Source organism: Ovis aries, chromosome 15 (genome assembly GCF_016772045.2).
Source record: "Ovis aries strain OAR_USU_Benz2616 breed Rambouillet chromosome 15, ARS-UI_Ramb_v3.0, whole genome shotgun sequence".
Taxonomy (NCBI): domain Eukaryota; kingdom Metazoa; phylum Chordata; class Mammalia; order Artiodactyla; family Bovidae; genus Ovis; species Ovis aries.
In genome coordinates, this window is record NC_056068.1 from 76,363,909 (window position 1) to 76,435,338 (window position 71,430).

A 71,430-nucleotide genomic window follows, 5' to 3' on the forward strand; every position below is an offset into this window, starting at 1 on the left:
AGCTATAAATATAATTAACATATTGCTAGGTTTGGGAATTCCCTGATAGCCCAGTAGTTAGGACTCTGCACTCTCACTCCTCGGGGCACAGTTTCAGCCCCTGGATGGGGGACTGAGATTCCACAAGCCGTTTGGCCAAAAACATATTGCTAGGTTTATAATATTTTCATTCCATTTTATAATAAAAGGCATTCACATTTTTTAAAGTCCCAAGACTAGAATAAAATAAAATGGCTTTTATATTCTCTATGAGTTCTTTTGGTGAACTTGTCTCTATTCATCTCTTGGTTGACTCAAGTTCATTTTCTAGTAGATTTTTCAAAAAAGGAGTATGGAAAATATATTATATATATTTACAATATATGCATATTAAAATTTAATGTTTCTGGCTGGATACCTTACTTTCACGTTGACTTTCAATAGCGTCACTGAGGCATGTCTTATTTTTGCTGTTGTCATTAATTTTTCTGAGAGAAGGTGTGATCTTTCACTATGCAGGTTTTTTAATACTGGTAGATTGATTGAATTATGTGTTTTTAAAAATAATTTAAAACCATGTTTTGAAAGTAGGTTAAAAAGCAGTGTGTAGAATTTGATCTTATTTAACAGAAAACCATTTTTACAAAAGATTTGAAAAGATTAAAAATAATTTAACTATGATCGTTTCTGGGTGACAGCGATATTGTGTTTTTATTTCCTTATTATTTCTTAACTGATTCCTTAATTTTCTGTAATGAACCTATATATATTTTTACAGTAATAAAAGGCATGAAGGGGCCTGCCCTCGTGATCCAGTGGCTAGGACTCTGCCCTCCCAATGCAGGAGGCCAGGGTTTGATCCCTGGTCAGATGACTAGACCCCACAGGCCACAGTGAAGATCCCATATGCTGCAACTAAGACCTTCAGCAGCTCAATAAATAAACATTTTTCTTAAAAAAAGGCATGAAGGGAAATCCTCTCCAGGGCTTTTGGGAAGGCTTTCCTATCCATCACCAGTGATGTCACGTGGGCAGCAAGTGTTCCTGACATAAAATGATGAGAAGGGCACTTCGCCTCTATGGCTTTCTTTCTAAAAACCCATGAAAGTGAAAGTCTCTCAGTCCTGTCCGACTCTCTGTGACCCCATGGACTGTATAGTCTCCAGAATTCTCCAGAGCAGAACACTGGAGTGGGTAGCCTATCCCTTCTCCAGGGCATCTTCCGACCCAGGAATCGAACCAGGATCTCCTGCATTGCAGGCGGATTCTTTACCACGTGAGCTACCAGGGAACCCAAAAACCTATAACCCCAATCAAATTATAAGAAAAACTTTAGACCAGCCCAACAGGAAGAATCATTCTACAAAACACCTAACTGGTATTCTTCAAAACTGTCAAAATCATGAAAAATAAGGAAAGACTGGGAAAGGGCCACCGACCAGAGGCGACCTGTGGAGATAGGGCAGAGAAAAGCAATGTAATGTCTGGATTGTATCCTGGAATAGAAAAAGGACATTAAAGGGAAAACTGGTGAAATTCCAGTGAAGTCTGGAGTTCAGGTCATAGCAATGTCCTGATACTTTGTTGGCTGCGATGTATGGTAGCACGCAGGGAAAGTGAAGCCGAGCAAGGGGGTGTAGGGGAGCTCTGCAGTTGAGACTTTCCTGTAAATTAAAAATTAGTCCAAAGTAAAATGGTTATTTTAGGACTTCCCTGGTGGCCCAGTGTTAAGGATCTGCCTGCCAATGCAGGGACCTAGTTTCAACCCCGGGGCTAGGAAGATTCCCAATGCTATGAGGCAACCAAGCCCTGCACATCCCAACTACTGAGTCCACTAGACTCAGAGCCCTCAGCCAGCCCTGAGCCATAGCCAGAGAAGCCCGCATGCAGCAACAGAGACCTCAGTTTACTTCAGTTCAGCTGCTCAGTCGTGTCCGACTCTGCGTCCCCATGGACTGCAGCACACCAGGCCTCCCTGTTGATCACCAACTCCCCGGAGCTCACTCAAACTCATGCCCGTCGAGCTGGAGATGCCATCCAGCCATCTCGTCCTCTGTCATCCCCTTCTCCTCCAATCTTTCCCTCTTTCTCGTCCTCTGTCATCCCCTTCAATCTTTCCCAGCATCAGGGTCTTTTCCAATGAGTCAGCTCTTCGCATTAGGTGGCCTAAGTATTGGAGTTTCAGCTTCATTATCAGTCCTTCCAATAAATATTCAGGACTGATTTCTTTTAGGATGGACTGGTTGGATCTCCTTGTTGTCCAAGGGACTCTCAAGAGTCGTCTCTAGCACCACAGTTCAAAAGCATCAATTATTTGTCACTGAGTTGACACAGCCAAAAATAAATAGGTAAATAAAAAAATTTTTTTAAAGAGAAAGAAAGACATCCAGGGACAGAGGTTCTTTCACTGGGTGTTTTTGGATCTGGTGGTTTGCCTGGATTTGCTATAGCCATACAACTATAGGGCAGAGTTAACTTGAGAACAAAGTTGGCATCAAAGGTGACAGATGGGAGACGGTGAGGCCTGGATCTTTGACGGTGCCAGTGAGCTGCTAAATCAATTAAGCACTCCTGGAGCTGCCTGACATCTAGACTGATTGTATGAAGTAATAACTGTTTTGTTTGAAATTTGTTTTTCCTCCTGTGGGCTGTGGTTGAAATTATTGTAGTTGGGAAAGGCAGCTGAGTAAACAAACTGATACAGTGAAGTGTTTCAGGCGCAGAGGTCAGAGTCTCCAGGAGGTGAAGGGAGGACTGGCAAGTTCTGCCTGCACACAGGATCAAAACAGTTTCGCAGGGTAAGTTACTATTTGACTTGGTCTTGAAAGGTGACAGGTGTTTGCTAAGTAATGAGGTGACAGGGCGGTATGCAGGGATCTGGGAGGGGCGGTGAATGTTCCTCGAGACTCACAGGGAGGCTGAGGGGTAGAAGGGCCACGTCAGAGATGGGCCTCTGCAAGGGGACCAACATGATCAGATGGCCTTGTAATGCGCTCATCGTGGCTGCTCTGCCAAAGTTTGGATGGGAGGCCAGATTTGCCAGTGGAGACACTTTGAACCCATGCATATATCCTGCCCCGCACATTTCTTTCTAAATTTAGCCTCCACTGACAATTCTTGCCTGGTCCATTTTACTGTGGTGGTTGTGAAGCGTTGGTCCCATCTCCAGAACTCCATCTGCACTCACTGGTTGACTCTCAGCATTCACTCTGCTGGGTTGATCAAAGAGGTCATTCAGGTTTTTCCGTAAGATATAGAAAAACTTGATCAAACTTTTTGGCAACCCAATACTTTTTTTCTCTCTCTCCCTCCCTTTTTCATTAATAGGAAGTCATTGATTCCTGATTTTTCTAATGGGTTATTATTTATAAATGTTCTTAATCATTTTGGTACCTAATATCCCATTCAACAAACTGTGGAAAATTCTTAAAGAGATGGGAATACCAGACCACCCTACCTGCCTCCTGAGAAACCTGTATGCAGGTCAAGAAGCAAGTTAGAACCTTTGGACTGGTTCAAAATTGCAAAAAGAGTTTGCCAAGGTAGTATATTGTCACCCTATTTATTTAACTTATATGCAGAGCACATCAAGTGAAATGCCAGGCTGGGTGAATCTTGAGCTAGAATCAAGATTGCTGGGAGAAATAGTAACAACCTCAGATATGCAGATGACACCACTCTAACGGCAGAAAGTGAAGAGGAACTAAAGAGCCTCTTGATGAGGGTGAAAGAGGAGAGTGAAAAAGCTGGCTTAAAACTCAACATTCAAAAAACCTAAGATCATGGCATCTGGTCCCATCACTTCATGGCAAATAGATGGGGAAAAAAATGGAAACAGTGACAGATTTTCTTGGACTCCAAAATCACTGCAGACAGTGAATGCAGCCATTAAATTAAGACTCTTGTTCCTTGGAAGAAAAGCTATGACAAACCTAGACAGCATATTAAAAAACAAAGATATCATTTTGCCAACAAATGTCCTTAAAGTCAAAGCTATGTATGGAGAGTTGGACCATAAAGAAGTCTAAGTGCCAAAGAATTGATGTTTTCAAATTGTGGGGCTGGAGAAGACTCCTGGAGTCCCTTGGACTGCAAGGAGATCCAGCTAGTCAATCCTAAAGGAAATCAGTCCTGAATATTCATTGGAAGGACTGATCCTGAAGTTGAAGCTCTAATACTTTAGCCACCTGATGTGAAGAGCTGACTCACTGGAAAAAACCGTGATGTTGGGAAAGATTAGGGGCAAAAGGAGAAGAGGGCAGCAGAGGATGAGATGGTTAGATAGCATCACTGATTCAGTGGCCATGAATTTGAGCAAACTCTGGGAGATAGTGAAGGACAGGGAAGCCTGGCATGCTGCAGTCCATGGGATTGCAGAGTTGGACACGACTGAGCGACTGAACACCACTGCCACCACTTAATATCCCAGATTTGGCTGGTGGCAGCCTCTTCAAGCTGCCTCCTTTCTCTTGTGAAATGCTTCCTAATATTACTAATTTTTTAAGTGCTTTCTTACGTTTTGGCATAACAAAATGTTCCAGGCTGCTCATCTCGTATTTGTGATGTACTAGCCCCTGGAATCAGCCATTTCTCTAATGAACCCTGATTCCTTTAAGTGCGAAATGGTATGGAAGAACGAATCTCAGTGCAAAATATGCTTATTGCTAATGAGGTGTGTTTGGTTTTAGACCCTTCTTCCTAGCAGACGCAGCTGAATATATACACATATGAATATACATGCCCATACATAATCTAGAAATCATGACTGCACACTGATATCTCCAATTCCAATCCATTTCCACGGGGTTGTTTTTTTTTTTAATCTGTTTCCTTCCGTTAAATACTTGTATGTTTCTTCTTCCAGAGTAAACACTCTGGCTCTTAAAGCATCAACACATTTATTGATTTGTCCAATCACATAATATATCAAAAATAGTTTCAGAACCATTTTGCCAATACAAGTACATAGACAAACCTGCAAAAAGCGTTCACAATTCCTTTGCAGTTTTCTCCCTACCCCCAGCCCACCAGCACTTAGCGTCTTAACCACTTCTTTCTAACAAGATTGTTTGCCATGGGGCTTCCCTGGTGGCTAAGTAGTAAGGAATCTGCCTGCCAATGCAGGAGAAAAGAGTTGGATTGCTGATCCGGGAAGTGCCCACAGGCTGTGGAGCAACTTAGCCCGGGAGCCATAACTACCGAAGCCTGAGCACCCTCGAAGCCTGAGCACCCTCAAGCCTGAGCTCCACAAGAGAAACCACCAGGAGACGACCACACGCTGTAGCTAGAGAGTAGGCCCCACTCTCTGCAGCTGGAGAAACGCCTGCAGAGCAGCAAAGACCCAGTGCAGTCAAATAAATAAATTTTAAAATTACTTTAAAAAATTACTTAAAAAAAAAAAAAGACTGTTTGCTGGAAGCAGGCAGGGCACTTGAGGAAAGGGAGGAGGTGTGAAATAGCCACGGAGGAGGAAGGGAGAGAGCTCTTCAGTTTCAGAAGCAGAGGATACATTTCCGAGGCTGGAGGAGACACACCAGCAGGGGCCCCGGTGCACTTGATGCGATCTTCCTGCAGCCATTTTGGCAGCCTGGGTGTAGGAGTAGAGGACAGATGGTCGGTGGGGGCGGGGAGGTGGGGCTGGAAGGATCCCAAGCTGGGGAAGTACCAGGTGGGTGTGCAGAAGGGTGGAGGGTGAGGAGTCTGGTGCGCTGGCAAGAGAGTGGTGGACGCAATGCACCCTGGGCTCTGGGCTGCATCGGGGAGGAAAAGAAGCAGAGAAAGAGAGGGAGGGAGAGACAGGAAGGGGGGTGGCTGGAGTTTGAGCTCAGCTGAGAAGCTGTTTACTGACTTCTGGTCACCGAATCCCATGGCTCAGGGGACTTGTGGGAGAGACGGCTTGTGCCAGACTTGGTGGGGACAGGATGGGAGGGGATCTACTTAGAGCAACCGAGGTGTCTTTGTTTCCCCAAGGACCAGAGGCCGTGAGAGAGGGTTTAGCTGGCCCAGGCCAAAGAGGGATGTTGTTTCAGGTACCTTGTTGCAATCTCTGATCAACAGCTGGGAGAAGTATTCAAACCTTTGTGATTTTGTGAAAAATGAAGGGACCTTAGGGATCATTGCACTTGGATCATCACTTCACTTTTCAGGTCAGAGAACGAAGGTCCAGAGCTGTTGTTAAGCAACTGCACTCCCTCAGCCCCGAGCCTGGGTGGGACTCAAACCCAGGTATCTGACATTTCAGTTAGTGGCTCTCTTTAACCTATGACAACGTTCTCGAGCTGCAGCAGAATGTCTTACTGGCGGGCTTGTTTGGGCTTACTGGTCTGTTCCCACCTGGGCTTGGGGCACAGGAATGGAGCCTGACACATCACTGCCCTCCCTGTGGTTCCTTAGTCACTGCTCACTGCATTCTTTCTGATCAGAGTCTGGGGGAAGAGACTATGCCATAGGGTGGGAGTGCCAACAGGAAGCTGGAATTTTCATGGAACATTATTTCTTTCTATATTCTGAGGGTCTTCTTTCTTTTGACCCTTCCTAACCAAGAATTACTCTGAACACGTGGTGCACACTTTGTCAGTAGGGCTTCGTCTATAAACATACTAAGTAAATACTGCCTTTCTGAATCTAATTTCACAAAAAGTTTGTTTCTCAGAGACCACATGACTCAGCTGCACAAAGTCAAGCTGAAACACACTTAAAGGGGAAAATAAATTCCAAGCTTCTTTTTAGCCGATCAGGTGGCATCAGAGTGAGGAAAAGGGGTAAAACTGTCAGACCTCGGGAGGCATTCAGAGATGAGCTCATCTTCTCCAGGAAGAGTCTGCTAGGAATGGACAGAGGTGTCACTGGTGGGATGTAGTTCAACAAAGCCGAGCCAGGCCACACAGATTTATCTTTGTTTACAAAGGACAGGGTAGGCTTTGCAGCTTCAAAGACATCCTGTGCAGAAGGGCCAAGTCTCTGTGCCCTGGGAACATCGCTGCTATTCTCGGCAATTAAGAAGAGCTAGTCTGAGAGCAGCGCGGAAAACCAGAAGGTAGCAGTTCTAGTTCCGCAAAGCAGAGCCTTTTGTGTGACGTTTTTGTCAACAGCTGGGAGTCAGTCTGGTGACAGGCGGGACTCCCCTGGCGCTCCAGGGGCTAAGGAGCTCTGTGCTCTGTGCCTCCACTGCAAGGGGCCTGGGTTCAATCCCTGGTTGGGGAACTAAGATTCCACATGCTGCACAGCCGAAAAATAAAAAAAACTTGGTGACAACATCGGTAAACCAGTGAGCAAGGGTAGTTTCAGAGTGGCTGGGTGCCAGATTTCCCAAATTCTTGCACTTTATTTGGGCCACACCACACAGCTTGCAGGATCACAGTTCCCCCATGAGGGATCGCACTTGGACCCCAGCAGTGAAAACTCCCAGTCCTAACCACTGAGCCACTAGGAATTCCCAAATCCTTGCACTTTAAAAATGACAAATGGAAAACAACACCTAGAATTCTTGCCTTCAAGGAAACTCTTATGTTTATACAGAGTTGCAGTGTTTAATGGTTCATCAAGAAACTCCTAAAGAGTAGAGTAATGGTTACCGTAATCACCTTACCTCGTGAGACTTCTACCAATGTAGTCACATCTCAGAAACAGAAGAGGGGCATGCTGCCGTCAGATGGTAACAGGAGCTCAGTTCTGACCATGTGGTCCAAAAAGTGACGCTTCTAAAGAAAACCTGTTCACCTGAAACCCATTTGAAATCCTAAGAAAACTACTTGTCACCAACTATGCATTCAGTTTATAAAGAGAAAGTATACTCAAAAAGCATGAAATAACTAAAAAGAAAACCAAGTATAAAGCACATTATTATTTTCCCCCATATCCTTCACCTTTGTTCACAACTGTCCAGTGCAGGCTTTTTTTCCTCCTTTTTTTTTTTTAAATTGGAGGATCACTCCTTTATGTTCAGTAAAGTCGATCTTGTTCTCTGACCCAACTGAAACACTGTGTTTTGACTTTTCTCTCATTTCATTCTCAAGGTTCACTCTTAGAGGTCAAGCCGCTTTGTGCTGTTTGCCCTGCACCCGGAGACTTACCGTATTCACACAGAATTAATTACCTGTTTGTCATTTCACAGCTTCTGCCCAGGGTCCTCTCTCCCAGCTTCCTATCAAAAGCAGAAGGAGAAGTGACAGGCACGGTGGCTTAGCTGCTGCAGGGCGTACATTCCCTGTGGGGCACTTTTCCTTAATCTAAGCAGGAAGATTGGCCCCTCTTTTCTAAAGAAAACAAGTAGCGACTCCTTTCTGGAGCTGACTGTGGGCTGGGCGGGGCCCAGCACTGAACCACTGCCTTGGCCTTTTGGCAATTATTGGATGTGGAGGCTGTGCCTGGATGACATGGGATTCTCTCCTTTATGCTCCTTTGGTATCTTAGCAGCCAAAACACAGCTCTCAGGAAGCTTTCACTCTCAAAAAACACTTCTAAAAATCTGATCATATATTCTGATTTTTATTCCAAAAATATTATATGGGGGTGCTTGTTAAAAATTCAGTCAGTTCAGTTCAGTCGCTCAGTTGTGTCCGACTCTTTGCGACTCCATGGACTGCAGCACGCAAGCATGCCCCACAGGGGATGCATATGCTGCAGAGGGACAGGCTTCCTTGCCCATCACCAACTCCCAGAGCTTGCCCAAACTCATGTGCATCGAGTTGGTGATGCCATCCAACCGTCTCATCCTCTGTCTCCCCTTCTCCTCCTCCTGCCTTCAATCTTTCCCAGCATAAGGGTCTTTTCCAATGAGTCAGTTCTGCGCATCAGGTGGCCAAAGTATTGGAGATTTAGCTTCAGCGTCAGTCCTTCCAATGAATAGTCAGGACTGATTTCCTTTAGGATGGACTGGTTTGATCTTGCAGTCCCAGGGACTCTCAGAGTTTTCTCCAACACCACAATTCAAAAGCATCAATTCTTCAGTGCTCAACTTTCTTTATAGCCCAACTCTCATATCCATACATCACTAATGGAAAAACCATAGCCTTGACTAGACAGACATTTGTTATCAAAGTAGTATCTCTGCTTTTTAATATGCTATCTAGGTTGGGTCATAGCTTTTCTTCCAAGAAGCAAGCGTCTTTTAATTTCATGGCTGCAGTCACCATCTGCAGTGATTTTGGAGCCCCCCAAAATAAAGTCTCTCACTGTTTTCACTCTCTCGCCATCTATTTGCCATGAAGTGATGGAACTGGATGCCATGACCTTAGTTTTCTGAATGTTGAGTTTTAAGCCAACTTTTTCACTCTCCTCTTTCACTTTGATCAAGAGGCTCTTTAGTTCTTCTTCACTTTCTGCCATAAGGATGGTGTCATCTGTGTATCTGAGGTTATTGATATTTCTCCTGGCAATCTGATTGCAGCTTGTGCTTCATCCAGCCTGGCATTTCTCATGATGTACTCCGCATAGAAATTAAATAAACAGGGTGACAATATACAGCCTTGACACATTTATTCCCCAATTTGGAACCAGTCTGTTGTTCCATGTCCAGTTCTAACTGTTGCTTATTGACTTGCATACAGATTTCCTAGGAGGCAGGTAAGGTGGTCTGGTATTCCCATCTCTTGAAGACTTTTCCACAGTTTGTTGTGACCCACACAAAGGCTTTTCTGTAGTCAATAAAGCAGAAGTAGATGTTTTTCTGGAACTCTCTTGCTTTTTCCATGATCCAGTAGATGTTGGCAATTTGATCTCTGGTTCCTCTGCCTTTTCTAAATCCAGCTTGAACATCTGGAAGTTCATGGTTCACGTACTGTTGAAGCCTGGCTTGGAGAATTTTGAGCATTACTTTGCTAGTGTGTGAGATGTGCAATTGTGCAGTAGTTTGAACATTCTTTGGCATTGCCTTTACGATTGGAATGAAAACTGACCTATTCCAGTCCTGTGGCCACTGCTGAGTTTTCCAAATTTTCGGGCATATTGAGTGCAGCCCTTTCACAGCATCATCTTTTAGGATTTGAAATAGCTCAGCTGTCATTCCATCCACCTCCACTAGCTTTGTTTGTAGTGATGCTTCCTAAGTCCCACTTGACTTTGCATTCCAGGATGTCTGACTCTAGGTGAGTGATCACACCATCGTGGTTATCTGGGTCCTGAAGATCTTTTTTGTACAGTTCTTCTGTGTATTCTTGCCACCTCTTCTTAATATCTTCTACATCTGTTAGGTCCATACCATTCGTGCCCTTAATTGAGCCCATCTTTGCATGAAATGTTCCCTTGGTATCTCTAATTTTCTTGAAGAGATCTCTAGTCTTTCCCATTCTCTTGTTTTCCTCTATTTCTTTGCACTGATCACTGAGGAAGGTTTTCTTATCTTTCCTTGCTGTTCTTTGGAACTCTGCATTCAAATGGGTATATCTTCCCTTTTCTCCTTTGCCTTTCGCTACTCTTCTTTTCTCAGCTGTTTGTAAGGTTTCCTCCGACGACCATTTTGCCTTTTTGCATTTCTTTTTCTTGGGGATGGTCTTGATCCCTGTCTCCTGTACAATGTCTGTCCATAGTTCTTCAGGCACTCTATCAGACCTAATCCCTTGAATCTGTCACTTCCACAGTATAATTGTAAGAGATTTGACTTAGGTCATACTTGGAATGGTCTAGTGGCTTTCCCTACTTTCTTCAATTTAAGTCTGAATTTGGCAATAAGGTGTTCATGATCTGGGCCACAGTTAGCTACCAGTCTTGTTTTTGCTGACTGTATAGAGATTCTCTATCTTTGGCTGCAAAGAATATAATCAATCTGATTTTGGTATTGACCATCTGGTGATGTCCATGTGTAGAGTCATCTAGAAAGTAATTTTTAAAATTAATTTTCTCCAAAATTATTTGGAACAAAAACAAGTATTTCTGAACAACTTTCAAACAAGGTTTGCCCTGAGCAAACCTTGTTATGGGACTTGTCCTTTAACAATATCCTTTGAGGAACAAAAAGCGGGGTTTTTGGTGGGGTGATTTCTAGATAGCATGTTGACTGGTTGGCTAAAGTTTCAGGGGGTAAGGTGTGGACCAGAAGAAGGCCATCTGCAAACTCCTATGTAAAAAGCAAGGGCAGATATTCCCCCTAAAAACACACACACAGTGTGTGTGAGGGGTTTCGGGGAGGTGGGCAGGATATGGGAACTCTCTGTACTAAAAATTTTCAATTTCTCTGTAAACCTAGAACGCTTCTCAAAATAAGGTCACCCGGCCTTCCCTGGTGGTCCAGTGGCCAAGAATCCGCCTGCCAATGCAGGCAACGTGGGCTCGATCCCTGGTCTGGGACGTCTCCACGGGCTGTGGGACAACTACGCCCAAGTGCCACAACTACTGAGCCCGCGCACCCCAGAGCCCACGCTCCACAGTGAGAGGCGCCCCCGTGTCGAGAAGCCCATGTGCCCCCACGGGAGAGCAGCCCCGGCTCTCTGCAACTGGAGATAGCCCACAGGCGGGAACAGAGGCCCAGCACCGCCAACATTACACAGACAGACACATGACCTAAGAGTCGGCTGATCAAAAAAAGAGGGACACTGGCATCGGGATTCTAACAGAATATGCTGCCATGTGGTTCTCATCTCTAGTCACCCAGGTGGTGGTGGCTGAAAGGATTTCAAAGTGATAACACAAGACACACTAGCAAACTTTCAACCCAACATAAAAGGAAACAGGTAAAGTCAAAACAGGAAGCCTGGCATGAACTGGAATGACCCTTCTTAACACGACTCCAGCACGTTGACATGACAGGCCGAAGTCGGCAGATGAGGCCTGGTGCCTGCCAAGGACAGAAAATCTAATGTATCTATTCACATGAGATTACGCAGTTAACCAATCAAAGGGAATAACTTGTGGGAGAGAAAGAATTTTAATCAATGGGTTAAAAAACTTACATAACCATGCTGAGCATAATAGATGCAACACTGACTTCCAGGTAATAACATGAGTTTTTTCCTCTGTGTGGGAACACCTCACCCTAAACAAACCTGATATACCGCAGCCTGACTGATCATTCGTCACTAGGAAGCTCTGGCACAGGACTTTTTACTTAATACAGCAAACTCCCAGAGTATGTTTAAAATAGTCTGCTCTTTTAAAGCTTCTTTGCACATAATTTTAGAGAGAATATATAAACTGAGGTATATCTGTGTTGTAGTTTCATGAGCACACACTTCCATTTCTGGTAAGGGAAGCTTTTGGATACATCACAATAAAATTTCATTTCATGAAAAAATAATTTAAGTCGGGAGGTATGCGTCCTGAGATCCTGCACGCAGTGCAAGCTCCTGGGGTGAGGGTGGTGCGTGATGGATGCACAGCACGGAATACAACATGTGGATAGAGCTCCCGAGCATACAAATCCCTTCGTTACAAAACGTGCCTAGCCCAAAACACAGCAAGGAAGTGCCTGTGTGGCATGGCCCGGGCACTCTACGGGTAGGTGTATATGTGCAAGGATGGGTATGCCACGGCGGTCCTGTGGCTTCCCTTTGTGCCAGGATATCTGTTTCTGGACCAGCTTGGCTTCACTGGCGGAGCTGGCTCTTGGCTGGGGTTGGCGCTTCTCTTTGGATCGCAAGATACTGTAAATCCTGGCTTCTCTTTCTGTGCAAACAAGACAGAAGAGTTGAATCACTTTGTGCTGTAATTCCTAAAGCTATAGCTAGGACTGGGGCTGCTGTCACAAGGAGTTAGAGAGAGGTAGTCGCATTTCTCCTCAAATACCAAAGCAGCCGACACTGTTACAGGGCAGGGAGGGGTGAATCGAGCATTCGCCCTAGTCCTGAGATGGCCAAAGAAAAGTCCACAGGCGAGATCTTAATTGTTCCGAGAAGCTCAGGGATTGCATTTTATAAGCTGTTTAGAAACATCACATAAAGAAAGAGACCTTGATTTACAAGGTTGGAGACGGCGCAGAGTTTTTAAACTCTTCTCTGACATACCGTGGAAGTCAAATGCCTACATCTCTGTTACAGAAACACTGAACTAGAAATTTAAAGAAAAATGAAGCAGAAGTAAAGGCCTGGATGGCATTCAGCTACTCTGCTGGGTTTAAATGAATCCCTGTTTACAGGTCACAGCCTAATTAGCATGTTTCAGTGGTGGGCACGGCTTTAGCCACCTGTGGACATCTTGCCGTGGAAGCCGCAGGAGGAAAGGGGACAGTCACCACTTAGCCCTGTGTCAGGACAGAATCCTCTTTGACTTGACTTGATCTTCACCTCTCTTTTCACGGCTCTGTTTCTGTGAGATGATGGTGGTTGGAGTGTCTACCTTGTTACCCCTCCTAGAGGATCATGGCCTTAAGGGAGGGCTCATGTTATACAGTCCTCAGAGGGCCCCACATGGTCGGGTCTTCATAAGATACTGACGGGTAAATGAGAGCATCATTCTCAGAATCCCCAAGCAGCAGACCTGAGAAGATGGCAGGGATGTGATCTCGAGAAAACCATCCAATCTCTACCTAGTGCACGTGTGCATACTAAGTCCCTTCAGTCGTGTCTGACTCTTTGCGACACTATGGACCTTATCTAGCCCGCCAGGCTCCTCTGTCCATGGGATTCTCCAGGCAAGAATATTGGAGTGGGTTGCCATGGCCTCCTCCAGGGGATCTTCCTGACCCAGGGATCGAACTTTCATCTCTTATGTCTCTTGCGTTGGCGGACGGATTCTTTACCACCAGCGCCATCTAACTACGGTAATCCAGTGGTCCTCAATTTTTGCTCCACCTGGACTCACGTGAGCAGCACTTTCCCAGAGACATAGCCAGGGGTATTTGAAACCACGTGTTTTCCTGGTTCCTCTGCCTTTTCTAAATCCAACCTGAACATCTGGAAGTTCATGGTTCACTTACTGTTGAAGCTTGGTTTGGAGAATTTTGAGCATTACTTTGCTGGTGTGTGAGATGAGTGCAATTGTGCAGTAGTTTGAATATTCTTTGGCATTGCCAGCTGGTTCACCAGCTGTTTCTCTATTTTTTTTCTCCTCCTTCTAAGGAAGAATGGGGCTTCCCTGGTGGCTCAGCGGTAAAGAACCCACCTGCCAATATAGGAGACACAGGTTTGGTCCCTGGGTCAGGAAGATCCGCTGGAGAAGGAAATAGCAACCCACTCCAGTATTTTTGCCTGGGACATCCCATGGACAGAGCAGCCTCGAGGGTTACAGTCCACGGGGTCACAAAGGGTTGGGTACGACTTAGCGACTAAACAACAAGGAAAGAATACGCAGGTACAAATGAACGAGAGACGTTACTATAGGGATAAATATGAATTCATTCAAACTTATTCTTCTAAAAAAGCGGATCATTCACAAACCACTGTACTGAACGGTCCCTGTAACCGGATATGAGGTGCCCCTCGCACCTGGTGGTGGCTCCCCGATTGCTGTTAGAATCTCCTGGCTACAGAGTCACTGCATGCACTCGGTTACAAAACAATAGCTGCCTAACAAATGCTCACTGAAACAAAATGAAATTCGCCATGGCAAGTGTTCAGCCCCGGGTGAGCGTCCCCAGTCCTGAGGTGCCTTGCGGGCTGTGCTCCAGGCTGGTCAGGTGTTTGCAGCCTTAACAGAACAGATCCACAGGGACGACACTGTGCGGGCTGTGGATCACCACCCCTCCAATCATATAATACATCTGAAAAACAAAATCAGCTGTGGGCACACACACACACACACACACACATATATTAGGTGAAATACCTGTATTCTGTCTTTATTCTTGGTCAAAATCATGGTGGTCATATCTGTTGGGTCCAGGGAGGTGCTTTTGCCTCTTCCGTTTAACTGGGACTAAAATAAAGGAACATATTCTCACCAAATTTTCCACTTGGACAAGTGTGTGATTGCATAAAACACACAGAGGACTTTTTATTCATGCATGTTGACTCATTATGGTACTCTCACTTTGAAGAGAGAGGCAGAATGCAAATACAATAATCCAAAGAAAACAAGGAAACTAATGCTTACTGAATGCCTACTACGTGTGGGCACTTCACACATGGTTTCACGTAGAATATTCTCAAGAACCTCAAGATACTACAAGCCCAGCATTTTAGATGCAGGAACGGAGCCCCTGGGGGGTGAAGAAACTCACAGAAGACGACACAGTGGGGCTGGGATTTGAACTGAGGCGGCCTCCACAGCGCGCGCTCCTGCCGCCATCACACTGGATGCCGAGCGGCCCTCGATACTGAATGAAGACGGCTGCGCTCTGCTCGGGCTCTGCGCTGTAGCGCTGGGGGGCCTCATTCTGTCGTCCTCACCCATGGGGCAGCACTCCGCGCGAGGTAGGCCTCATGCACGCGGTTTGCCTACTGCCCTACTCACGTCTACTTTATACACGGAAGAGTCGCGGATTTCATGGCCGCGCCCCAAAGCACTGCAACGCCGCCTGGATCTGCCCCTTCTGTGTCCTGTCGCATCCGACTCGGGATGCTGACTTCCTGCTTACTTGTTAAAACCCCAGAAGATGCCAGGTTCTCTGAGGCAGGGAGGGTGCTTCGTTCGATGCTGCCCTCCCGGCCTTCAGTAGGTGGCCTGCAGGCAGTGGCTGACAGTACAGTCTGCTGAGTGGATGCAGGGAGCATCCAGCAGCCGCTCTTATGATTTGGGTATAAACATCACAGTTCACCAAGGCGTGGTATCAGACTTCAGTGGTGTCCCATCCGAAGCAGTGTCAGTGTCCACCAACGCTAATGTCCCCCTGCTCCCGGCTGCACTGTCAGGGTGACAGGGGGCGAGGGGGAGATGCGCTAACTGGAAAAATCAAGGCAACTGCGTGACAAAGACTAAAAACGGAGCAGAATAGACAGCCCCAAACTTAAGAGTTTTCAGGAAAAAAAGTAAATATTGGAGGTGATGGATGTGTTAATGAACTAAATGGTGGCAATCGTTTCTCAGTGTATATATGTGTGTTGTGTGTGTGTGTGTGCATGAGTGTATAAAATCACACTGTACACTTTAAATATATTACCAAAATTTTTTTTAATAAATTTTCTATGAGTGAGTTAAAAAAAAAAAAGTCAGGCGAAAACAATACCTTATTCAATCTTGATTTTTCATATTTCATCATTGAAGAACGGGCATTCTCTGAAGTTCTGAAAAAGGCAGGATGCTTTTGCAGAGTAGAAGGAAATCCTGCCCTTTCCTAGAAGGATTGCAAAGAGAACAGTTTTCAGTTGCTCTGTTATAATTAATCTACTCACAACAGACCCGATTCACCCAAGAGCAAATATCCCGCCTCTGAAGGCATCTTCACCTTTAGAGAGCAGGGGGTGTGGCGTGGGTGTGGCCGTGAGGAAGGAGGTGCCCAAGTGGCCTTGGCCTGCACCAGGCTGAGCTCTCACCACCCACCACGCTGGACTGGCTCTTGGCACCACTTTTCCGTCACTACCTCCTTCCTCTGGAAATCCAGACTTGGTGGACTCCTGGACTTGCTGTGCTAGAGTCTAGTGGAAGGGCCAAGCTGAAATATGCTCAGGGATGTCCAGAGGACCCAGGTCAGTTGTGTCCGACTCTTTGAGACCCCATGGACTGCAGCACGCCAGGCCTCCCTGTCCATCACCAACTCTCAGAGTTTACTCAAACTCATGTCCATTGAGTCGGTGATGCCATCCAACCATCTCATCCTCCGTCATCCCCTTCTCCTGCCTTCAATCTTTCCCAGCATCAGGGTCTTTTCCAATGAGTCGGTTCTTTGCATCAGGTGGCCAAAATATTGGGGTTTTAGCTTCGCGTCAGTCCTTCCAATGAATTTTCAGGACTGATCTCCGTTAGGATGGACTGGTTGGATCTCCTTGCAGTCCAAGAGACTCTCAAGAGTCTTCTCCAACACCACAGTTCAAAAGCTTTTGCTTTTGAGGACCCGGGTAAGAGCTCTGAAATCCACATAGAAAACGCCCCCCTGTCCCATTTCCCATCCCCTTTCTGGTTGAGAGTAAACCTCGACTCTGTCTTGCACCCAGCGTGGAACACTCTAACCAGACAGTAGATGTGGGCCTTCTTACTGGGGCATCTTCAGTCAACTTTGACTCCAGCATCAAAGTATTTCTGTGATACTGTTTATTTCGCTGTTTTCTCGACTTAAGTGGCTTTTTTTTCTTCTTAGACATTGTCTTCTTCTGATGCAACTATTTCAGAAAGCACAGAGAAATTAGCCACTGAGGGTTCCAGAGAGACACCCACCCATAGGGAGCACTCTTTTCACACAATGCTCAAAACACCATTGCTAACCCAGGATGCGGGCCCTCACAGTGTGTTGAGTTCTTGTTGGTTTGGAGAACCAAAAAACAGTTCAGTTACCTCATTACTAGGGATCCCTCCCCACTTAACACGCCTAAATCCCCCTATTATAGATATACTACCAAAGAGGCACCTATACCAATAACCAAATATCTGTGATATGAAATGTGAAAGCACATTACTTAAGGAAATATTGGCAAGTACAGATGATACTGATTACTAGCTGTGTGATCAACTGATACAGTTTGTTTGTGATCACAAGGTAGCTTTAATAATTAAGCAAATGAAGCTTGGTACTAATTTTCCAGTTACCCACGGTGTGGTGAAGCTTATTCTGATGCTGCTGTTAAATCTAGCTGAAGAAATTGTAGGGTCTAGTCTGATATGGCTGGCTCATCTGACATAGACTTAAACTCACCCAAGAATGAAGATATTTCTTAATGTAACTAGGAATTCAAGTGCTTAGTGAACCACAACAAATATTTTGCTGTCTCCAAAGCTCTTATAATATCTATGTAAAAAAAAAAGTCTGTCTGTGAATAGACAGGGCAAAAATATCACTTAATAATACAGAAATATGGAAAACTACCTGAGACCATGTCAACAAAAACACTTTCCAATATTTTTAAAAATGTGTGGGTCGTTTTTAACAACCTCCAACCTCTTAACATGGTTTTCACTTTAAGTTAAACATTTCCCCCTCACTTTTTGTTAATTTTGGAATCTATGTGGAGTCCTCACATTTTTCCTCTCTAGGTTTTAAAGAAGAAAGTTGCAAAGGACAAAAAGAAGGACTCCAGGGCTGGGTAATCAGTTAGGATGCTATTACTATATTTTCTGCGGATCTTAGGACAGTTGAAAATTCCTCCAAACTATTCAGTAGTGTCAGGCTTTTTTTTAGGCTGCTACTTCCTGGGTGTCAGAGTCTCTATAATCTCACCTCATCTGCTATGTTCAGTAGGTGAACAGGGAGGCCATCTGAGAGGGAGCTGTCAGAACCGCTGGTGCTGTTTCCACAAGGAAAGGAAAAGGGAAAGACCTGTCATTAATTTCCAGGATGTATAACACTGACCAGAATAGCGGCATGGGGTTAGGACACCTGGTCTGCTATTTGCCCGCAATGTGTATTTCAATTACTAAGAAATCAAGACAAGCACATCCATTCATTCATTGAGAACACCTCCAGCATGCCAGGCAGTGCACCAGGAACAGAAAACAAGAGATGACCCGTGTGGCAAAATAAATACTGGCCAGATGGACAAAGCTGCCCTTGGCAGTGATTTTGAGAGGCTGTGGGATTCTTAAGGAGCAGCCCAAGAGAACAGCAGGGGTCTGTGGTTTGTCTGAAAGCAGGGGCTTTTTCCAGTGTGCAATGCCTGTCTAGTCAGTACCAGCTCAGAGCAAGGATGTGATTAGTTACTTTTTAAGAATACGTTGAAAATACAAATAGATACATTTAATAACAAAAGATCTGTAGGTCACAGATTAGGAGCATTACTTTTAACACCCCAGATCCCCCTTGGAAAGCTCTGGATGAACGTCTAGGCTGATCTGAAGCCCCCCGCAAACTGTCGCCTCCCCCTTTCTTCACAGGCTGGGATGAATGAGGACTCAGATAACGCATCCTCTCTCCCTTCCTCATGTCCTCAGTTTCTGGTCCGCGTTCCACTTTCCCCTTTCCTGGGGTGTGGTTGGCGAGAACTGAAAGCTGTGCCTGTGACACGTCCTCCGTATATGAAAAACGTCTTAGGCACAAAACGCAGATCTCCTGGGAGAGGACAGCATCTCCAGCCGCTCTTTTGCTCGGCCCTTTCATCCTGTTCGTGCTCCCCTCCCTCCCATCAGCGCACAGTGAGGAGCCCGGCAGCAAAGCAGCGGGAAGGGAGCTCTCGCTTCTCTCATAATTCCCAGCTCCCTGTTCTCACAAGGCTTTTCCAGTCTGAGCAGCAGCCTTTGAGGCTGCCTGATAATAGCCTCTGAAGTCCCTTTTGGAGATAACACAAAGCGTTAACAAAGGGAATAAAAGCGTGAGATGTGGTACGCCCCAGAAGATGTCTAAAACCACGCATGTGCACACTGAGACACAGCTCACACTGGGCCCGCACACACGCAGCCTGCGGTTCTGTGTGGTGCCGTGAATGGACAGAGCCCCATGGAGGCTGGTGCTGAGGCTGACAGACTGGATTCAATAACTCTTCACTAAGTCCATCAGGGTATCCCTGCTGAGCCTGTCGGGATGCAGTCAGGATGCTTTTGAGTCAGTCCCCACTGGGCCCGATGTGCAGGAGTTGATATGCAGGAGGCGTTTTGTTTTTGAGACTGCAAGTGAAGAGGCCTTGGTGCAGTGGTCCTTGTGAGTTCGGCAGAGGCTTCTGGGAGCGTGGAAGAGGTGACATGATGAGTAGTGCAAGGCCCTCCCTGGCCTGATGGTCTGGTTGTTAAGGTTCCTAGAGAGACTTTTCGGAGGCTGAGTCAGCAGAACTACTTTAGGATCACAAATCAGGGCTCCCTAACCCTTTCCAGAGCCAAGAGGAGGGGCTAACAAGGACCAGGTACTTAATATCTAGTTGTTGAAAGAACAACGTGTGTCCAAGTGTGCCATGATTTTAGTCAATACTTAACATCCGAGGTTCAAAACCAACACAACAAAGCAAGCAAGATGATAATTAAAAAAAACAGAACCTCTCCGGTTTTACTTTGAAATGAAGTTTGTTACCTGGATTCAACGTCAGACAAAGAGATGTCACTCCAGCTTCTTTCTAAATCCATATCTTGTCCAAGTTCCTTGAATTTCTTATGGATTTCCTGTTGTAAGAGCTCTTTAAGCTCTGCCAGACACTGCATGAACTACGGAATTGAAAACAAAAAAGCTATTCTTGATTATTCATTTATTTATTCATATGTTAAATATGCTGAAAGGCACTTTGTTTATTGCTGGGAACATAAGGATGAGTAAACTGTAACCTCTGCTACTAAAGGCATGTTAACAATAAGTTACATGAGCTGTGGGAACAGGCAAAAGTGCTTTTAGGGAAGAATGTCAATAATACTGCTTTAGCCATTCCCTTGGTTATAGTTAATAAACTTCTTGAACAATGCAAAGGTCAGATTTGCTTCATATTTTTGAGTAGCAAAGAAGGAAAAGTTAGAATGGGGTGGTTCAGATTTTGGCCTCTGGCAAATCTGATTTAAGGGGCCCTGTGCTGAGGTAAAATTCTCCTTTAAGTATGTTTTTTATGGTACAGTTGCATCCAGAGTGGTGCATGTCACGTGTTCCCAGGGTGGACATTTCAGAGGGGGCATGAGAGATGAGTTAGGGACCATGAGTCCAGGCTCCCTTTTAAGAAGGTGAACAATAAAGGGAACTAGAAATAAGCTCCCAGAAAAACAAGGCCAAAGGAAGCCTCCGTTTGTGATTTAGGATGGGGGCAGCTTGAGAACATTTGCAGTTGAGGAAGAAGAAAGGAAAAACAAAAACAGACCCAGAAAAGAGAAGAGGTGATTAATAAGGCAAGACCTCAGGGAGACCCCGGAGGCGGGGGCGGCTGGCAAGCGCACCGAGGGCAGAAAGAGTTCTGGAGAAGAGAAAGGATGCTTGGTTTTCTGAGACAGGAGGGAGGGGAGCGAGCACTGGAGCTGCCACAGGGAGGCCCAGGAGCGAGGGAGAGGCGGCTGCAGGGGTGGGGTGCCGCGGCCCCCACTCCCGGGGAAGCACGAGGGCTTACCGTCGGCCGGGAGCGTGCAGACTCAGGTTTCCTTACTGTCTTTGATTATAAAAACTTCAGAAAAATATGAGGAGGAAAATAAAGATCACCTGTCACCCCACTGGGCTGACTTTGGACCCGTGTGACAGTGATCCCAGTGACATCACCACCTGTCTTGAAAGCCCATTTTTACCTTGGTTCGGTCAGGATCACAGAAATCGAGAAGGGTGTCACAGACGTGATAACCCAGGGACTTCAGATCCTCAGTGGTAAAATGAGTGTCTCTTTTCTTGCCTGGGGACCAAAAAAAAAAAATCCATAGGACTTCTTACTAAGTCTTCCTGAGCAAATGCAAATCTAATTTATGAATAATATCTCATTAAAAACACCACCTCTGATTCCAGAATATTATGCCTCTGGACAGGGTCTCTCTCTTAGTCCATTTCAGGAGAATCTTTGACAGTGATCAAGTTTACAATCATGATGCCTGAATTACTGAGGTTTTACTTTGTGATAAACACTAGGCCAAATGCTTTATGCACACTATCTCATCAGGCAGTACCTGTAATTCAAGTACTAATATTATTGCTAGTTAAAGGAAATTCAAAGGGCTTCCCATGTGGCTCAGTGGTAAAGAACCTGCCTGCCAATGCAGAGCCGCAGGAGACGTGGCCTTGATCCCTATGTCAGGAAGATCCCCTGGAGGAGGAAATGGCAACCCACTCTAGTATTCTTGTCTGGAGAATCCCATGGACAAAGGAGCCTGGCGGGCTACAGACTATGCCATCGCAAAGAGTCAGGCACGACTTGAGTGACTGAGCGTGCACGCAAAGGAAACCCAAACTCAGACCTGCTGTATCTCCAGGCCCTGAGCAACCACTGTGCTGCACTGCCCCATCAGTATGATATTTCACACTCATATTTTGGGTTCTCAAATTTAGCATTAAAGCACAGACAAGGAAATCTTCTAGGTCAACTATCTCCCCAACATTCAAAGGGCCTTCACCTTGCCAGTGCTTGGCTTGGCTTCCTCTTGCCATAATGGCCCGTGATGTATGAAAGACAGCTTACCCAGGGTGGATCCGCCAAACGTAGACTCCATGGTATAGCTGTTGAGGATCCCCATCCGCCACATCACCACGCGTCCTGTTCCTTCTTTGCATTTTTGGACTTTAAAGTTACAACTGTGAAAAGAGAACTGAAGAGAAACCCAAACCTTCTGTTAATCATAAACTGGTAAATGTAAGATGTCTAAAATTCACTAATATGGTTTAAAAAAAAAGGAAGTATCTGTTAGTTTCTAACATACGCTCCATAAAATACCAAGGGGGTGTCATAGATATTACAAAGGAAAAAATGAGTTCTGCAGTCTTGTTGGTCGGGGAGATGAAGGTTTAACCCAATTAAACAGGCCTTCTCTGCAGGACCTCTCACTTAATGTGTTACTGCGGACTGTGACTCTCACTAGGGGAGAGAGTAGATTCTGATTTTCATTGCCTGTGAACTCTTCCTTTCCTTTCCCACCTTCCCAGGGACATTCTGGAGGACTAGGGTTCCTTCAACAACTGTTTGGGAATGCTGGCTTACTTTAGTATTCAAGGTACCAGCCAGCCTGAGATTTATTTTCTACCCCTCCCCACCTTGAACCCTTGGATCTAGAACCCTTATCCTCTATCTATGATTTGTGTATCCCTCACCCCTATGACCTCTGCCCAGACTCTCCCACCTCCTAACACTAATGTGGTCCTGGCTTGGAGTTCAATAGCCTCCATCGTATTTCATGATCATCCCCAACTCTTTCCTCATTTGGAATTTGTAAACATATATTGGGTTGGCCAGGGAGTTTGTTCAAGTTTTAGATACTGGGTTCTGGATGCGATTTCATCTGAAGAAAGAAAGAGAGTCCCGGAAAAAATAGAAAATTAAAAAAAGAAAAGAAAGAACGCAGGCAGGGAGGGAATCAGAGCAGAAGGAAGAAAAGCTTCCTTTTCCTTTTTTAACAAATAACACAGATATAAAATATTTGTCCTACTTATATTTTTTCCAGCCACACTGCACAGCTTGTGGGATCTTAGTTCCCTGACCAGGGATTGAACCCAGGTTATAGCAGTGAAAGAGCCAAGTCCTAACCACTGGACCCCCAGGGGATTCCTTTGTCCTATACTTTTGTTTAATTTTTTTCAGGACTAATGGTTTTTAAAGGGCTATTTTTATTCCTATTCTATTTATTTTGGCTGCACCAGGAAGCATGCAGGATCCTAGTTCCTTGATCAGGGATCAAACCCTCGCCCCCTGCAGTGGAAGTTCAACCACAGGACCGCCAGGGAAGTCCCTGTCTTATATCTTTATGTGAGAAAAATCTGCACTATCATTTAAATACGTTTCTAAACCCAATCTAACAACTTCTTTCCAATGCCAGTTGCACTTGACTCTACTTATGATGCTGAAAACCAACTTTTAAATCAGTGCAGATACAACTCACAGAGCTATCATTCAACTGACCACTAAAGACTCTTAAGTTGTTTTTATGAGTTCTCTACTGTCTTACAGTTATTTGTGATCTTGTATTACATAAATGTTTCTGTAGAGGCTCATATAACATAAGCATTTTGTCTTTCAATCCCTTCTTCCAATGCCAGCCACAGGATGGAAGACGGTAGAGAATTCTACCTACTAAGAGTTTGAACTTACACCCAGGGCAAAGCAGCCAACAGCAATTACAAAAAAAAAATCATCTTTATGGAGATATTATTCGCATACCGTACAATTCACACATTTGAAGTACACGATTCAGTGGCTTAAATATATTCACAGAGTTGTGTAACCATTACCACAACCTAAGTTTAGAATATTTTCATTACCCCAAAAAGAAACCCAGGACGCATCATTAGCTGTCACGCCCCCTGCCACCCTCGGCAATCACTCAGCCACCTTCTATCTCTACAGATTTGCCTTTTCTGAATGTTTCCTAGGACAGAATCCTATAACATGTGGGCTTTAGTGTCTGGCTTCTTTCACTTAGCATAATGTGTTCAAGGTTCATCTGAGTCCCAGTGTATGGTGGCTCAGTTCTTTTTACTGCCAAATAACATTCCATTGTGTGGATATACTACAGTTCTATTATCTTTTCATTGGTCGATGAACACAGTGTTATTCTCAAAGCCACATTTTTCTTAAGGCTTGAAGTCCAGCTTTCTGGGATTTACCCAAGATAATGAAGAGCGACAAAGTGGCAAATCAGACACGGCATACAGGAATGGGTGAGTCATCCTTCTCCCTTAGTGGACAGGAATTACCGCTCGTGCTTACCTTGTCTGGTGCGTTTTTGCTTAACATTAAAGGAAAGACTCGCTCATGAAGCCAGAACTGGCGATTGGTGTTATTGCAACCATACACGAAGATGTTATTCTTCCGGCTGTGGCCGTGGAAATCACAATACAAGAGAACCTCCCTTTCTTCAAGAAGTCTATGGGGGGGTGCAAACATAGGACTCAGTGGGTATACAAAGGCATGAGAATAGTCAAGGATCCCTTGGAGTCTCTTCCTTAAGCATGTCTGTTGATACTTTCCCTCCTAAGAAAATTTCAGCCCCTAATGATCTTCAAAGGACCCCCAACCTCATCCCTGATGGAAACGTGTCTCCAGCACTCTTTGCCCTGCCAGCCACGGAAAGCAGAGACGGGTAGGCCTTGTGGAAGGAGAGGAGAAAATCCACTGAAAGAAAGCCCACCCTGCTGCAGACCTGTGGAAAGAGGCAGACAGGCAGAGAGGGGAAAGAACCAAAGACAGCCTTGGTTTCTGACATTCCAGGCTTAGTTCCTCTAAGACTCAGCTCTTGTCTCTGGATGACCAGGACACCTATTCAATCTTCCAAACACAGTCACCTTCTCTGTGATGATGGTAACAATGCCACACCTTTACAACATGCAGGGGACCGTGCTAAGGAGATAACATGGATTAACTCATTTAAGCCTCACAGTAACCACCCAAGGCAGGTATTATTATCCCCACTCTACAGATGAGAAAACTGAGGCTTCTGTGGTCACAGAAGCAGTCAGTAGTAAAACCAGGTCTCAGACCCAGGCCTGCCCAACTCCAGTATACACTCGGAGCCATTCTGCCTATCCGCCCAAAGCTGCTCTCAGCCATTCACACAGATATGGTGAGAAGGTGCGCGAGTCCACACATTCACGTGCGGCAATTTCGGGTCCAGTGAAATGGAGGCTCCTTTAAGGTGGGTGCCGTGATGTCACTAGTCTTCAACTGCTTTTACACTGGCTTAGAAAAGGCAAACTGATTTATTATTCTTTCCTTATAAGAGGATAACAAGGAATTCAGGCTCTACAACCAGAGAACTAGCTATACGACCTTGGGCAAGTCTCTTAACTTCTCTGGGCCTTAATTTCCCCATCCTATATAAAATGGGGACATCGACTGTGCCCACCTCACAGGGCGAATGTGAGACTCAATGGGGCATGTGGGAAGCACGGAGAATACTGCCTGTTGTCCACAAGAACTGAAGAATAGTTAGGTAGTATTATTATTATTACACAAGTCTTATCACGAAGACCTATGAACTCCCTGACTTTCGACTTTTCACATTCAATCATTTCACTTATAAGTAAAACACCTCTAGTGAAATACTGCATATTTAGTTTCAATCCAGAGATAAGACATGATTTAAAATTGTGAAAACTAACAAACCCACATGGCTGCAAAGAGAACATTAGACTGTCCCCAAAACCGTTCCTGACGCCTATGCCATTGGGAAAGAGCTCACACATCAGACTGAGCTGATAGTGTTAAGACCAACGGACAGAAGCCTCACCTCTTGATCATATTCCTGGTGTGCCAAATGCAGGGGAAAGACTCCTTCAGAATGGTCTTATAATGCCGGTTCAAGTCCCTTCCAGCCAGCGAACAACGATAATTCCCCACGATCACTCCGTCTGGATTTAACATGGGGACCACTTTGAAGATAAAGATATCTCTGAGGAGCTGAGCATCTGGGGAGTTGCTTAGGATGAAGTCCAAAAAGCCTTTCATAATCCAGGAGCCATTACTTTCTCCGGGGTGCACGCGGGCAGTCAAGACCACAGCTTTCTTCACAGCTGCCTCTTGAGGGGTCCGGGCTGGGTTGGTGATGGTGAGCAGGTAGACGGTGTTTCCTGCTAGGCTCCTACATAAAGTCTGGAGTTTGCAGAACTGAGATTTGACGGGGCTGTTTGCCACCGACAGGAGGAAGCGTTGCAAGTCAGTGTACGTGTATGGGTAGAAGTGTGCAAAGAAGCAAGTGTCCCGGTCGTATGGAAACTGAACGGTCCATGTGAGACAGTGAAAGGGCTGCTGTCCGTCATTCGTGTTGTTCCTGTAGTACTTGATTTCATTTCCTTCTCTCCTCCAGCCAATGCTGTGTGTGCTGGCATCCAGCTGGGAGTACATGAGCGGCTTCATCCCTACAGTATAGAGGCTCTTAGGTTTTAGCAAGTTGACGATGGTGAAGCGATAGGTGACATCTTTTCTGGTGTTCTGAACTCGAAAATAAAACCACTGAGTGTGCTTATTTGTGTAGAGGTCAGTTCGCAAGGTGAGTTCATACTCAAAGGTGTTTCTGTAACAGAGAACACAGAAGGATATCTCTGTAACTCCACTCGCCCCTCAAAAAAGAAACACTGTTTTCTCCTGCTAGAAACAGATCTTACTACAACAGAAAAGCCTACTATATCAAACATTTACTTTCTATTTTCCCTAGTTTTCCAATCCATGTATCAGGCCAGCAGGAACTTGGGGAAAGAAAACTTATTCAGAGTGGGACAGGAAGAACCTCAAAACTGACACTGCCGCGCAGCATGGTGGGGAGCGCCGTGAGCTCCTTGGTATCTTTCAAGAGTATCCAACAGCAGTTTCTAACCACTTCAGCACCTCTCTCTGAAATACACTAAATAGTCCAGAGCCAGTGCTGGATGTGAGCCACATTCTGGATATCATCTCTGTAGAAGAGAGCTGTAAGCCCTCTGCGCTATCTTTACATCTGATCCTCACTTATTTGAAGATGAGGGGACATTTCTGGAAAGCATTCACCTTGTTGAACTTGCAGAAGACAGAATACAAATGCCAGAAATCATGGAAAGATGCTCATCCACAAGCATAACTCATGAAGCATGGACTAACCAGGATGTCCCTTCCGCCTCCATCTCACCGGCATTCCAGAGCTGGGAAACAGGCACTCTCACACACGGCTGATGGGGACTGAAGTCATGTCGGGAGGACAACTGGACAAAAACCAGCATTACTGAAGTGATCAAACCCTGACCCGACAATTTTCTGTCTAGGATTTGTCTCATAACACCACCATACTTAAAAATACGAATGCTTAAAGGGTATTCATTCATTAAGCCAAACATTGTAAACATCTGCATTTCCCATTACTTGGGGAAAAAGGTGAAAAAGATATAGAGTATCCATATGATAGGACAACATGAGCTATTAAAAATAAGGAGATGCATCTGTGGTACGGCCATAAGAAAACATCTAAAATTTATTAAGTGGAAAAAAGCAACATGCAAAACAGTATGTACTAAAAAAAAAAACCCAGTATGTGTACTATTTTTTAAAAACATGCAATCTGTATATATTACCTCTATCCAGAGAGAAAAAAGTTAATGCATATACACAAAAATTAATACACATAAACAGTTGCTGCATCTGGGAGGTATGATTATAGGACTTCAACTTTTTATGTTGGGTATTAAGGAGCTTCCTTGGTGGTTCAGCAGTAACATGAGAGATGTGGGTTTGATCCCTGGGTTGGGAAGATCCCTGAAGAAGGAAATGGCAACCCACTTCAGTCTCCTTGACTGGAGAATCCCATCGACAGAGGAGCCTGGCGGGCTAGCAACTAAACAACAACATTTTTTATTAAGATTGTAAAAGTTAATGAACAGGAACCCTAATTAAATAGAATTGGGAGACCAGAAGGGGGAGCTCTCAAGCCCTGCAACGATAGTGGAGCCCAACAGGAAGAACTCTTTCCTTCCTGGTAAGGATGCCGCCAATGAAAAGCTTGGAACCTTTTGTTTACTAAAGCCTCCCATCTTCCTCCCCTCTCAGTTAAAGTGTTCTCCCTCCCTTGCATTACAGGACTTCCGAGGCTCCCTGTGTCTGCAGACCCTGAACTGCAATTCTGTCGATCTTGAGAAAGGGCATGTTTGCTGGAGAAATATCTAACAGTGTATTTCAGGTCCATAAAGCAAATTTCAAATGTGCACTAATTTCTTTTAGAAGCAGAAAAAACAGTTTGGATAATTTTTTTTTCCCCTGGAGGAAAATATGAGTCACAATTATTTCATTCTTCTTCATTGTCCTCACAATCATCTCTCATCACTTTTCTCTTTTACAAAAACACTCCTGACTCCTTAACATGATTCCTGAAGACACTTCTCAGTCATTTCAGTCATCATCCCTTTGGGAAATTCCTCTCTGTTACTCACACTCTGACAGCTTTCTGCAGGTTCCCACTCTCAAACCTTGATTCAAACAGCAGAGTGTTATCTTCTGGTCCTTGTAAGGAGACAGAAAGTTCCTTGATAATTCCCCGTTTGCCTCCCACTCTGGAACTGGTAAAATAGCAAACTTCAGTGGGCACTGTGGATGAGATAGATATATTTAGTCCAAGTTCCACTCAGAATCCATTTATCTAGTATATGTTTATTAAGCCCCTCTGTGTTCAGCACTATTCTAGTTTAACAACAAGGGGTATTTAAATAAGAAATTTCTATATTCTCAGTAGTCAATGGCTTGGCAAGTGAAGCAAGTAATTATTTAACATTCACTGACTTCATATAATCTTACATCACTTATATGGATAATTTCACTTTGCAATTATTTTTTACTATACTTGCATTATGTTGTCAGATGTTAGCAATATCTACCAATCAACAAATGGCTGACATCAACAAAGATCCTGACCACGGGGCAGGATAGATACATGCATTAAACAAATAGAAACATGTACAGGGCCTGCCTTTGTAAGTAGGTACTTCATTAGTAGACAGATTCACATTATGACTTTTGCTTCTATATGCAACCTTGTCACTGTGGAGACTTAGAGAGTAAGTAATTTGGATAAATGAAAGCAAAGGAGAAAGTGAGTGTGAAATGGGAGGAAGTAAAAGCAGAGAAAGCAGCAAGAGTAGGTATAATGCATTTAAGAGCTGGAATCCCATGTTGTTCAGTCTTTTCAAGGAACCATAATCAATGTACAGACCAGGAACCTTCAACATTTTCTCGAGTCTCTTAGGTAACGTTAAAAATGATCCAATTCATAGCCCACAGTAACATATCTCAGAAACCAAACTTCTTTCTTATTTAACCCACAGCATTCTTATAGCATGTGGTTGCTCTAGGACTCCTAACTTAACAAACTCCCAGATTCTCAGTTTTCGTTTTCTTCATTCCTCCAGGAGGGTGGGCTTAACTCCACTTGATGAATCCAAAGGCAAGATCAAGACAGCTGCCACAAATGTGTATTAAGAGGACAATTCACAAAAGCTGTCGTATCAGGAAAACGAGCTCTCAGCCCCAGGGTTTCTCCCTCTGTAGAAATATGTCTGGATAGAACCGATGAGGCAGTGGGGATTCATGGTCATCTGGTTTACTGAAAATGACCATAAGGTCACCGACAGGTAAAACAGGCTTATGATACCAAGAATTTCTTGAGGTCCTAGGAGCGATACATCCCCTCAAGTCAACTGACTTACAATCTCAGATTTTATTAAAAAAATTTTTTTTATGTGGACCATTTTTAAAGTCCTTATTGAATTTGTTACAATATTTTTTTCTGTTTTCTGTTTTGGCTATGAAGCACATAAGAGCTTAGCTCCCCAGCCATAGATTGAAACTGCATACCCTACGTTGAAAGGAAAGTCTCAATCCTGGACTGCCTGGGAAGCCCCCTGATCTTAGCTTTTAAAGTCTTCCAAACTCCTCCTCAGACATTCCGTAAGGTGGAGCTAGGTAGTTGCTTCATCTTTTCTACCTCACTGAATACAGCAAGTTTTGCCGAAACAGTGAGATGAGAGTCCAAAACCAAGGCAACTGGGAGTAGAGTGGGTATAACCACATCTCAGATGGACCCTCTCTGCTAAAATCCGCTCCTTTTGTTTTTCTCGTGGTAGGAATGTAAACTCCCTGCAGCTTCCTCTTTCCCATCTCTTGCTGTTTCTTAACCTTCCCCCTCATGATTTTATTAACATACATTCCATTTCTACCAATTACACTTGGTACATATTCCTCCTCTAACAGAACTGACTTCTCTGGCCATCTCTATCTATTGATTCACAGCTTTTTAGCAGGACCTCTCCCTTCTGCCTTCAGGGCTGCTGTCACCGTCTGCTTCACATCCTCCGCAGCCCTTGTTACTGTCTCTGCTGTTGTTATGGCTGTTTCAGTGCGTTTGAAGTTGATTCTTCCTTTCCATAAGCATCCTTTTATCAACAAATATCCGATATCAATAAAGGATATCGAACAGAGGAACTTCTCGGGTTCCAGTTTTCAGAATGCTATCATGAAAGGCTGGATTTTATCAGATGTTTTTGCTGCACTGACTGAGATGACTGTGTAGTTTTTTTTCCTTTTTGTTCTATTAATGTGCTTGTCACAGCAGCTTCCTTATGCTGAACCACCCTTGGCTTCCTGTAACAAGTCTCCCCTGGTGACAGTGTACAATCCTTTCAATATGCTGCTGAATTTGGTTTGCTGGTATTTGGTTGAGGATTTTTGCATTTATATTCATGAGGAATACTAATCTATAGTTTTCTTGTGATGCCTTTGTCTGGCTTTGAATACTGGCTTCAAAAGAAGAGGTAGGAAGTGTTTCCTCTTCTTCTGGTTTCAAAGTTTTTGAAGAATTAGGGCTATTTCATCTTTAGATGTTCGGTACAATCCAAATAAATCCTGTTAAGCCATCTGCACCAGGAATTTCTTCCCAGGAAGATTGTCAATTACTAATTCAATTTCTTTGTTATAATCTATTCAGACTTTTTATTTCTTCCTGAGTCAGTTTTGATAGTATGTGTTTTTTCCAGCAACTTTTCCTGGTAATAGCATTACCTTTTAATTGTTTTGATTTCTGTAGAGTTGATGGCTGTGTCCCCTTTCACTCCTAATTTTGATCATTTGTGTTCTCTCCTCTCCTGTTTCTTTGGTTGGTTTGGCTAACGTTTTGTCAGTTTTGTTGATGTTTCCAAAGAACCAGCCCTTGGCTTGGTTTCCTATATCACTTTCCCATTTCACTGAATTCAATTTTTCTTTTATTTCCTTCCTTTTGCCCACTTAAAAAAATTATTCGTTTACTTCTGGCTGTGCTGGACCTTTGTTGCTACACACAGGCCTTCTCCAGTTGCGGTCACCAGGGGCTGCTCTTCACTGCGGTGCGTGCTTCTCACTGCAGGGGTTGCTCTCATTGCGGTGCCTGGGCTCGAGACCACAGGCTCAGCAGTCGCGGCTCACAGGCTTAGTTATCCTGTGGCATGTGGGATCTTCCTGGACCGTTAAACCCATGTCCCCTGCATTGGTAGGCAGACTCTTAACCACCGGATCACCAGGGAAGTCCCTTTGCTCACTTTGGACGTAGTTTGCTCTTATTTTTCTGATTTATTATGGTGGAGGTTTAGGTAATTGATTTGAAATCTTTCTTCCTTTTAAATACAGGCATTTAAAGTCATAAAGTGACCTTGCAGTGCTTTAGCTACATCTCATAAATTCTGATATGTGGTTTTATTTTCAATCAGTTCAAAAGATTTTTGAACGCTTATGTTTTCTTTAGCCTGTGGGTTACTTAAGAGAAATGTGCTACTCAATTTGTGAATATTTGTATATTTCCCAGATTTCATTTTGCTATTGATTTCTAATTTAATTTTGCTGTGGTCAGAGAATATATTTTGTATGACTTCAATCCTTTTCAACATATTAAGACTTGCTTTATAACCTTATACATGGTATATCCTGAGGAATTTACCATGTACCCTTGAAAAGAATATGTATTTTGTTCTTGGGTACACTGTCCAGCACATTTTTATAAAAGACATGAATTATACCAACAGGATGGCTGCAAATTAATGCAGGCAACTACAGCATAAATGCCAGGCATACACACATACTACAAAGCACTCACTGCAGCAAAGCAGGCGGAGAAAAGACGAGCAACTCCCAAAGAGCCAACGTCTGGCTTTCAGGAAGAACAAGGAGGAAGAAGATATGAAAGGGACTCAGAACTATTAAGAAAAGGTACTATCATTTTTTAAAAGGGATTAAATCTTTAAAACTGATCAGTTATGAATTTCAGGGCTATCACTCAGTTTACCACTAAACTATGGATTTTTAAAAATAATTTTTATAATTAAAAATATGTTTATTGTAATTTGTTCATGATCAATTACTCACTGTTTGGTGTGATAACAATACCTGAATCTAACTGATAGACAATTGTGCCTTTTTCTTCTCCTACAATTTCTGGTATCTTTTCATTTCCTGTGGGTTGATAGAAATATTCTGGTTGAGGTGGAACCCACTCTGAAAGAAGACATTGAAAAAGTACAAAATAAGAAATAATATAAAAGGTACTTTATTAGGACTGATATAAAATAATAATGATGGTTATTCAAATGGCTAGTGTGGTTGAATCAAATCAAATTCCAATCCTAAGTTTCCAGTGTGTTTGTAAATTAATTATATCTTGCTTCTTTCTATAAAGACTATAGAGAAATTTTTAACAAAAAGCATACACAACAGAAGCCTAAGACTTAAAAATAAGCCAGAAAGTTGGTGCAACAACACCACAAAATGTGTCACCGAGCTTCCAAGTCAGGACACTACGACCAGCTACATTTTTCTTATTGCTATAAAGGAGCAAGTATACCAGTTTCTTCAGAGGAAACACGGTTTTTTCATTAACACTCAGTTCTGAAAGATTTCTCATATGGGACTTGGCTGACTTCCTACCATTTTAAGTACAGGAGCCACTGATGAAAGCCAAGGGCGTAAGAAAACTCAACTTAAATTCAACAATACCTAAAAGAATTACACACCATGATCAAGTGGGATTTATTCCAGGGTTGCAAGGATGGTTCAACATTCACAACTCAGCCAATGTGATACATGACAGTAACAAAACGAAGGATAAAAATCATATGACTATTTCAACACATGAAGAAAAAGCATCTGAACAAAATCCAACATCCTTTATGACAAAAAGGCTGAAAGCTTTCCCTTTAAGATCAAGAGCACAACAAGTATGCCTACTCTGACCACTTTATTCAACATAGTACTGGAACTCCTAGCCAGAGCAATCAGGCCAGAAAAAGAAATAAAAGCTCTTTAGATTGCAAAGAAAGAAGTAAAACTACCACTGACACATATTATATATAGAAAACCCTAAACACTCCATCAGAAAACTGTTAGAACTAGTAACAAATTCAGAAAAGTTCTTAGAACTAATGACAAATTTTGTATTTTGCAAAATACAAAATCAATACACAAAATTCTGTTGCATTTCTATAAACGAATAATGAAAGAAAAATTAAGACAACATTCTCATTTACAACTGCATCAAAAAGAGTAAAATACCTATGAATAATTTTAAACATTAGTGTAAATTTTGACTTTGGGGAGTGTGTGTCAGTTCCCCAGAGCTTAAACATTCTCAAGTGAGCTAACAGATAGTGAATCCGTCCTGCCTTGGACTTTAGTATGCATAGAACCTGAAGCTATCGTACAGACTATCAGAACAGCAAGGCCATGACACGTAAGTCACATTACCAATATGATGAATGCACTCCTTGATGACCTCACATTCTATTGGCCACCTTGGAGCCTGTAGCAGGGTGCTGTCAGAGAAAAAAGCAAAGAGGTCTCGGGGTTCTCTGAGACGCGGGTTTACTTCGCCAGTGTCATCATAAAGAAGCTGTCTGCTCTTAACAAACGGCGAACTCAGCATAAGAGAATCTGCCAAAGGGAAAGGTAAGGAGTGAGCAGTTTCCTTTTCCTTTTAAGGAACTTCACTGCTCAACTGTAACAATTAAGGAATTTTAAGCACTGTATTAAAATATTATCACATAAAAATAAAAATTAAAAAAAATAAAATAAAATATTATCACAGATATGTAATCCTATGACATCTTTCTCCTTCAGAGAGATTTAGTCCAGGCTGACAACATCGACATTATAAAACGTTAAGCTAAAATTCCCTTGTAGCTCAGTCGGTAAAGAATCTGTTTGCATTGCAGGAGACCCAGGTTTGATCCCTGGGTTGGGAAGATCTCCTGGAGGAGGAAATGGCAACCCACTCCAGTACCCTTGCCTGGAAAATCGCATGGACAGAGGAGCCTGGTGGGCTGCAGTCCACGGGGTCACAAAGAGTCAGGCACAACTGAGCGACCAACAGCTTCTAACACTTAAGCTAAACTTCTGCTCTAATCTATAAAGTACTTACATGTACAGCTTTAGAGTAAGTCAGAAGAAACTGTTTTGTTTTTTAAATCAAAGTTAATGGGTTGAAGACATTTCAATAGTGGGTTAGAAATAAAAGTTACTTAATGTATATTATTTTTGTCTAGAGAGAGGCAAAAAAAAAACCAAAAAAAAACCCACACAACTTTCAATTAGACCACCAGCATTTTAGAAAAAAGGGACATAAAACTTTATTAACTACAATGTAACAATCTACAAATTAAAGTTCAAGTTTTTGCTATAACCATTCAAAGGACAGAGAGAGACTTACAAGACAGACAGGATGGAGAGAGTAGAGGCAGAGAAGTGAGAATGGGTAGAAGAAAGAGAAGAGCTCTTAGGAAATAAGAGGAAAAAGGGAGGAAAAGAAAGGTTTCAAGGAGAAAGGGCAGGGGAAAGAAATGGGAGGAAGAATGAAGAGAAAGGGCAGGAGGAAGGAAATGCTCAAGGGTGGCACCTCCCAGCGCTGGTGGGGAGCAGGGAGCAGACACATTCCCACAAAGGAGTTTGCATTTTCTGGCCTGGAAGGACACAATACCTCTGCTCAGAGCTCCGGTCTGTCTGCACCCAGTGGAAGGTAGACAGCTAGGCCCTAGAAAGAGGAAGAGGCCTGGTTTGTCCTGTGGATCTTTCTTTCCTCTGTCCTTTTCCCCCTATCCCTTTCCATCCCCCCACCTTTGGGTCCCTGAATTTCTATGTCTGAACATTTCCCCCACTGTTTAATGGGGGCAGTAGGGGGAGGCAACAAACATTTGAAAAGATGGTAAAGCTACTCAATCTCACTCAAAGAAATGTAAATCAAAACGACATGAAGATATCAGTTTTTTAGCTAACAGAGAGGAAAAACACTGACCTGTTTACACTCAGCCTGATGAGGGTGTAAGTAAGCAACTACCCTCAGAACCTGAGGACAAAAAGGCAAATCTGCGGAATCTTTCTGGAAAGCAAATTTGGCAGTGTCCGGCAAGACTCAGAGCATACCAACCCTTGATTCAGCAGCCCCACTGCTAGGAATTATCATATAGATCTTCTTACAAAGGCTCATCAGCGCACACGTGTAGAGATGCTCCCTGCAGTGATGCTCAAATTGTGAAAATGTACAACCAACCAAAGCAGCCATCAAAAGGGAAGTTAAAATAACCATGACATATTAACGAGATGGAAGACTCATTAATGGGTATTAATTAATAGGTTGCTGCTGCTGCTAAGTTGCTTCAGTCGTGTCTGACTCTGTGCGACCCCATAGACGGCAGCCCACAGGTGCTCTTAAAAAGAATGAGGTAGATATTTTTTGTGCTCATAGGGAAAGCGTCTATTATTAAACAAAAAAAGCCAATGTAAAGAGGATTGTGTACAGGATCCTCGATGAGCAATCAGAAAGAAAAAATATACAGATACTTGAGGGTATAATTTTTTTCCTGAAAAAAATGATTACAGTAGTGGCTATATGAAGGGTGGGGCTGGGAGAGCTCTTAATTTCCTTTTGTGTTTTTTCTACCATTTGAATTTTCTAACCTTATATGTATATTTTCTTTCTTTCTCTCTTCCCCCGTCCTTTCTTTCTCTTTCCTTTCTTCCCTTCTTTTTCCCTTTTTGAAACAAGTAATTGTAACTAATTCCTTTTTTACTTCCTTTGTACTTTTCTGGTTTAAAAAACAACACAATAAATGCTTTGCTACAAAGATAAAGAAAAATATCTTCTTCACTCCAATGACCAAAATGGGAGGGGGGGGTGTTGGGGGGTGGGAAGGTGTCAGGTTACCAACTATAGTCCAACTAAAATTGGTTTGCATTGTTGTGTTACTTCTGTAGCTGACTTCGCATTTTATGGGTTTTTTACTATATGAAGACAGGCAACTTAATGTTATTTCAACCATCAGAAACTGGGACAGGAGGGGACTGAAGGTGGGGGGTCGGCTGGCTCCTGCGCCACCCCACCCTGACAGTCTTCTTTGCTCAACCTTGGCCTTTCCACTCCCTGCCAGGAGCTCCGGGACACAGAATGGAAGAGCCTTCTGAGCTCGAGGATGAGCAAAAATGTAAGACACATATTTGAACATGAAAATGGAGCTGCTACATCGAAGGTTAAGTACCGTCACCTTTCCCTCCTGTTGCCAAACTGCCATCCTAAAATAGTCCGTCTAGGGCTCCTCTGGTGGCTCAGCCGCAAAGGGTCTGCCTGGCGAGGCAGGAGACTCGGCTTCCGTCCCTGATCTGGGAAGATCCCACACGCTGCAGAACGAGCACGCCTGTGCGCCACAACTATTGAGCCAGGGCTCTAGAGCCCGAGAGCCACAGCAACGTAAGCCCTCGCGCCCTAGAGCCCACGCTCCGAAACAAGAGAAACCCCCACAACGAGAAGCCCCCGCTTGCCGCAACTCGAGCAAAGCCCGCGCAGCAGCGAAGATCCAGCACAGTCAAAACATTAATAATAATAAATAAACAATTTTAAGTCTTTCTACTCACACTCCTAACAGCAGCGTGGGAGGGTGTTCTACCATCTCCCGACCTCTACTAGGTATAATCATAAAAATATTTCTGCCCACGTCTCATAATTTACAAAATGGTACTTTGACATACTGATTTGTATCTTGAGTTACGGGTGAAATTGAGCATCTTTTCAAAAAGCTTCCTGACTGTGTTTGCTTTTCTATGAACTCCTTGCTCATGTCCTTTGTCCATCTTTTCTTTTCGGTCACCGTTTACGTATTGATTCGTAAGAGTTATTTTGTTAAGGAAATTAATCCTTGGACATGCCTGTGTGCTTCGTCGTGTCCAACTCTGCAACCCCAGGAATGTAGCCCACCAGACTCCTGCGTCCACGGGATTTCCCAGGCAAGAATACTGCAGTGGGCTGCCACTTCCTCCTCTAGGAGATCTGATCCAGGGATCGAACCCGCATCTCCTGAGTCTCCTGCACCGCACTGCGCCACCAGGGGAGCCCACATTGCATGTTGCATTGACTGTGTCTGCTTTTCTACGAACTCCTTGCTCAAGCTCTTTGTCCATTTTACTCTTTGGTCATCTTTTGCTTATTGATTTGTATGTTACTTTGTTAAGGAAATTAATCCTTTGACATATTTCTCACAAAAATTTTTTTGTTATTTTTCTTTACTAATGGCACTTTTTTCTAAACGTAAAGTTTTGCTGTAAAAATTATCAGTGTTACATTTTATAGCTTTTGGGTCTTGTATCATTCAAAAGATTTTTAACCAGAAAAGGGATACAATCAGATTTGCACATAAAAAGAAAAAAATAAAATAAAACACTGCTGTGTGGAAAGCGGATTGGAAGGGGGCATCATGGAACCAGAAACCAATAATGAGGCTGTTTCAACAGGGAGATGATGGCAGCTGGGGGAGGGGAGGGGGCATGGGAGGAAGGTCGTGCAGTAAAGGGACGTGAATTGATGTTTGTATTGAGGCAGAAATTCAACTGCCTTCCTACCCTTGGATTCTAGAAAAAACCTGTGGAATCCCTGTAAAAAAGTGGTTTTTGCTTAAGTTAGCTTGGATTGGTTTCCACCACTCCCACGCAAAGAGCCTTAACAAATATATCCATCAAAACTGCATGAAAAAAAATCGACGTGTTACTCTTGACCAAAGAGTTTCAACAAATTTTCCAACAATTTGGAGAAAGACCATGCAGAACGCATGGTACTTTAAACCTACAATCCAAAGCAGATCTACAGAATATGTTTTTGTTTTGTTATTTTTCATTGAAAAATTTTCTTTTTTTTTTAAAGACAGAACATTTCTGAATGATGCCAGAAACAGTGTCCAAGGCTGTTCCCCAGGCTTCTCCCACGTTAGGCCATGTTCTCCTCAACGCCGGGAGCAGTTGCTCAAGGCACTAAGGGTTCTAGGGACATATGACACTGATTACTACTCACATAGACGCTTCTCCTTTTGCAAGCGGTCCGGTATCAAATCCTCTCTTTTTCCAAAAGAGCCACTCAACAGGTATCGAGGATTATTCTTCCAAACATGCTGGTGCGTAGCAGAATTTGGTAAACTGCTTCTCTGAGCTGAGAACAGGCAGTTTAGTGAAAGATGTTGAAGGCTAGTTCATCACATCCAACACTGAGGTCAACACCCAAACAATTACAACTAGCAAACTGCCTTGCAGTCACCACCTGCCACACCACAGGCCTTTACAACCAACATAACCCATTTTCCAAAGAGCTTTCACGTTCCAATTTATGTGAACAATTTAAACATAATTTTCTCCGTTTCACGTTGAGAAGACTTGAGAGGCATATGGTAATGTAGAAAGGAAGGGCTGGGTTGGCAGAAAAAAAATCAGCAGTTATATAACCAAGTCAGGGTAAGTACTCAAGAGTGGGAGTAGAGCACTCAGAGTGAGAGATGCTTTGTCCTGAGGGCTCTGCTGAATCTGGCAAACTGGGAATTCAGTTTTCAACAAGTGAGTGATCACTTACAAAATGAAACAGTTAATAAGAAAGTTTAACAAGATAGAAATAAAATCAATACGAAAACTTAAATTTTATTTCTAAATACCAAGAACAAAGTTAGAACATCAAAATTTTAAGATACCACTTATACAAGCATATAAATAAGCAGTTCCCTGAAAACAATTTATAAATCTTATTGGAAGACATTAAGGAGGACTGAAGTAAATTAGAGAATTAGAAAATACTATTAATAGGTTGGAGAATGTAGTATTGGAAAATTCTCATTTCTTGTCAAGTATGATCTATAGATTAAATGCAATCCCATTTTTTTTTTAAGCATCACATGCCAATTCTAAAATTATATAAAAAGGTAAGGTTAGCCAAGACACTTCTGAACACGACAATATGGGAGGATATTTCTTTCCAGATATCAAGACTATTTTAATGCCATGTCATGTCATTAAGAAAGGGTGGTGCTGGTTCAAGGACAGACAGACAGACCTCTGTATAAACGGACAGAAGTGACAGAGCATAGCAGTGAGGAAAGGAAGTACTTCTCATTAATGCTGCTCAAAAAATTCATCATTAGTTTATCCAAGCACAACTCTCTCAGTTGATCCAACAACTTAACTTCAATGACCCAGGAAAGGTGATGCTGATGCTGGGTCAGAATGAGATATTACCTTTATAGTAGCCATAGTACTGGAGGTGATAGTACATAAAGTCTTCATAGGGATCAGGAAGAGTCTGTGAAAGGACAGACCATCTCAATCAGGAAAACGTTTTCATAATAATCATTACTACAACAACCTGTTAAAAGAGTAATACTGACTTTTAACAAAGGCACACAAGCATGGTCGCAGAGGACGCCATACCTGAGAACTTCTAAAAACAAACCATGTGAAAGACATTTGTGCAAATGATTCTATCTTTCTGATCAAGATCTCTAGCCAGAAAAAGGTGCCACCGGAATACAGTACTGGGTTTCTGGAGAGGGGTGGGTACCGACCTCCTGCTTTAGCTCTGTTTCCAATGCTGGGAACATGTTACTTCTGCATGCTATGCTGAAGACCAGTCAGTGACATCCGCATCCAGCAACAGCCCCTGCCCAATTTCCAAAAGGGCGGTTTATTACATAGGAGGAGCTAAAATAAACCAGAGCAGGACAACTGAAGTCACCTGCCGACATTCACTCCCGTCCCCTCCCTCCGCTCCGCAGCTCCCACGCGGCACCGCTCCCTCTAAACCAGGGCCCGCCATGAGGCCCGGGTGGGCACCTGAGGAATCTGGGAGGGCGGCTAGTCTTCCGACCTCCTCCTCCCGAGGCGCCAGGACCCCTGCCGGCTCCATGCTTTCTTCTCCGGGTTGAGGGGGGATGCCCACCACCAGGACGCCGCTGGACAGTGAAAGAAAAGGGGAGGGGAGTCCGGCGGAGTCGTCTCGAGGCGGGTGGGAAAAGAAAGTTGAGAGGCTCCGAAAACGGAATTCAGGGGTTCTGGGTTTCCCGGTCAGGGGAAAGTGGCGGAGGGCGGTTTCCCAGAGAGTCGAGGGATGGGGTGTAGAGATTTCCTGGGAGGCCAGAGGGAAGGGTGCTATCGCCTTGGCTCCCCGGACTGTCCGGGGCAGCAGGGGTTGGGCGCGGAGCCGGCCGTGACAGAGGAGCGTGAGTGAGGCGGGGGGGTCACCACCCGCAGGCATAGGCCCCGCCGCGTACCGGCCGAGGTCGCGCTCGCTGAGCTCTCGCCAAGCCACAGCTTTCGGCTGGGGCGCCGGTAGCCTAGCAACCGCGAGCCGGAAGCGGGAAGGCGGGGCGGCTTGAAGCTTCCGGGAGCGAGGCCCCACCTCCGAGGGGGAGCGGGGAACTAGGGGAAAGTGGACGACTGATGTACCAAGGCTTTGTTGTTACTCTTTTCATTACAGTATTGCAGCCCGGATTCCGGGGATTAGAAATTGCATTGATGGGGGCTTCCTTGCCGGTCCTGGGAAGGAAATGGCAACCCATTCCAGCATTCTTGCCTATAGAAATCCATGGACAGAGGCTGGCAGGCTGCAGTCCACGGGGTCTCAAGAGTCAAGACACGACTGAGCGACTAACACTTCCACTGTTCCTTTCCTTGCTGGTCCAGTGATTTGATGAGACCGCGCTTACATTGCAGGGCACAGGTGGGATCCCTGGTGGGTAGCTAAGGCATGCTCCATGGGGCAGCCAAAACTGCAAGGAGATCCAACCAGTCCATTCTGAAGATCAGCCCTGGGATTTCTTTGGAAGGAATGATGCTAAAGCTGAAGCTCCAGTACTTTGGCCACCTCATGAGCAGAGTTGACTAACTGGAAAAGACTCTGATGCTGGGAGGGATTGGGGGCAGGAGGAGAAGGGGACGACAGAGGATGAGATGGCTGGATGGCATCACGGACTCAACGGACGTTGAGTCTGAGTGAACTCCGGGAGATGGTGATGGACAGGGAGGCCTGGCGTGCTGCAATTCATGGGGTCGCAGAGTCCGACAAGACTGAGCGACTGAACTGAACAGCTTTAAGAAAATTATTGGGTATTACTCAAAGGGAGCTGCTTCTCCTCCTTCACCTTATGTTCCCTCCATCCCATAGCTAGAATTGAAAAATTACCTTCTGCATTGGAAAATACAAGAAACAAAGTAAAACCCACACTTTGACCATCAAACTGTCAAATTCAAAAAAATGTTTCTGGTCTGGCAGGATAGGGACAAAGTCACTTAGTCCCTGTCAACAATTCCTAGAAATCTGGTTAACTGTTAGGCAGTTAAAAGGAAAAGCTTTAATGACTAGTCAATAGCCCTTTTTCCCAGAAATGTAGGATCTTGGTGGTAGCTCAGCCAGTAAAGCATCTGCCTACAATGCGGGAGTCCTGGGTTTCATCCCTGGGTTGGGAATATCTCCTGGAGAAGGAAATGGCAACCCACTCCAGTACTCTTGCCTGGAAAATTCCATGGACGGAGGAGCCTGGTAGGCTACAGTCCATGGGGTCGCAAAGAGTCGGACACGACTGAGCGGCTTCAACGTCAATGTGCTCTATGCAGATGACAAGAAAAACAATTTATATACAAAATGGTCACCCCGATTTTTGTATAAATAAAAACCAACACACAAGCACACATGACACTGATTAGACAGCTGCATATAAATATACTAGAATAAAATTTTAACTACTGTCGTCTTTGGTTAACTTTACATGACTATGAGTATATATAACTCTTGTAACTATATAAAGCCCCCCTTTTTTTCTAGACTATTAACCACATTTTGTCATTTCCAGGATTTAAGTAGGCTAAATACAAGCTAATATTATAGACCACAAGCTCCAATACTTAAGTCACACCATATTTTCTGGTACCAGAGTCCTGTTTTTCTAACCCCATTCTCCCACCCTGCAACGGGCTCAAGATCCTGACACTCCTCTTTCTTCTGAGAGCTTCAGTATCTGCCTTATACCGTACTTGATTAGAAAAAACGACTGACTTAAAGTAAGTCTTGGTGACATCTTCAGGGAGTAACAGGCAAAACAGGAGCAAAAGGATAACCAATCAGAAGTATAAAAAAGGCTTTATTAGTGCATATATACAAATTTACAAGGTCAGAAACTGGAGAAATACAAACAGCTTTAAAACACAATTTGCTTTTTCTTCAGTTTAAAGTGACTTTTACCTGATTGTGATACAATAGAAAGTACAGAACAGTAAACTGCTTTTTTAAATACTGGAATTTTATGGAGAATACATTCACATCTAAATGGGAGGTGAACTTTGGACCAAGGTACGACCATGGAGACATAGCAATACATACAGTGGCTCATTACATTTACCCCCACGTGTGAGGGGAAAGTCTCAAAGACATGAACAGTTGCTGCTGCCGCCATACACTGAAATTTATATCTGTCACCTAGTATGTGCAATGACTGAGCTATCTTTATCAGTTCTAGAATTTGTGAGAAATACTCTATAAATTTATAGAGTGTGGCCACCTGTTAGCTCAACATGAATGAGTTTGTATACCTCAGCACTTCAGGGGTGGCAGACTAAGAGGAAGAGGTCAGAAGGAAATTCCTATAATCCCAGTTAAGCAAGGTAGAGTATAGAGCTGCCTTCTTAATTGCACTTGTTCTGAAGATGTTAACGAGAGCGAGCGCGCCACACTAGGAACTACAACAGCCTCTATTGGGCAGAAAAACCCTTCCCTTTTCGTCGGTGAGTCCTCTATACAAGTGTCATGAGCCACACGTCCAGACTGATGACAATAATGTACCTAACATGCTGAGTTTGCCAGTGTGAGAATAAAGGCAGCCAGGTCAAATGGTTCAGCCACCTCACACCTTTTGGCAAAACAGAAAAAACTACATTTCACAAATGTGGGAATTTTGTATGCTCTTGCCCAGCAAATTGATATGCTCTCCCTCATAACATTTATAGTTTATTGGCAACAGTAAAACTGGTTAAGACTCTGAACTGAACATAAAAAAAGAAAATCCAGCACACAGTAACAAAAAAGTAAAAAACTATGTGTTTGGAGCCATTTTTCGTCTCTTCAGTCTTGCTCGCCAATCTTCAGGAAGGGCTTCAAAATTAGCATTTCTCTCTGCCATGCCACTGTGGAAACAACAGACAGATGACTCCTCTGAGAAAAGAGAATGGAGCTGTTCACTCCCTAGCAAATAAAAACTAACCAAACCTGAAAACGATCGGCCACATCTGTCTTCATGACAAAGTTTCAAATTTCTCAGCTAAGTACCAGAATCGTTTTCATCAAATTTCTTAATTGATAGGTCAACCAAACACATACAAAACACTCTGCTCTACAGTTGTATTTATATGTAAGTGCGTATTTATTTTTATGTCTCCCCAGTAACCATTAAAGCTACACTGAAGGAAAATAACACATGCCTGTAGAAGTATTTCCTGGCTCCAAGGAGTTAGAGGAGTCCTTATCCTAGATTTATTTACTTAACCTCTAAGAAGATATATTTAATCCTCAACATACCACCAGGGATAGGCAGACCTAATGTTTCTGAGATTCTCTTTTCATTAGTTCTAACTAGCATTGATCTCTCACGGCTTATTCAAATTCAGTTATTTAAAAAAACTGATTAAAACTCAAGATTCACCTGGCGGGCTACAGTCTGTGAGGTAGTAAGAGTCGGAAACAACTTAGGGATTAAACAACAACAATATGCTATCTGTTCATAGGTAAACCATATAGTATGCTATGATTTAAAAAAACCACCACCAAGAAAACAAACTCAAGATTCTTGGGAATTTCCTGGCTGTACAGTAGTCAGGACTCCCTCGCTCTCACTGTGGAGGACCCGGTCAGGGAACCAAGAGCCCACCAGCTGTGTGGCACAGCAAAGACAAAACAAAAACTCGGATTCTATCTTGCAACAACCAAAATGAGTGCATGAGGCCCTTTTATAAATCTAAAATAAGATAAATTACAAGATCTTTGTGACTTCCCATCATCTTGAAAGAGTTTACTATTTCATCACTGTAGGAATTAATCATTAATCAATTCCCAGCAACACTAAAAAGGACTAAATAGTAAGAAAACTCGAGAATAATGGAGTCATCTACAAGGCTGCTGCTGCTGGGAAGTCACTTCAGTCGTGTCCAACTCTGTGCGACCCCATAGACGGCAGCTCACCAGGCTCCCCCATCCCTGGGATTCTCCAGGCAAGAACAGTGGAGTGGGGTGCCATTTCCTTCTCCAAGGCATGAAAGTGAAAAGTGAAAGTGAAGTCGCTCAGTCGTGCTCGACTCTTAGCGACCCCATGGACTGCAGCCCACCAGGCTCCTCCGTCCATGGGATTTTCCAGGCAAGAGCACTGGAGTGGGGTGCCATCGTCTTCTCTGCTACAAGGATGATACACAAGTAAAACGAAATTATTAATACCATCCTGCAGTTTCCTTCCTGTGTTGCCCCAAATCCCATGAATCACCTTTCAAGGAAGTGAAGTCTGGAGACAACATCTTCCCAGTCTCCTCCTGGAAAGCCCCCAGTATTACAAAATTCAGATGAATACAAAGATACAGCAGCACTGTACATTCAAACTGTGATGGTGAAACTGGATAAGTAAACTCTCAGGCTACGAGGGTTAAGAAGACCATCATCTAGACGAATTTTCTTAAATTCAAGATTAATGAGTGAACAATATATAGGTCAAAAAGGAAATACAATATTTGCATGTTTTCCCATTTTATGCTGCTGTATGCTAAAACTTATGTGATCAAGTTCGTAAGTGGGACACATGCTAAAAACAGGTGTGCAGAGGCTAGAGAGAAACATATTTTAGGAACAAAGATTTCATCGGAATGACTATTCCAATTGGTGTTTATGGATTTAAAAATGAAAATGTTTTCAATTACGAAGCAAAGATGGCTATCCTCTCTCAATTTTTCTTTTCTGCCACACCATGTGAGATCTTTCCATGACCAGGGACTGAACTTGGGCCCTCAGCAGTGAAAGTGAAAAAGCCTGACCACTGGACTGCCAGGGAATTCCTTCAAACATTTCCATGAGTACTGCATTTATGGATGGTGCAAGTGCCAGCAGCAGAAAATGATACGCTGGAACCTACTGGAGATGAACCTGAAATCTGGCGTCACTATCAGTATGTTCCAGGTAATGCACCACAACCGAGCAACTGGTCACACTGAAGGAATGATGGTCATTTCAGTATGTGTGCCTTCAAAACTCATGAAAATAAAGAATAGAAACTTAGTTTAGGTATATGTACATCTTATTAAATTAAAAACTGGTCTCTTGGAGCTATATGGTAAATGGGGATGACTATTTTCCCCTGTATGCTCAGGGTTAAGACAGTTCTTTGCCTAAGATGAACAATTAGTGGGAAGTATTACAATTCTGATGTCTTTCAAAAAAGCTAAACTGTAATTTCTATAGGAAAAAAAACATTTCTATGAATTAAAAGCTGCTTGGGTTAAGTCTATAAAGAAATCAGGGCTATGACTTTAAGAACATAGGGGCTTCCATGGTTGCTCAGTGAAAAAGAATCCGCCTGCTAATGCAGAAGATATGAGTTCAAATCCCTGATCTGGGAAGATCCCACATGCTGCAAAGCAACTAGGCCTGTGCACCGCACTATTGAGCTGCGCTCTAGAACCCGGGAGCTGTAGCCCGTGCTCTGCAAGGAGAGAAGCCACCACGAGGAGCTGCCCGTACACTGCAACCAGACGGCAGCCCCCTGCACTCTGCAACTAGAGAAACGCTCACACAGCAGCGAGACCCAGCACAGCCGTAAAGAAACAAAATAAAAACAAACACTTCCAGAATACAACGGTTCTAAAAGCACAGCTGCAACTAGCACAGCCTGCCCGTCTGAGACCCTCCTCTTCACCTGACCAGCTGCTGCTGCTTCCACTCTTCAATGCGCTTCTGTGCGGTTGACTCTCGGTCCTCTTCGCTGGAACTCGAGTTTTCCTCTTCATCTAACTCACGCTGGATACTCTGCCACTTCTTTACCAGAGACGGCATTTTGGTTTTACTTTTCTTTCCCTGTAACAAAGGTTAAAGGTCAGAAGGAATATGATACATAAAACAAAACAAGAGAACAAGTTCTTCACATGAGATCAAGATCTCTTCCTTAGTTCTAAGGAGTAAGTGAACTTCAAAATCAACCGAACACAAGCACCATTCTAAATTTTTTGCCAAAAATTTCTACCAAGCTTGGTTAAAAACCTAAAAACTGTAAATGGGATATTTTTTCTTTTTTAAAAAGGAAAGAAACAAAAAACTATTTTAGTTGGAGGCTAATTACAGCATTGCGATGGTTTCTGCCATATGACAACATGAACCAGCCACAGGCATACATGTGTCCCCTCCGTCTGTAAATGGGGTATTTTATAAAATCAGGTCAGAAAAATTTCCTTTAGCCTTATTCTATGAAATTCAAAACTCTTGCCCTTATCTCCTCAGAATTACAATGTACCCTTTTATGAGTTTAAATGGATGTAGTGTTTGCATCAAGTGAAACACAGTGCTGAAAAACAAATGATCAGCTTTTCTGGAAAGAACAACAGAATCAAACGTGATTACTAAATATAAAAAAAAGCAAAGAGGAATATTAAAACATTAAGTATAAGATCAGTTCTAAGAGAAGATACTACTTACAATGCAATTCTGTCCTATTAGCTTACCTCCAGTTTCTAAATTGCCTATAATAAACACAGAATCTCACAGTTAAGGAAAAAACCTTGTGATATTTGTTATATATACAATATGGCTTGCTCTATCACTACCTTCAGAGTTCTGACCAATGGCACTCTAGCAAAGATGCCTTCTCTGACCACACTATATGAAACAGTACCGCCTCCCAAAGCCCACTCACTTTCAGTCCTCTGACACCTTTTTCTTCATTGTATTTTTAAACGTTGAACATGTATTTGCTTATCTGTTTCTGCAACCCAGTTGCCCCCTACCCTCTCCAAGCCCACCAAAAGAGCTCTACAAAAGCAGAGATTTTTTTAGTTACTGAATATGAAGAACACTTGACAGATAGTATGCATTCAAAATAAACCTTCTAATATTTGTGATTAGTTCTTTGAATTCAGAGAAATATTATATTAGACACTGACAAAAAGTAATTTTCACCCCTGTGTTTTTGAAGACTTGGCCACCAGGGAAGATCCTGGCCAAATTACACTCTAAATATAACAAGCAGGCCCTCAAGTGGCAGGTATGGAGTGCTGTGCTCTTACGAGGTCTGCGTATAGTGGCCCAACTGTTTTCCAAGCCTGCAGTTAAACACATTTCATGATTAACCACCCAAAAGAGTTGAGAAAACAAGCTTAATCTTTTCAGTCTTTTAAAATTACTTGGCTCCCTGGCTCAATACCCTATTCTAACTGTCAATAACAGGTTTTTAACCTTCTGGGGAAATGCCCGTGTAAAATGATTAAGCCTTCTGCTCCACACACCTTCCCACATTCCATTCTTTCACCTGTGGTTCAATCTGACCCACTGCATACACACCCTTCCCGTAAGCTCCAAACACAACCTGTTCTGGGTTAGAATGCAACCAACTGAGTAAAAAGTACTAAGAATCGTTGTAGTAACAGTCAGTATGCATAGAGGGCTCACTGCAGTACAACCTGTCACCATATTTCTGCAAATATGATTAGAAACAACATAAATCTAGGTAGAGTCTCTGTGGTTTCATTTTGACTTCCATACGATTTTGTAAATTCGAAGTGTATTTGATTCCTATCTGTCATGGGAAAGTAAGTTATGTTTTAGGCATTGTAAGTAAGTTAGGCATTGTTTGTCACATTCAAAACGATGGATCCAGAGTTGCACTGGCTGTTTGAACACATTTTAAATAGGGGAACCCTGCAGTCAGAGGAAAAGATTAAATGGCTAGAATTCCTTTTTCTCTAGTAAACTGCATACAAAACCTGAGCAAAAAGATTGAAAAAATATATAGGTCTCAGATATTCTTGAAATCAGGTGATTTCAAGTAAGTACATATCTTGCATTTTTAAAAATGGCCTGTAACACCATAGAGATGAATCACTGCTTTCAAATAAGTCCATAAAAATCACATGTTACCGCAGAATACTAGATTTTCGGAACTATTATTCAGGGACTTCCCTGACGGTCCAGTGGCTGGCAATCTGCTGTGCAACGCAGGATACACAAATTTGATCCCACATGCTGTGGAACAACTGGGCCCGCATGCCCCAACTACTGATCTCACACGCCACAATGGAGATCTCATGTGCCGCAACTGAGACCCAAGGCAGCCAAATAAATAGGTAAATATATTTTTTTATAAACTATTATTTATATGATCGTAAGAGTATGACTATCTAAAAAAATTACTTAAACGAATGGAGGTGGAGATGATTATCTCTCTTGGAAGACTGAAGGAAGAGCGGCAAGGAAGGCTTCATAAGAGAAATGATTCCTGAGCACTGAACATTCTAACCTTGGTTCCATAAAGAATGAACAGTAGCTAGACCAGTAAACGCAGACGAGGCGTGTAGGTGGCCGACAGTACGCTGGCTCAGGAGAGCTGCACACGGCACAGTGAGTGGGACAGCAATCCATTCAAGACGCCATCCTGTCACTGCTGAGCTTTCAGAACACTTCATTTCCAGATAATTTCTGCAACCATGGTACCAGCTTGGACAAGTGGGTCAATCCAGAAAACTCCATTTTTTGTGTAACTCAAACTTCAAGAAGGTCCCTTGAACCATGTAAAGCAAACAATTTGCCCCGCTGACCCCTGGAGCAAAAGATGGCAGCTGAGGCAATGGCGCAGTAGCACGAGGAAGGGAAAAGCCGACGAGCAAGTCTCTTCAGGCGATTTAGGGAGTTCAAAGGGTCCACGAGGGTGAAGTCAGAAAGCTGGCAGACCATGAAGCTCCAAGCTCTTGCTGATCCCATGGAAATATTACATAGACAAACAAGAAACAGACTAGGATGGTTTTGCGGGAACTCTAGAGACCAGTCAAGGATCTGCAGCAACTAAAAGAGCCCATCGAGAAAAACCTGCACCAAGAACAGCAGGAGATTGTGTGGCGGGTTTGCGTGCCCTCATTCCACACTCCCCCCAGTGTGGCTGCAACAAAATGGCCCAATGCTCAGTCCCCTCGCTCCAGATGGAAGGAAATGAGTTGGGTGTCTGAAATGTTCCAGACTGCGGTTGCCTTCGGGACTGGTTCAGTGTTGTCTGAGTTCAAGGTCAGCCAGGAATGGTGGTATATGTTGGATCTTGGGTTAGAAGCTATGAAAGTGGCCTGTGAAAACCACCGGGGGACAGAAGTCACCTGGACAGTTGGAGGCAAATGCTTCTGTGCAGAGGAATACAACAGAACATAAAAAGCTCATAGAGGAAGTGTGAAATCCTCAGGAAAATTAATATAAAAGAGGAAAGGAGGGGAAAAAACCAACCACATACAAGTCCATGTCCAGGGAACATATATGCCTAGAAAAGCCCTGAAAAGATCTGGTACCTTCATGCTGGGAGTATTGATGAAGGATGCAAATGAAAGATGCTGAACATACTTACTCATCAGAGAAACAAATCGAAACCACAATGAGATACCACTTCATACCTGCCAGGACTGATATGGTAACTTTCAGAAAATGGCAAGTAACTAGTGCTGGTGAGCCCTTGGAGGTATTAGTGCCCTCAATACTGCTGGTGGTAATGGAAAATGGCTCATTCACTGCAGGAAAATGGCTCCTCCAAAAGTTATCAGCAGAATTACCATATGCTCTAGCAATTTCACTTCTACTAAATACACACACACACAAACCCAAAAGAAACAGAAACAAGTACTCAACATGCATGTACTCATACACATATTTATATAGATACTGCTCAAAACAGCAAAGAGGTATAAAACCACTCAAATGTCCGTCAATGGATGGATGGTAAGCAAACTGTGGTGCATACACACAACAGAAGGTTATTCAGCCACAAAAAGAACCAAGTATTGATGAAAGCTACAACAGGGATGAACCCGGAAAACACTGTGCTAAGTGAAAGAAGCCAGGTGCTGAAGCTCACAGATCCACCACTGCAGAGTGGGCAACCTGGTGGAGCTGGAAAGCTCACTGGTGGGCCCCTGAGGCCAGGGGAAGAGGTATTGAGGTGCGACTGCGTGATGGGCACAGCTGCTCTCCTGTGGAGTAATGAAAATGTTATGGAACCAGCGAGGGCGGGTGGTTGCGCCACAATGTGAATATACTAAATGCTACTGAATTTAAACTTTAAATATCACCTCAATACAACCAAAGTTCTAAATACAAATTTGAAGAGCTATGTACTCTACCTTATCTTTCTTTCCTTTTTTTGTCTTCTCAGGTGGTGGCATTTTGGGAGCTGGTGGTGGTGGAGGAGGAGGAGGGGGAGGAGGAGGAGGAGGAGGTTCAATAATGGCAGTGGTGGGCACAGCAGCTCGGGCCTGGACTGGCTGCAGCGTGGGAGCGGTCACTGCCATCGGCACAGAACATTCAGCATAGCCCATGAGCGCAGGAGCCGACGCCAGGCCGAGGTAATTCGGCTGCAGGCTCATTCCTCTGGCCTGATGGCCCATCCCTGTTGCTGGATGGCTAGCTGCTATTGCCTGGTGTCCAACTCCTGCAGTCTGGTGTCCAGCCCCTGCCGCCTGTTGACCTAACACAGAAAATATAAAGTGAAACAACTATAAAAAGGACACTGTGACAAAGCCAAAAACAAGAAAAAGAAGGAAAAGCAAAGTGGGAGTTAGATTATCTACAAAGCGATTCTAACCTATCTTCCCCCTTTAGAAAAACAAAAACAAAAACCAGGCACAGTTTCTGGTGGCAAAATATGAATTTCTGAATGTTTCTGTATTAAGGTACTTAACATCAAAATCACCATTATGTCAATGCACAGAAGACTCTGGAAGGATGTATGTCAAACTGTTAATAGTGGTTTTCAGTAACTGAAAGAAATGGCATATAAACAGTCTTTGCAACAAGAAGTCTTTAATTTATGACATCTAGTTCTGGAAACAAAGAAAACACACTGATAAAAACACACTCTGACCACAGTGCTGACCTGTAGCTGCAGCCGACTGGCTGTAGAGGACTGGAGAACTGCCGATGGTGGCTGATCGTTGGACCACTGCAGTGCTCATCTCTGTGGCTTTTCTCTTTATCGCTTTAGTGGAAGGAGAGCTAGAGACGGTAGAATCGGCTGAACTCTGAAATGAAGAGATTCTAGTCAGTGGCTGAAGGCCCTGGTTAAACATCCTCTTCTAAAAGAAACCGTACCAACCACGCCTCAGTGCTCCAAACTGTGCCAAGCGGCGGTTCTCACCTGGCTAGTGACAACTGTGGTTTGTGCGGCGGGTTTCAGTGGAGTGTCCTCCTCCGTTCCTGGAGCAGGCGGCTCCTCACTCCCCTCATCTTCCATCTCCACCTCCTGGATCTCACCATCTTCCACGGGCGGAGGAGGGGGAGGCGGGGGGGGAGGAGGGGACTCGGGGGGTGGAGGCGGAGGGGGCGGCATCTCCAGAGGTAGCGGAGGCTGCAGCACAGGCACATTTGACTGAAGGACAGTCCAGAACGGAGTGAGCGGCATGAGTGACGAGGAAGATACTTGGCCGGAAAAGGGCTCTTTACAAAGAGAACCTATGAAAACAAACTGCAATCAGGGGAACAGCAAGACTAAGACTCCCATGAACTGACTGCTGACACATGTCCCCAAGACATCTATTCTATACTGATGTCACTGAAATATTAAACTCACTTCCAAAATGACTTCCAAGGAAAGATAAATTCACAGAATTTACAGTTAGCACTTGCCCCAGCTGTGTTATACTAGTCTTGTTTTCTGGGTCCAGATTTATGGCTGGTAAATGAAGCACATCACATTAACTCAAAGAGAAACTCAAATCATCTGAACCGGAAGTTTTTTTTTTTTTTCCCCCAAAGATACACAACTAGAGAAGGCAATATTCTGGGGTCTTCTTTATCTCAAAAGTGAAACAGTGAGTGAATGATGTGCATTTGCAATATTAATTCCACATATTTTATTTTTTAGTGAGCTAGGTAAGTGATTAGGATTACCTAGAGAAGCACCCATTCGAAACACTCCCACAGATTCTGCCCATTTCAACTAATCTGGGTTACTAAGTAAAAACCCGTTTGCAAGGCGATTCTGTCAGCCCGATCATTCCTTCACACCTTTGTGTGAGCTACTCATCTGCTAGGTCACAGCAACAAACCCGGGAGGGCAATTCTTTATTTTAGTGATGTTAAGGGGATTAGAATGAGTCTTCAAGGTAAATGATGATTAATATTGACTATAGCCCAGGAAAGAGTTGTCTGCAGCGATGGGGACTTGGAAATCACTGCTGAAGAAATCAGAGCTGAGGGGCTGCAAGGTTTGCTTTCCTCAGAAGATGCAAATCACAGGGAATTACTGTCCCTTCTCTGCCGGGAAAAGCTTTAAAGATTAGAGAAAATAGGAAGATATACTTACTTGTAGCCTTCCCCATCCCTCTTTATCGTCAATAGGGAAGTTTCACATTACTTGGGACTATTAGATATATATCCCAGGAATGCTGAAGGGGATTTTCTCCCTAAAAATCATAGAATTTAGGAGTAGAAGAGACATGAGAAACCATCTAGTTTAACCCTCTCTTTTTAAAGGTACTGAAACCCAGGAGGGAAATGACTTGCCCCAGAATCCATCTCTCTGTGGCCACGTCTGGCCCCTAGTCTAGTGTTACTTTTTTTGCTAACGCTGTATGGCTTACATGCGGGATCAGTTTCTCCACCAGGAACTAAACCCAGGCCACAGCGGTTAAGAACCCAGTACCCTAAACTCTGGGCCACCAGGGAACTCCCCTACTGCTCTCGCAGAGCAGAGGTCCAGAAGCCTCCACCTGTCAAATGTCACGGGCAAAGCAGTAGATTAAATAAGGACTCTATCGTAAGACTCGAGAACAAAGATAAGGCCTTTCACCTTACTTTGCACAAAATACACCACACTGGGACTCAACAATGTAAAACGAAAAGCACTGTGGGCCACTAGGCTTTGAGAGCAGCTTCAGCTTTTATGGGACAGATACACTATGTAAAAGATTTTAAGAACATGATTCACGTGACTATTCTAATTACTGAGAAACTGCTTACTATCAAGGAAAAGGGAACTGAAAAAATTCACCAGAAAACAAGACTGCAGTTTTCTAGCTAAAAGACTTCAAATGTCTTATTAACCTTTACATTGTGCCATATCTAACACAAATTTTTACACTAACTTAAGACAGTCTGAGTATGGGCAAGCAGTCTACTACATTAGAGTACATCAAGATTACGTAAGAACTAAGGTAATAAACACTGGGGATTATAGCTTATTAAGCCTCCTTTTACTAAACCAACCACAGTATGTGGTAGGGAAATAAATGTGTCAGATTTATGTATTAGTAGGTTTCTCATCGAGAAGCATAATGCAGCAGTGATGCTTTTATGACGGTGAAAGTGCTATGCAGAGGAAATCAAGGCAACACGGCATGTTTAACAACGCGGTTCACAACCTTCAACAAAGGTTTAATCAGCAGTAACTGAACTCTGTAAATATGAAACACACTAGACTCGATAAATTTAGATCACACAAGTAGCACTTTTACAGTTAATGTTTAAATCCTAAGTTTACTCAAAACATAAAAACTGTGTCTTAACATTGATAATTATCTCCTTTAGCTTAAATATAAACTTCCAAGAAATGCTAGTTTGAATATCCATGGATGTCATATTACAGAATGCTTCTCTTCATTTCTAAATTTAACCCAGTTGTTGTACTTTGCCATTTACAAGAACAGAAGTCCAAGGAGAGATTAATATGGTAGCTTTTAGGCTTCCCTGATGGCTCAGATGGTAAAGAATCCGCCTGCAATGTAGGAGACCCAGGTCTGATCACTGGGTCAGGAAGTACCCTGGAGAAGGGAATGGCAACCCACTCCAGTATTCTTGCCTGGAGAAGTCCATGGACAGAGAAGCCTGGCGGGATATAATCCATGGGGTCGCAAAGAGTAGGACAAGACTGAGCAACTAACACTTCACTAAACTTCTAAAGTATTAAGCTAAAAGACAGAATCCTGTGGGGATACAAATTTTTAATTCCCCAAGAACATATGTTTTCCTATGCATCTTCATTTCTATATAAATAGAAAGCAAGCTTTCTTTCTTATAAAGGCAGGCTTCCTTTATTGTTTTCCTATATTCCCCTCAAAAGTATTATTGCTTAGTATTTTGAAGCAGGAGGGCAGTTTATCAGTTTAAATCAAGAAGCTATTACACAAATAATAGGTCCATGGAGACTTTTTGGTTAAGCAGCAGAAACCTGCTTTAACCTGACAAAAGCCCAACACTCAAATATGCGGATGCCCTGAAGTTGGCTTATCTCAGAGATATAATGTTAACTTCAAACATGGAACAATGAACAAGGATTAAAAATGAGCAGAACTGTGAAACCTCCTTACTCCTCAGTGTAGTTTTTCTACTTTAAAAGATGATTTTAACCATTGTTGGGTTGACAGAAAGCACACATTATAAACTTTGTTTATTGGCTTAAAATAGTGATTGTCATTGCTCTCCCATTCCAAAGACTCAGTACAAGACTTAGATTTGATTTATATCATGCTTTTCATGTGGTTTTGAGAGTGTATTCAACAGAATAATATAAGCTGTTTCACGTGGCGTCTTCCTCGACCAGACAGCGGCCAACTGTGTGTGTCAGCAACGCAGGGAGAAGCCGGGGTTTGACTCTGAGGTGCATGACACTCGGCACCGGCAAGTCCAGAAGACCCAGCTTTGGAGACACACAAAGGGGCATTAGACAGTGGCCAGGAGAAGAATCACCAGACCAGAAACACCATCCAACCTCTGCAGTCACTAACTGCTAAAAAGTAAAAAAGCAAATCGAGTTACTAGATGGATCCATCACTGCTGCCCAAAGAATGAAGAGGCGATCTAAAGGAAACCTCTTCCTGAAAAGGCAAGCCTTGTAACAGGGTAGTTTTTTCCCCTGAAGTATGAAGTAGAATACCACTTTTTTCCCTATGTTTTAAAGTTATCACTGCTGTCATACATGTCTTTTGAGTGACTATGGATTCTCAGGATTCTTAGGTTATTTAAGAACTTAACAAAACCACCGGTACATACCCAGTTTCATCTGGCATACAATCAGAACTTTTCTACTGGGACTGGGTAGCCAGCAGACTATGAAAACATCATTTTTGATAGGCTGAGGACATGAAAATATAGCTGTTTACACCCCACCTTACAAAAAATTTCTTTTTAATCCTCAAGGTTTAAGATTTATTCAGTTATATACATATTTTTGATATTCTTTTTCATCATAGGTTATTACAAAATATCAACTATAGTTCCCTAAAGTTTATGACTTTAGAAACCATTCCATACACTCTTACCTTAATATGACAGCATTTAAACAAATATGGAAGTTTTTCAGATCAAAAGGTTGGTTGTTTACCACAGTCTTGACCATGTCTCATTTTCTACTTATTTTTGTCATTCCAAGAAAGATGGAGGTAGAGAAAAAATAAAAAAAGTGTCTTCTCCCATAATGTGTAAATCAAGTGATGGCTCCTCATATTCTCAGAGTAACCAAGAAACTACGAAAGCCTTTCTTTTTAAAATTTGTATAACCATAGTACAGCCACTATGGAGAACAGTGTGGAGATTCCTTAAAAAATTGCAAATAGAACTACCTTATGACCCAGAAATCCCACTGCTGGGCATACACACCGAGGAAACCAGAATTGAAAGAGACACATGTACCCCAATGTTCATCGCAGCACTGTTTATAATAGCCAGGACATGGAAACAACCTAGATGTCCATCAGCAGATGAATGGATAAGAAAGCTGTGGTACATATACACAATGGAGTATTACTCAGCCATAAAAAAGAATTCATTTGAATCAGTTCTGATGAGATGGATGAAACTGGAGCCGATTATACAGAGTGAAGTAAGCCAGAAAGAAAAACACCAATACAGTATACTAACACATATATATGGAATTTAGGAAGATGGCAATGACAACCCTGTATGCAAGACAGGAAAAAAGACACAGATGTGTATAAAGGACTTTTGGACTCAGAGGGAGAGGGAGAGGGTGGGATGATTTGGGAGAATGGCATTCTAACATGTATACTATCATGTAAGAATTAAATTGCCAGTCTATGTCTGACACAGAATACAGCATGCTAGGGGCTGGTGCATGGGGATGACCCAGAGAGATGTTATGGGGAGGGAGGTGGGGGGGAGGGGGGTTCATGTTTGGGAACGCATGTAAGAATTAAAGATTTTTTTTAAAAAAATTAAAAAATAAAAAAAATAAAGACAATACATGTATTTACATCCAGCCCCCCCCCCCAAAAAATAAAATAAAATAAAATTTGTATAATCAAACTCAAGTTTCTTAGGAGCACTTTAACTGGACTGAGCCATCCTGACTATTTTATACTGGAATGGATGATCTGCAACGACTGAGTACTCTGCTTCTCTGAGACCAGCATGGTCCTAGTTTCACAGGGTTTATTCACATTATTTTGGTTTGTAACTAGGAGACTAAAACACTGACAACTTAAATGTCCTATTCCTTACCATTAATTAGAATTCCTGTTATTGGGAACTCAACAGCCGTCTGTGGCGTGACAGAATAGTTATAGGATAGAATTATAAAGCCACAATACACTGGCTCATATTTTTATTTTTTAGCAGTCTGGTATCAACAACATGGTTATTTCTGAGTAACACTAACTTTAGTTTCTCTCAGCATAAATCCTGCATTAATTTTTTTAGTTAGAAATTCATGACTATATTTTCTTCTTTTATATGTTAATACAAGCCTTTTTTTTCCCCCTCTAAAATCATCTCTCTCCAATTAATACCAGGTAAATTGTCCCACCTGTGGAATTCTCAGAAGATTCTGCAGAATTTGAATCAGTGCCAGTTTTGTCTTTCAAGCTCTGCTTAGGAAGAGTCTCGTCTCTACTTTCTTGGGCTTGGCTTTCTTCCTCTTCCTCCTCACCATCTGGGAACTCCCACTGAGACTCGCCCGACTGTTCGTTTACATAGAAATATCGTCTATGATCCCTAAATTACAAAAAAGAAAACACATGTTTTAAAACCCATTTTCCTACAAAGACACTTCCATTTGGTCCTGTCCCAGGACAGCAGTCTGCTCTCACAGGGACGAACCGCTTCTTAATGGACTGCTATTCACAAAGGCAACAAAGAGCTTTGACAACTGAGGATGGAGAACCAAGGATAATTCAAAGCTATTTGCGCTGCCAGCAGCTCTGTGAATACAGCCCTGCGCCCTCTTACTCCAACAGATGACTTAGAAAAACACCTCTCATATGCTTTTTTTTTTTTCCCAATGCTTAACAGGGTTTTCAAGTTTCATTAGTGAAGGGACTCAATCTCCTAGAACACTAAGTTCCCTTCCACAGAAGAGAACAACGAAGTTTGCGAAAGGTGACTCTTCCCCTCTTGAACCGTGGAATTCACATTTCATACTCTTGATATCAAACACAGTGAAAGCTAAAGAGAGGGAGAGGATCTGGGAGCTGAAAAATAAAAGAGCAAAGATTTCAAATAACGAAAAAAAAAAAAATCAAGAAAAGCCAAATATAAAAAGAAATGTTTTCATCTGACCTGCTGGCAGAAGATAGTAATCTTGTTCTTCATTCACATCTTCAGCCACGAAGCTTTCCTTAACTTCACCGAGGTTAATCAGGAGTAGTTGCTTCCAGAGGTCCTGTAAAGCGCACAGAGCTCTCGCATGCGCTTAACCCCCAAGCCCGCCCTACTCCGTGCAACAACGCTCTGGAGTAAAAACCAGCTTGGTCCAATCTTGGGAAAAAATCCGTTACATGGAACACTGTAAACACTGCTTCTGGCTCCTCCGCCGTGTGGCTGGCCCAAGCTCTGAGTGCTCGCGGTGCTGTGCCCGCCCAGCACCACTCAGGCCGCTGCCCTCAGTCTCCAGACAGGCTGTTAGGTCGTCAGGCGGTGGCGATCACAAATCAAGTCTGAGATGTCAAAGGTGAAAGGTGAAAAGGGGAGAAGAGTGCGTACCTGTCCCAGTGGCAGGACCAGCCTTTGGGAGTGGCGTTTATTTCATATTGTTTTAGCTGTTCTGCGGCATCCTGTAGTTTTCGTTTAAGGTAGTTTCCATTGAGAGCCCCTTCCCGCCAGTCTGCAATCCGAGTCTAAATCAAAGAGCAGCTTACGTTAGAGACTTATTCTTATGTCAACAGGAAGAGGAAAACGGACCTAAGTTTTCTGGTCCATGACTATATACTCTGGCAGGAGAACAGACCAAAGAGGAAGAGAAATCCCATCCTAATTTCTTAAAAAGTCTTGTTTGCTCTGTAGAGTTCTGAAAAATGAGACTGGAACCCAATACTGCCAAAGCTCCAACACCTGTGAAAATGAGTAGCAGTATAGTTTTGTTTTACCCTGTGAACTATATTAAGATGGTAGACACTTGATTCAATTAAGTCATGTAATAAATAAATAAATTGGGCTTCCCAGGTGGTGTTGGTGGTGAAAAAATAAAAAGTTTTGCAGGGGAACGCAGGAGATTTAAAAAACACAGGTTTCATCCCTGGGTTGGAAAGATCCCCTGGAGAGGGAACTGGCAGCCCACTGCAGTGTCCTCGTCTGGAGAATCCCATGGACAGAGAAGAGTTGTGGAGGGCTACAGTCCGTTGGGTCACAGAGTCAGACACAACTGAGGATATGATTAATCAAGATTAAAGGTTTAGTTCTTAGGCAAATCAGTCAACTTCCTACAGGAATTCCTTACCTAATCCTACTCTGCTACTTACTGTAAAGACAGGTTACTCACAGGATTCAGAACTTCTCTTTTTAAATAAGTCTCTGGGAATTGCCTGGCGATTCAGTAGTATGACTCCTCCTTTACACTGCTGAGGGCCTGGGTTTGATCCCTAGACAGGGAACTAAGATCCCACAGGCCTCAGGGAGAGACCAAATGAAAAAAATCTATAATACTATAATACTTAAAAAGTACATTCAATATTATGGGGGTCTTATCATTATGAACAGAATTTTAGTTTCTTACAAAAAAAAATATTAAAATATACGCCTATTGAAGGGAGTCAAGTATCATCCTTACACACAAACTCTTCAGTTATTTATTTCTATGATTATGTTTTGCTTTGGCCAAGACACAGTTTTGTTTCCTGCGTTGGTTGTTCAGATATATATCAAGATTAATAATTTAAATTTAGGATTGAAACATAAATAAGATTCCTCACACAAAAAGCATTTTGTTCAAACACTGACTGTTTATATTAAGGAGAAGGAAATGGCAAACCCACTCCAGTATTCTTGCCTGGAGAATCCCATGGACAGAGGAGCCTGGCAGGCTACAGTCCACGGGGTCGCAGAGTCGGACACGACTGAGCGAGTTCACACTTAGGATTGAAACATAAATAAGACAGATTCCTCACATAAAAAGCATTTTGTTCGAACACTGACTGTGTATATTAAAAATGGCTTATTTACCTCAGTTTGTAAAAGCAGCACATGAAAGTTGGAGATGGACTGTCTATTAATGCCTAAAAACTCAAATTTACTTGTCAGGGTATTTGCCAGTTCTCCAATCTGAAACTGTAATGCAGGAAAGAAAAAAAGGAAAAATTAATAAGAGTCAGAATATTGTAAGCACAGTCTTTCATTTCTCATTGCAGACACTAGAAAAATGGATCTGCCTACAAGGCGGGTCCATATTCTGCACCTAGTTATGCAGAAGATAAAACCTGACTTACAGTGAAATAATTCACACAGAAAGAATAAATAGTGACGCAAGGTCTAGAGAAACTGGAGGCAGTACCTACGCTAAAACAATATGGAATTTGAAAAGAGATCCTAAATGACATGACTCCTCAATACTGTCCAAACCACCACGCATCCGTCACTAATTGCTTATGCCAGCCATACACTAAACAAAATGGGTTCTCCCAATTCCACCCGCACAGCTGTACTACCTGCTGACTGGATGGACTTTTTAAAGTCGAAACAATAGGCGAAGTGGTTTTCCTAACAGACCACGCTTAAAGAGCCACATACTTACTTGGTCCAATTCTTCTCATGACATTAGCAACAGAAATAAATATGGAACCAAGCATGCCTTTTGTGTAAGGGCAAGTATTGGGTTGGACACAAAGTTCGTTCTGGTTTTTCCGTAAGCTGTTACAGAAAAATCTGAATGAACTTTTTGGCTAACCCAATAGTTCATGCAAGTTAACTCTGTTATTTAAATTTGTGACTTTAGTTTCTTTTAATGCTTCCAAACTAGAGAGGCCTATATTTGATAAGCTACTGCTTTCCAATGGAGACTTACTTATAAGTAGTTAAGCATTTAGAATTTATTTTTAGATTTCCCTACATCAAGTCAGTCTCCTTATTTCAGCCTTAAATGTATCTTTTTCACTCAACCAAATGATTTATATTATAAAGACAACAAAGATTACTTTTTTACTACTATCCAGAAGAATAAGTTTACTACTTTCTAGAAAAAAAAAAATAGCCTATTTAAAATGGTTGGCCAATTTAAAAATATTACTTGTCAAGTTGCATTAAATAATGTACATACTTTCAAGTCCTGTTCTTCTTCTACTTTAGGTACTGTCTGTACTTTTAATTTTTCTGGAGATTCTTCTGCTTCCATCTCTTTATCTGAGTTTTCATCCATTTTTTCTGAATTTTCAGCACCAACTGCTGCAAGAGAAAATATGAGAAATTAAATCAGAAGGACGATAAACAAAAAGGTCTTACTCTACAGTGCAGGGGATTATACTCCATATCCTGTGATAAACCATAATGGAAAATATTAAGAAAAAAAAACCAGAATGTCTATATGTATATAACTGAGTCACTCTCCTGCATAGGAGAGGCTGACACAAAACTATAAATCAACTATATTTCAAAAAAAATGTTAAAAAAAAAAAAATCAGACCAGTACTAATAGAGCCCCAAATATACGTTCTTATCCCTAGAGCAGAGGTATCTGAAGGTTATTAGTGCTCTCCTTTGCCTATTTTCCATACATGTTAAGGAAGCTCTAATGACTTACCAACCTACTGTCTTTATAAAGCAAAAAAAAAAAAATTATTTCTTTATAACAGGGGTCCCCTATCTTGAGGGTCTAATGCCTGATGATCTGAGATGGAGCTGATGTTAAAAGTAATAGAAATAAAGTACACAATAAACATAACTTGCTTGAATCACCCAGAAACCATCCTTCATCCTCCCCGCCCCCAACTAGGTCCAAGGAAAAATTGTCTTCCACAAAACGGTCCCTGGTGCCAAAGAAGTTGGGGAGACTGCTTTATAATCACATTTCTTAAAATGTATCTACATATAGGATTTACTTGTTTTAATCACATTACCCAAAAGTTTCTGCTTTTCCTTTCTCCATCTATTAATCTTTTCTGATCTTTTTTTGGGTCACACTTAGTGGCTTGTGGGATGTTAGTTTCCTGAACAAGAATCAAACGTGTGGTCCCCTGCAGTGGAAGTGCAAAGTCCTAACCACTGGACCACCAGGGAAGCTCCTTTTCTGATCTCTTTCAAAAACCCATGGCTTCAATTACTTATGAAGGCTAGATATCAAACCTGGAATATGTGAGGATTCTTTATGAAGGGGGTTTTGATAAAAAGGCTTCCATAATCAGAACAGCATATTAAACTGGGAGTTAAACCAAATAACTCCCTTCTTGGCTAACACCTGTAGACAACCTTTATTGGACCTACTTATTCCTCTGGTTAGTGCTATCTGCTGGCAGTGAGAATCTCCATAAGAGAACAGGTTTACCACATATTTAAATGGACTAAAAGTTCATAAGAGATATGAAGTCTTTGTTATATTTGGTAAACACCTGCTTATCAAACTAATCCATATATCCAGTATAAATCACTCTCATGAGGATCATAGATAAAAAGAAAAAGAACAAATTTGAGTACTCTTTCTTAACTTCAGTTAATCTTTGATCTAAAGAAGAAATGTGACTTTAACACCAGTCTCAACAGCTTTCATAAAAAGTCTGAAATTTAGTATTAAGTACTAAACCTTATCATACGATGGCCTTGTTCTTTTTATTTGATCATTTACATTCCTTCTGAATTTTCAAACTGTCTAAAACTAAATCTTTCTACTCTCCCATTGACTAGTTTCTAGTTTATTTATACATCAGACATCTTACATTTAATGACAGGTTTAAGAATTCAACAATTTCAAAGAACTGCTAGAGCTCTAAGATATGATTATTTTGGAGGGCAATTAGGCAGGATTTATCAAATTAAAATGCACATACCCCTTAACCTAGCAATATACCACTAGCAGTCTATACTATACTAAAACCTGCATAAACACAGATGTCCCAAGATGTTTGCTAAGCTTCATTTTAATTGTGAAGTATCATAACTAACGAGTATAATACATAAAGAACATGAGCCCTTCAGTAAGTACAACTCAGCTTAACAGAAGACCATTTAGTAACACCTTAAAGCTCCCTGTGCCTCTCTCCCATCATGCTCACACCAGACACATCCTGGTGATGTTAAGAAGCGCCTGCACCTTCATCATGGACAGATCCTGAAGCACAGTAGTTTTGCTTGTTTTCCAATTCACATAAATGGAATTCTAACATGCATTCTTCTGTGGCTTTTGAAACTCAACATTATTATTTCTAGTGATAATTCATGTTGATGCATGTAACAATGGACCATTCACTTTTCACTGCTATTCTGTATTCAATTTCAAAAACACATCACAATTTATCCACTATTCTTTAGGTGGACCTTTGAATAGCTTGTACTTTTTTGGGATAATATAAATGCAGTATTACTTTTAACAGTGGAATGAGGATACAAATGGTGACCAATGAGGGAAGAGTTACATGAAGACATCTGTAACACTCAGTAGTGAAAAACAATCATGTTGTTTAACAATTTATATGGTTAACCTCACCTATGTTAAAATTTACATACGCCCACTTCACAAACACACATAAAAAATAAAACACAAAGTCTAGAATATATGTAGACAAAAAATACAGAAAATGGACCTCAGAGTAGGGAATGAGAATAGTGAAAAGACAAAGGAAGGAGAGTGGGCCTTTAGAATTGTATTTTATATTTTTCTGTATTGTTCATTGGAAAGAAAAATTCAAACAAGGATATTTGCATTTATTCATTACCTGTATTTTTGTTTACTTATTATTTTAAAATCATAACCTATAAGGTATCTTCTGCTTGGTACACTCAACTAAGATTTTGGTGATTAAAACTAGTCAGTTCTGGTAACAGATTGGAAGAATGCAGCAGGTTCTCTTCAATATTACCCTGAAGATAACTGGGATCCTCACGATAGTACCAAACTGTCTACACATCCAACCAAAGACTGGCCAACTTGGGGACATCCCCAGTGGTCCAGTGGTTGAGAATCTGCCTTGCAATGCAGGGGCGGGGCGGGGGGGTGTGTGGGGTGCAGGTTCGATCCCTGGTAAGGGAACTGGGATCTCATATGGCCCAGAGCGGCCAAGCCCTCAGGCTACAACTAGACAGCCCACGCGCCACAAGGAAAGAGCCCTCATGACGCAACAGAAACCTGAAGCAGTCAGGAAAAAAAAGACTGAGCAACTTGTACACACAGAGAGATGAGGCGGCTGGGACTGCCAGAGGTGGTCCCTGCCTGCTTTGCTTACCAGCTGGAAATAGAGAGATAAGGAGAACCCATGGTCTTCATGCAGATTACAAAATAACCGTTAGCAAGTGATTAAAACAAAAGGGAAGGAGGGACCCAATCTTATTTTTTTTTGTTTTTGAGGGAGAAGTTATCTCCAATCAGTAGCGACTGCACAACCCAATGGATTCCAGCCTCTTGAATTCCTACTGCTCCATTAGAGGTGGAGCAGGAAAAGGTAGAAGATTCCTTCCCCGTATTTCCCTAAAAGGGTAGAAGTGTGATACCGTTCTATTTGCTCCAGAAGGAACAAAGCAGGGGTAAGAAGGATTGCTCCTCTAATCTCTTAACTCTCAAGTTTAATGAAAGCACCAGTTACCAGTTTCTCCATTTTCTGGAGTCTCTCGTCCAGTTTTGCTGGAACTTCGGCTGGTAGACTCCGGACTGGTTGCGCGAACGAACATCTTCCATTTTCCTCTTTTAGACATAAGTCTACGCATTCCATCCTGAGATGCTGGCTGGCTGATATCAGAACACGGACTAGACCCTGACACACTACCATCTCCTTCCTCCAAGGCTCGCAATTCTGCCTACAACAAACAGGAAAACAGAGTGTCATCAACTGTTTACCAACACTTATCTGTGAGCAGCAAGAATGACAGCCATGTGTTTTTGGAATTTAAGTATCTTGAGGACAGAAAGTATTTAATATATCTCTCCATCAGGACTGAACATTAAGCTCCACATTCTTTTGCTCCTCTGTCCATGGCATTTTCCAGGCAATGCTGGAGTGGGTTGCCATATCCTACTTCAGGCGATCCTCCCAACCAGGGATCAAACCTGAGTCTCCTGAACTGGCAGGCAGATTCTTTACCACTGGGCCACCTGGGAAGCCCAGCCACTCTTCAAAGCTTCAAATTTTTCAAAAGGGGGAAGCTTTGAAGTTGTATTACTGTTACAACACCTGTTGAGACTCTGCTTCACACTCAGGGTATCAGTAGATCAACTCCAGAGTTCAGGTTTTTATTACATAGGCTTAAACATATCTACATGAAAGGATAAGAAAAACAGCCCCCCTCCCCTGCCAATGGCGTAAATGGAGCACATCGATCCCAGAGTACGACAGTTCTGAAGGAAGAAAATATATTTAACAAAAACTTACTTTTTTCCTTTCCAAAACCAGCTCCAGCTCAAGGGTATCTTGTTCTTCTTCCTCTTCACTTTCTCCCGACTGAACAACACTGCAAAGGTCCTCCTGAGTGGGGTCGTCCACACTGTCCAACAGAATGTCCTGTGGCTTTACTGCCGGCGCCGCTTCCGGTGTACCTGGTTCCTTCTCTTCCGAAACTGGCTCTACTTCTTTACAAATTACTTTTCTTCTCCATCTCTCTTCTTCCTCTTTTATTCCCTCAGGCAGCAGAGGAGCAAGCAGTGATGCTGCCACCCCTTTCTTCTCCTCCTCATTATTTGAGAGAGCCTGAATTCCTTCATTTACTTCCTATAAAGAATAAAATAATCTTGCTTAACTTTCAAAGAAATTTCACCTGAATATACAGTTTAACTGTTCATGTAAAAATGACCAGAATTTTCAGTCACTGGATATTCTTCAAAACCACTGACTCCCATCAGATTAGTACATGTTTGCACCATTTTCCTTACATGTGTAATGGAAATAATGTTACTTTAGGAAGGCAGTATTATTGTTCTGGGTGGGACTCAAACATATCTTTTCTCCTCTGTATGTCAAAAGACTAGTAAGAAACAGAGGCAGATTAAAATAAAATCCTAATTTTGTCAGTTCAACAACATAAGTGGATAAATCTTCACCTTCCTCTTCTGTATGATGAGATAACTTCATAAATATGCTGTGAAGGTGATTGAGGTAAGTGAAATATTTCGAAAATGAAATGTGTGATTATATTCAAGTGTCTACTTCCTCCACTGGGATATTTACTCTATGTCCCTCTTAGAGTTGTACATTTACAAAAGCATTTTTTGGATACACCTCCCATCATTTAAAAATTCAAGATAAATTAAAATTCACCCACACACACTCTCTCAGTAGAGTACAACTTACTTTTCTTATTGATGAGGCTATAAAATGCTTGTTTCACTATCAGTAATTTTTAAGGTAGCTAATCTTTGTATTAAAGTTAAAAAAAAAAAAAATGAAGTGGAATCACCAAAGCCCTGAAGCCCTTCCTGCTTCCCCGCTTGCTTAGCTGCTCCCCCGCTTGCTTAGCTGCTCCCCCGCTTGCTTAGCTGCTCCCATTTCCTTCACAATGACCCAAGGGACCTCTATGGCACCCCAAAGCTCCAGAAGAACCACTGAACTAGGAAACTGCTATAAATGCCACACAATAACCAGAAACAGATTAAAAGGTCAAGAAACAAAATGTATCCTATTTTACATCTATGTTGCAAAATATTAACAGAAGGGTAATACACTTGTGACAAAGTAGCATTCAAGCTCTTTAGATCCAAAAATAAGCAGAAGAGGTGAGGTGCAACACTGACCTTTTTAACTTCTCGCTTGGCTACCGCGGGCCCACTTTTACTACTAGAAACAGAAGCATTTTTCTCCTTAGTGTACATGTCAGTATTCACCACGAAACTAGCTTCAGCACCTGTTACACAACTAAAAAAAATGTACTTATTAGCAAAAGCAACAGAAGCCAAATATCAGCAAAAGATAAGACACTGATTTCCTTCTAGGTTAGTTTCTTTTTCAAGTCTGTTCTTACCTGGGCTGGTAATGCTGTAATCCTTGTACCTGAGTGGCAAGATACTGGGGTAATTCCCAAGTCACTTCATTTGTTTGTGTGTTCCAATAATAATAGCATCCTGTGTTCTCATCCCAGACCTCCTGCCAATCTCCCATCTCAATTCCAACTAGAAGAAAATGAAACAAATTTTAAGCAGCGTGTATTTCTGCACAATTCTGACCTTGTATCTCAAGTCACAACCATCTAACCCAGGGTTTCTCAACCTTAGCTCTGTTACTGGGTAGGACACTCTGTGCTGTGGGGGACAATCCTGAGCAGTGTTAGCAGCATCCTGGCCACTGCCCACCAGATGCAGCAGGGCTCCCCCTCCCCCTCCGCTGTGACAGTCAAACCCTCTCCAGACACTGTTCAACGTCCCCTGGGGGGGCAACTCCTCCCTCCTGAGCTGTCTTTGCAAACATGGTTTAAAAAGCAGTTTGATAGTTGAAAGATACACTGCAAACCGCAAAAGACTTTTAAAAATAATGGCTTTTATTATTTACTGAGCATAATCTGCCACTGGTTAAAAGGCAAACAATCATCTTCTGATAAAAATATAGCCGAGCAGTTAGTTATTTCCAAGTACTGTATTTAAAAAGCCAGAATTCTAAAGTCTGGGGCTAAGGTATATAGGCTTTCAACTTTGGGAACCTCAATGCCTAGAACAACTTTAAGAACCACATTTCAGGTTTCTTTAAAACTCAAAGACTCAAGCTTACCTCCTGCCAGTGAACACTGAGTATCATACTGCCACCCTGCGGTCTGGGTTGAGTCCGTCCCATTAGGAGTAGTGGAAGAAAGGGCAGGTGCCGATTCCTTTGGCTCGGGCCGGGGTGGAGTTGGGGGTGGAGCAGAAGCTGCTCCAGGAGCCACAGGCTGAGGAGCTGTTATTGCATCAATTTCCTTCAGGGTGAAAACAACAAGCATTACTGAGGTGAAACCCCAAAAACAGCAATAATGAAAACAAACCAACCAACCCTCCACTGTACAGGGTTTTGACTTAAGAAGCTTGAGTCTCTGCTCCTCAAGTCAAAACTCTACTCTTCCCCATTTTTGTTCTTACAACTGGCACAAAAGGAGAAATTGAGAGTGATGGGGAGGGACTAAGGGAGAAAAATAGAGCAGGAGATACAGACTGACAAGTGGGCTAACCACTTGAAATTCAAATCCCAAAGTGGCTTCAATAACTAAAAACCCAAACACAAAAACACTTCTAACCGCTAGGAAGTTGGCCAATGTACTGTCAATATCGGTTGACTGGTTTCCATTTGCTTCCTTAGACTGTGCTGGTTTTTCTGAAATATCATTCTCTTCATCATCACTGTCAGCATATGCACCAAGCAAGCACAGACCTCCTGGGAACAAAAAGGTAAAACAACATTTCTAACAATGCCAAAGTCCTAGGAAGTATCCAACAGAAAATATGATTCTTTAGCCATTTAGTTCACTTATAGAACCTCAAGAAATCTACAGCTAACCAAGAGAGGTATAAAATAATTATGCACTTAGAACTAATAAAATCAACCTGCATAGCAATTTGACATCCTTTTCAAAATATGTGCTCAATTATTCAACCACATACTCCCTCTGTCAAAATAACACGTAATATGTATCCTGATTTTAGAATCTGATTTAGGTCTCTATCTCAAACAAGTAAACCAACTGGAGTTTAGTAAATGAAACAAGGAGATTTTTCAAAGTGGGAAACAAAGCTCTTTTCAATAATTTCCCCTCAAACAAGTGATGAATTAAAACAGAACATAAGATGCTACGACCAGAACAAAGGAAACAAGAGTCACAGCTAAAGCTGAAAATACTAAGTACGGCCTCTGTAATGCTGCAATGCGGTCACCTTCTTAAAAACACCTGAAACTGTTTATTAGTTGACCGATGTTTATTACTCTAATGTTACAATTTATAAGTGAGCATATATACTCTCTTTACATATTTTATCACAATAGGCACATGAACTATCTAAGCCTAACTTGACTTTTCATTTAATAACAGGACTAAATTTCCCAGTGTCGTGGAAACTGAAGATTTATCAGGAGGTAAAATCTAATTTTCTTTGTTATAATTCCATAAACAAATTCATAGATTCACCTAGGTGTGAACATAAATTGCTTCATTTATATACAGAAGTTCACATCCAATACTTTATTCACATAAATCATGCGTTCATTATTTTTTAGTATATAGCTAAGGTGTTACACTACCAATTCCCAAAATATTATTTTAAACTGATTAGGAATATTTTAAAGTGGATATTTATTAGACAGTATCTCCCCTTTCCAGTTTCTAAATATATCTCATTTGGTGGTTGGGGGAGGGGCGCCGTAGATAACCAGTCAATTTTCCACATTTCCTGAACAACAGGTAAAGGCAAGAACTACGTAAGACATTTCCGTACAGAAAAAATCTGCACCTTAGAATTCAGCACTGATGGGTTTCTGGGGGAAAGCGGAGGATAGGAAATTTCTATTTTTACACAGAAACCCTTCTTAGTTTAGAGACAATAATAAACATTGGCTTTAGTGCTATATACTTTGGTAAAAGGTTCCGGCCAGGTGAGCTGAAGGGAATTTGGATTACAAAATTCCCCGGCAGGATTAATTACCCAGGCTCAGAGAGGCTCCATCTAGTCTTTTTCTCTTCAATTCAGAGATTTTCATACTATATACATAAAATCCCTTCCAAACTCTTGAAAACATAATGCTGTTTCCTAGTCCTGAAATTTCTTTCATGGGTTTTACCTTTCCCATGTGTGTGTTAGTCACTCAGCCGTGTCCGCCTCTTTGCGACCCCATGGACTGTAGCCCACCAGGCTCCTCCGTCCACAGGATTCTCCAGGCAAGAATACTGGAGTGGGTTGCCATTCCCTTCTCCAGGTTACCTTTTAATTCACAGTTTTTTTTTGTGTGTGTGTGTGTTAATATAACTTTTATTTTGACAATCACAGATATTCTTTCTTGATTGTTAAGGATGTCCTGGAGCTCAGAAGTAAACCCATATGCATACGGCCAATTCATTTACAACTAAGGAGCCAAGAATATTGTTATTGTTTTTCAGTCACTAAGTCGGGTCCAACTCTTTGCGACCCCATGGACTGTAGTACATCAGGCTCCTCTGTCTCCAGTATCTCCCAGAGTTCACTCAAATCCATTGAATCAGTGATGCTGTCTAACCATGGACTCCTCTGTCACCCCTTTTCCATTTGCCTTTAGTCTTTCCCAGCATCAGGGTCTTTTCCAATGCGTCAGCTCTTCACATCAGGTGGCCAGAGAAAAGCTTCAGCTTCAGCATCAGTCCTTCCAATGAATATTCAGGGTTGATTTCCTTTAGAGTTGACTGGTTTGATCTCCTGCAGTCCAAGGGACTCTCAAGAGTCTTCCCCAGCACAATTCAAAAACATCAGTTCTTCAGTGCTCAGCCTTCTTTATGGTCTAACTCTAACACCTACATGACTACTGGAAAAATCATAGCTTTGACGATATGGACCTTTATCAGCAAAGTGATGTCTCTGCTTTTAATATGCTATCTAGGTTTGCCATAGCTTTCCATTCAAGTTCGAAGCATCTTTTAATTTCATGGCTGCAGTCACTGTCCACAGTGGTTTTGGAGCCTAAGAAAAAAACCTGTCACTGCTTCCACTTTTTCTCCTTCTATTTGCCATGAATTGATGGGATTGAATGCCATGATCTAAGTTTTTTTCACGTTGAGTTTTAACCTAGCTTTTCACTCCTCTTTCACTTTCATCAAGAAGCTCTTTAGCTCCTCTTCACTTTCTGCCATTAGAGTATTATTATCTGCATATCTGAGGCTGTTGATATTTCTTCTGGCAACACTGATTCCAGCTTGTGATTCATCCAGCCCAGAATTTCACATGATGTACTCACAAACTAGGTTCGCCTCGACGTCCACAGTTTTTTTTAAGTGGTAAATGGGGTATGGGGAGGAGCATGCATCTGTTACTTCAGGTACATAGTACAAAAAGTCCCTCAAATTCAGAAGATCAAAGTTATTACCAATTATAGAATATTTAGTATGAAAACACACTTTAATCTCTTAAGATATATAAAGAGTAGAGAAAACGAACATTTTCAGCACTTGCGGGTTAGAAATTTATATATGTTATTTAATTTAATCATCAAAACAACTTAGGGCCGAAAGATCTGTTTTACAGATGAATGATGTCATGAGGTCTTAGCATGAATGCCAGAGTGGTGATTTGAACCCAGGTCTGTCTACAAAACCACTGCTGCAAATATTCTTTCATGCTTAAAAAATACTGAGTAAGAGCAATTTTCAACATTTGCTAGGTACCAATCAGAGCAGTTTCTTAAAGAAAAAGACAGGAAGACACTGTTTGCATTCCCTAAAGAATGCCAAGATACTGGGGAAGCCAGAAAACAAGTTACAAAATAGCACTAGCAGAATAAAGAAGTTGTGGTATATATACACAATGGAATGTTACTCAGTCATAAAGAGAAATGCATTTGAGTGGGTTCTAATGAGGTGGATGAACCTAGAACCTATTATACAGAGTGAAGTGAG

The 71,430-nt window shown here is 42.5% G+C and overlaps 2 protein-coding genes across 12 annotated transcripts in view; both read right to left on the reverse strand.

Moving 5' to 3' along the window:
* Positions 1-8,447: 8,447 nt before the first annotated feature.
* AGBL2 (AGBL carboxypeptidase 2) lies at positions 8,448-40,590 on the reverse strand. 11 transcript variants are annotated; one of them, XM_060400097.1, is made up of 19 exons: positions 40,553-40,590; positions 40,116-40,234; positions 39,848-39,942; positions 39,522-39,585; positions 38,317-38,451; positions 34,963-35,016; positions 33,735-33,920; positions 32,382-32,489; positions 28,409-28,562; positions 25,747-26,529; positions 24,228-24,384; positions 21,990-22,116; positions 21,112-21,212; positions 19,931-20,061; positions 18,155-18,221; positions 16,980-17,102; positions 16,013-16,120; positions 14,674-14,763; positions 11,821-12,576 (listed from the first exon to the last, which is right to left on the reverse strand). In XM_060400097.1, the coding sequence occupies exons 3-19, from the start codon at positions 39,881-39,883 to the stop codon at positions 12,403-12,405; spliced, it is 2,598 nt and encodes an 865-aa protein (XP_060256080.1). In that variant the 5' UTR covers positions 39,884-39,942; positions 40,116-40,234; positions 40,553-40,590; the 3' UTR covers positions 11,821-12,402. The 11 variants fall into 11 exon arrangements, 10 of the variants coding, with proteins under 10 accessions (XP_060256085.1, XP_060256084.1, XP_060256086.1 ...); XM_060400102.1 differs by lacking the exons at positions 11,821-12,576; positions 40,116-40,234 and adding an exon at positions 8,448-10,787 and having other exon boundaries at positions 39,848-39,983; XM_060400101.1 differs by lacking the exon at positions 11,821-12,576 and adding an exon at positions 8,448-10,787 and having other exon boundaries at positions 39,848-39,983; positions 40,116-40,590.
* A 1,808-nt stretch (positions 40,591-42,398) lies between these two features.
* FNBP4 (formin binding protein 4) overlaps positions 42,399-71,430 on the reverse strand; it is a 31,035-nt gene continuing 2,003 nt past the window's right edge. Inside the window, exons 3-17 of the mRNA XM_004016462.6 lie at positions 68,095-68,231; positions 67,596-67,779; positions 66,856-67,003; positions 66,629-66,749; positions 65,274-65,609; positions 64,491-64,701; positions 61,022-61,146; positions 59,932-60,036; positions 58,477-58,610; positions 57,302-57,489; positions 51,680-51,993; positions 51,419-51,563; positions 50,667-51,010; positions 46,223-46,380; positions 42,399-43,457 (exon numbers count right to left, since the gene is read on the reverse strand). Coding sequence (XP_004016511.3) covers positions 43,367-43,457; positions 46,223-46,380; positions 50,667-51,010; positions 51,419-51,563; positions 51,680-51,993; positions 57,302-57,489; positions 58,477-58,610; positions 59,932-60,036; positions 61,022-61,146; positions 64,491-64,701; positions 65,274-65,609; positions 66,629-66,749; positions 66,856-67,003; positions 67,596-67,779; positions 68,095-68,231 — 2,741 coding nt within the window. The 3' untranslated portion in view covers positions 42,399-43,366. The remainder of the gene's footprint in view (positions 43,458-46,222; positions 46,381-50,666; positions 51,011-51,418; positions 51,564-51,679; positions 51,994-57,301; positions 57,490-58,476; positions 58,611-59,931; positions 60,037-61,021; positions 61,147-64,490; positions 64,702-65,273; positions 65,610-66,628; positions 66,750-66,855; positions 67,004-67,595; positions 67,780-68,094; positions 68,232-71,430) is intronic.

Coding starts and splice junctions, on each gene's coding strand:
- AGBL2 (XM_060400096.1), bottom strand. CDS start 39,883: ATGTTCCCAGCATTGGAAACAGAGCTAAAGCAGGAG. Junction 35,017..38,316: donor GCAAAAGGAGAAGCGTCTAT/GTGAGTAGTAAT, acceptor TCCTCTTTCTAG/GGCCTAGCTGTCTACCTTCC. Junction 17,103..18,154: donor TACTGAACATAGCAGATGAG/GTGAGATTATAG, acceptor TTTCTGAAATAG/TTGCATCAGAAGAAGACAAT.